Source organism: Malus sylvestris, chromosome 17, assembly GCF_916048215.2.
Source record: "Malus sylvestris chromosome 17, drMalSylv7.2, whole genome shotgun sequence".
Taxonomy (NCBI): Eukaryota; Viridiplantae; Streptophyta; class Magnoliopsida; order Rosales; family Rosaceae; genus Malus; species Malus sylvestris.
Genome location: NC_062276.1, coordinates 13459647 through 13528979, shown reverse-complemented (window position 1 = coordinate 13528979; position 69333 = coordinate 13459647). Strand labels below are relative to the sequence as shown.

Here is a 69333-nt window from a genome sequence, read left to right as displayed (position 1 = left end):
AAATTCAAAGCCTAGCGCGGTAGATTCTAATGGTGGTGGGAAGAACAATGACAATGAGAGTGGTGCTAAGAAGGTTGCAATGGTGCAGAAGCTTAATGGTCAGGTACAATTTGCGTGCAAACTGCAACCGTTTTTAAGGATAACTGTTTTTCTCAAATGTAACAAAGTTCTAGTGTAGGAAACACATTTCTGTTGAATGTTTAGACCAGTTATGTAGTATGATCATTTTTAGTAATGTTACAGGAATGCTCAATAGCTCCTCCCCACAATCGACCTGGTGCGCTTGCATTAAAGGCAGAGGTAGATGCATCTAACACCAAGAAGACTGCTGTGCCTTCAAGAAGCACTTCTGCAAAACGCACTTCAAGCAAACAGGAAACCATGAACTCTAACTGCTTGTCAAACCGAAAAGATAAAAGTAATTCAGCAGAGTCAGTTTTGTGGCCTTCTCTTCCTGCTAATTTTATGAAGCTCGGAAAGGTAACCAAGGCAACAATGACGTATTCATTGAATTTCATTGATGTGAGCTAGTCAACAATATATCGAATCCATTGAAGTTGCAATTTGACACTTACTTCGTATGTTTTGTTAAAATTTTACAAGGGAATGCTTAGAAGGAGAAATCTAGCTTCTTTGGTTGCAGCAGAAGCTCAGAAAGAAGCATCTACAGCAGCATCTCTTGTCAAATGCCTTAGGTAGACTATAATCTTACATGTGTGAATCACCTTAAAAATTGTCTCACAGTGAAATCTTTGTGTTTTTTTTTTTCAAGTATGTTCTCCGATCTATGCTCATCTGCCTCCCCGGACAATCCCCACATCTCACTCAACAAATTTTTCATACTCCACCAGCTCATTGACCAACCGAATATTGCAGCTCCGTTAAAGGATGGTTTAATTCCTTTAACTACAAAGCAGTTACCTCCAGATGTCGAAAGGTTGAGCAAAACGACGGGCCTAATTCATGGTAAAGGTACATTGAAGTCTTCGAAAGTCCCCGCTGAGTTAAGTGGAGCAGAGAAACTAGAGTGGGCGAAAGGAGATAGTGCGAAGGAGAGAGCAGAACTCAGAGAAGCTCTCGTAAATGAAATAAGATCTTGGTTCTTGAATTTCTTGGAGGAAGCATTGGATTCTGGCTTTCGTCTGAAAACCCAAGAAAAGAAAGGTAAGGACAGTGGTGGGCGGCGCAATGAGCCAGAGAATCAAATCGCTGCGACGCTATCACAGCTTAAGAAAGCAAATGAGTGGTTGGATAAACTGAAAAAGAGTCTGAGCTCAGAGAACAATATACCGGTTGAGACTGTTGACAGGTTGAAACAGAAAGTGTATATTTGTTTACTTGCTCATGTTGAATCTGCTGCTACAGCTCTAGAAAACAGATCCGATCGCAACTCATTCAGCGAAATATACGAATAAATTATTACATATGAGATGGTTTTTGTGCCAAACAAGGCGATTTGAGCCAGGCATTGTTACTGAACTTGTGGGTGATGAAATAATTTATGGATGCTACGTATGTATAAATTTAAATTAATACCAATAAATGATGATATTTGGTACATAACCTTTGAAGAAATGCATAGGAGTTAAAGAAAAAAAGAGTCAAGGATGTGTGGCACTTACAATCGGGGATGTTAAGGACGTTGCAGCATTGCAGAACTAGAATCTGTTCGATAACAAACACTCGATACAATCATCGGTGAAATGAGTTAAAACGTGAGCTCCGAAAAAACAGACCTATTTCATTGCAGCCAACCTTGTGCCTGAAAGGGAGAGAGTCCAAGCTGGAGAGGTAGAGCACATGCAAAATTCTCAGACAATGCTGATATATCTGGCATGTGCCCTGCTTCTCCAGCATGGCTCATTCTCCCTATATCCACCCTTAACTTCCGGCCGAACGATCACAAACGTCCGTCTGAGCACCTCCCTACAGAATTTGTTTTAGGGTTTATTAATAAATATCTAATAAGAAGCGTGGAAATAATGGGTGATTAAAAAGGATTTTATATCCAGAAAAACGTACCTGTATGGATATACCTAATGCTGCTCAAAGCTGATGAGCTTACAATGGATCCCACCTACTAGGTTGACAAGCACTTTTGGTGGTGGTAGGGTTGTTGTTTGCTCTTCTGCTTCTGCTTATAAAATAAGCATTTTTTTTTATTGTTCTTGAAGTGAAGCAAGAGGAATGTTGAACCAAACAAAACTTTGCTCGAGCAACCGTTGAAGTTTGGCTGCCAAAAGAGAAAATAGGGTTGCATTTTAGTGCAGAAAAAAGAGTTGACCTTATGAGTTTTACTTTAAGAGTGGTTTAAAAACCAATTAGAACTACTCTCCAACCAACAAGTTACAATATATGTATGGATGTTTCTGTTGGCACCCTTTTTTATTCATTTGACCCAATTTCTTAATAAGTTTCGGTTAAACATTTTCGACCAAAGATCGGTTGAACATTTTCCAACAATACTGATACTATCCCTAACTTGGTAATTACCAAGTGCACAATTCGTCAGGTTTACCACCTGCACACTCCGTTAGGTGTGAGGTTTTATCACATAAGGTCTCAATGTTAGTTGAACTGAGGTTATGATATTTAAACTATTATTTCTCTTTTTGTATAGCCAATGTGGGATTCAACACGCCCCCTCACATGGAACCCAATTAGTGGGTCACATGTCGAAGGTCCACACATCGGCAACCACGTGGAGTCAAGGGGACTCATCCTACACGTGGGGCTAAGGGACCCACTATCATCACGCAGGGCCAAGGGGACACATAGGGACGGCAATTCTAACCGTTAAACCTGATAACCGTGGATAACCGCCCTAATGAAACAGATTTGGGTATGGAAGTTTGGGTATATTCTGGATATGGAGAAAAATCGTTTATATTATTCGGTTATGATTTTGGATATGGTTATAGAGGTCCCCAAACTGTATCCATAACCGAATCCGACCCAATTAGTAAATAATATAATTTATATATGTATATATAATATATATATATATATATTTATGTATATATGTATATATGTATATATGTATATATGTATATATGTATTTGTATATCCATTATTTACCGAACCATTACCTTGAGAATATAAAAATTGCATTTTGTAGGAAAGTAAAGTTTTGAATCAAAATCAATGCGAACTCAATGATGCTTATGAAAGATATCAAAGACAAGCTAACATCATCAGTGTTTTAATTTTTATACTCAACAAGTTCATTCATTGGATCATTTTATAAATCAAATGTTTAATGACGAAATTAATATCTACTAACTTATAATGTCTCAACTAAACGAATATATTTTTTATATTGACGAAGATGGATATACTCATTAACCGATGAGAAATCTGTTACCCAGTGGGTATGGTTATGGATAATACTCGATAGTTAATTTGCGGTTATGGATATGGTTAATTTTCGTGGTTATGGGGATGGATATAGCATTTCCGTCCACAAACCGAACCATTGTCATCCCTAGGGACACACCCATCACGTACGCTCCCTGGCTCGGATACCATGTAGAATTATTAGAGAGACGGGCCGAATGGTCCACTAATAAGCCAAATATTACTTGTACGGCTATAAAATAGTTTGTTACAGTTGTAACAAACTATCTGTGTTAGTTAAGAACTTGATTGTAATTAGCTAAGTTAGCTAAGGGTGGAAAGGTCATCAGATTTGTATCTGTATATATACTAACATGTACACTAAAATTATTTCTTAAAATGATATCAAGATATTTTCTTACATTTGTGTTTTCTTACAAGCTAAGTTTTCTATATGATATCACTCACCAACCGCCCCATGGCTCGTTGACATCTCGATCCTCTTTCTACTTCGTTGTTCATCAAATTCTTGCTGGAATTCATCTTTGAATTCATATTTTCTCATTGATTGTAAGTATTTCTTCACTCTGATTACTCAATTTCATGGAATCTCAGTCAGATTCATCTCCTTCTCTCCCAAATTCTTTTGCTTCAAACCCTAACTCAATGAACTCAATGAACAATTATTTCTTTCTTACAATTCAGAATATTGGAAGCATGGTTCCGATCAAGCTGAAAAGATCTAATTACCTTCTATGACGAGCATTGTTCGCTCCAATCTTTAGGCACTACAAACTCATCGGAATTATTGACAGATCTGAGCCATGTCTGCAACCTTTGCTTCCTGATTGTTCTCTTAATCCGAGTTTAAATTGTGGTATGAGAATGATCAAAACCTCTTGATCTAGTTAAATCCAACACTTTCTGAAGAAATTATTCCCTTTACGGTTGGGGTTTCGTCGTCTCGCGAACTGTGACTCAAGCTAGAACAACATTTTAGAGGAGTCTCTGATGCACATATTCATCAGCTTTGTGCTCACCTTCAATCTCTTTAGAAATGATCTCTCTCAATTTCTAACTATCTGCATCAAATCAAAGAGATTTCTTATTCTTTGACTGCATCTGGAGCTTCTGTGTCCGATCGTGACCTAATTGCAGCAACGCTTCATGGATTGCCTAAGGAATTTGAGTCATTCATTGATTTGATCAATCTTTGTCTCTCATCTATGACTTTAGATGAACTTCATGGCCTTCGCATCACCAAAGAACTTTCAATGGCTCGTTGTCAAAAGACAATTTCATCAACTGTCATTGAACCTTTTCAAGCCTTCAATGTTCAATCTTAGCTACCTTTGCTTCCTTCCCCACATCCATCTCAGGCCTATGCAGCTCAAAATCAGCCACTGCAACAATCTTTTCGCTACAACTCTAATCGTGGGCGTGGTAACAATCGATTTGCCAACAATCATGGCAATCGTGGCAATCGGAATTTTAATGGCAATAATCGAGGCAACCAATACAACTCTGGTTTCAACAAATCTAATTCTCAGGGCTTTCGTTCTCAAGGCTCATCTGGCTCTTGAATTACTTGTCAAATATGTGGCTCTACTAGTTATGAAGCCATTGACTGTTATGATCGCATGAATCCTAACATCTTTGGCAGAGTTCCACTAACCAAACTTGCTGCTATGTACACTCGAAGCCACCTCCCTCATGGATTCTTGACTCTAGAGCAACATCGCATATCACTAGTGATATTTCTCATATATCCTTTCCTACTTCATACACTGGTTAAGATAAAGTCTACAATGGCGATGGTAAAGGTTTGTCAATTCATCACACTAGTTCTTCTTCCTTAAACACTGATTCTTCTTCATTAAAGTTGAATAATGTTTCACATGTTCCTTAAATGAAACACAATTTATTATTTGCCTATCAATTCCTCAAGGACGATTACTGTTCATTAACTTTAACTTCCAATGGATCATGTGTATAAAAGATCATTCTACAGGGAAGATGCTTTTGTATGGCCCAGTTAGAGATGGCTTCTAAAAATCCAAGGTATTTCTGGTACTTAAAGTCCTCCTCAGATGCTCAATCATGCTCTTGTTAGTATAACAGCTCTTGTCAAAGTATGGCATAGTTAGTTGCGACATCCTTCATCTTCTATTTTTCATAGACTTATATCTAGTAATAAACTTGCATTACTAGGCAAGCATTCGATTGACTTCTTTTGCTCAGACTGTGTTATTGCCAAGAATCACAAGTTGCCATTTTCTGTTTCTAGCTCTTCTTCGACTAGTAGTTTGAGTCTGTTATATTGTGATGTATGGGGCCTAGCTCCAATTGTTTCTATGTTTGGTTACACATACTATTTGATAATTGTGGATGATTTTAGTAAGTACACTTGGTTCTTTCCTCTAAAAGTCAAATATGATGTGTACTCTACATTTGTTGTATTCATAACCCATGTAGAAACTTATATTTGAAATAAAATAAAATGTTTGAGATCCGACTTAAGGGGTGAATTTACAAGTACTTTGTTTACTTTCTTTCTTAAGTCAAATGGCATCTCTCATCAACTTAGTTGCCCACATACCCCTGAGCAAAATGGTTGTCCTGAGAGAAAGCACGGACATTTGGTTAAAACTACAAGAACTTTATTGGTTTCTTCTCATGTTCCACATGTATACGGGGTTGAAGCATTCTCTACTACCACTTATCTCATCAACAGACTAGCTATTTCTGGATTGACTACTTCTCTATGAGAACTTCTCTTCAAAACCTTTCCAGATATTCAAAGCTCAAGACTTTTGGTTGTTGCTGTTTTCCATGTTTGAAACTATATGTTTCATCCAGGCTAGATGGTAAAAGTAAATGTTGTGTTTTCTTGGGATACATTCTACAACACAAAGGATATCGATGCCTTGATCCTGTCACTCATAGAGTTTATATTCCAAGACATGTGAAGTTTGATGAGTTTACTTATCTGTTTCATACTTCTATAGCTCCAATAGAAGCAGCCTCTTCATTCAATCCTTACAATGCAACTTCCTCTTATATGCATTCTCTGTGACATCTCCAAGAATGTCAACTACAAGACTGTCACATTTTTCATCAACCATAGTACCATCTTCAATGCAATCTCAAGAGCACTCTCCAGTGCAATCTCAAGTGCAATGCCAAATGCAATCTGCAGTGTAATCTCAAGTACATTCTCCAGTACTATCTCAAGTGCAATCTTCAGTGCCATCTCAACTGCCAATCACAGATCCCATTTCAGTTACCAATACTCATTATATGGTTACAAGGTCCAAGGCAGGTACTTTCAAGCCTAAAGCTTATTTTGCAACAAAGCATCCATTACCTGATTCTATTGATTATGTTCCTACTACTTATTTACAAGCTGCAAAATATGAACATTAGAGATTAGTTATGCAAGAGGAGTTCAATGCACTTCAACTTACAGGCACTTGGTCTTTGGTACCATGTTCTTCCTCTCAAAATGTGGTTAAGTGTAAATGGGTCTTTCGAATCAAAAGAAAGCATGATGGCACAATGGATAAATATAAAGCTTGTTTAGTAGCTAAGGGGTTTCACCAACAAAAAGGTATTGATTATCAAGAGACTTTCAGCCCGTTGCAAAGCCAATCACAATTTGAATTCTATTATCCTTAGCTGTTCAATTTAATTGGTTTCTCAATCAATTAGATGTTAGTAATGTTTTTCTTCGGAGACTTAAAGGAAGATGTCTTTATGCACCAGCCTTTTGGCTTTGTTGAAACCTTACCCAATCATGTCTGCAAGTTGAGAAAGTCATTGTATGGCTTAAAACAAGCCCAAAGGGCTTGGTTTGACAAATTGTTTCAAGCCTTGCATAGTTTTGGATTTCAACAGTCAACTTCATATGCTTTTTTTTTTGTTTTAAAACCACAAGTTCTTGTAATAGTATTGGTCTATGAGGATGATATTCTAGTCACAGGACCATATACAAATCTCTGTCAAAAATTCATCACTCAACTCAGTCAAGTGTTTCCAGTTAAGGATTTGGGTGCACTTCACTACTTTTTGGGTTTAGAAGTTCAAAGATCTTCTACTGGCCTCTTCTTACATCAAAACAAGTACTTACTCGATCTTCTTGGCAAAACAAACATAGAATGTGCTAAACCTTGCTCTACTCCTCTTGGTACCACTAAGCTTGATCACAATGGTCATTTTCTTTCTAAACCTACTTAATATCAATCAATTGTTAAGGGTCTTCAGTATCTTACTTGGACAATACCTAATCTCTCTTTTGCTGTCATCCAAGTGTGCTAATTCATGCATTCTCCAAGAGAACAACATATGCAAGCAGCAAAGAGAATTCTCAGATTTCTTAAAGGGACTCTTACTCATGGTTTATGGTTTAAAAAGGGATCCTTACATCTTTCTGCATACTCAGATGTAGATTGGGCAAACAACATATTTGATAGGCGATCCACCAATGGCTATTGTGTTTTTCTGGGTCCAAATCGCATTAGTTGGAATGCCAAAAAGCAATCCATTGTTGCTCAATCATCCACAAAAGTTGAGTATAGATCTTTGGCTCACACAGCTGTTAAAATCATATGGATCTGCAAAGTATTTTGTGATACTGGTTTTCCCTTATCTCAGGTCCCAACTCTATCATGTGATAACATCTCGGCAACTTCACATGCTTCCAACCCTGTTTTTCATGCCAGGACCAAGCATGTTGAGATTGATTACCAACACATCTGGGAACTTGTCCTAGTTAATCTTGTCAAAGTTGTCTTTGACTGCAGTCAAGATCAAGTAGCTAACATTTATACAAAATTCATCTCTAAACATAGATTTAGTTTTCTTCAGTCCAAGGTTCCTCTTGGCACATTTCATGCATCCAAGCTCAGCTTGAAGGGGTGTAATAACCCAAATATTACTTGTACTTCTATAAAATAGTTTGTTACAGTTGTAACAAACTATATTTGTTAGTTAGGGAATTGATTGTAATGAACTAAGTTAGCTAAGGGTAGAAATGTCATCAGATTTGTATCTGTATATGTACCAACATGTACACTGAAATTATTCATTAAAATGAAATTGAGATATTTTCTTACATTTTTCTTTTCTTACAAGCTAAGTTTTCTATACCCACTTCTAACAACACTGATATTATCCTCAACTCGGTAATTACTACCTGCACAATCCGTTATGTGTGGGGTTTTATCACAAAAACCCTCAGTGTTAGTTAGAGTGGAGCTAGAATATTTAAACTATTATTTCTCTTTTTGTATAGCCAATGTGGAACTCAACATAAGGTTTACTTATTTTAAGATTCACAAAATAATACAGGAAAGTTTGCTTTAGTCTTCTGAACGATCCAAAAATGACTAATTGGAGAATAGTTGCATTTGGGTTATAGATGATTTGAAAGATAAGATGGTGCAGCTACAACAGATGAATGTCATGCAGTTCAGTGCATAAAACAAAGTGTGAAGACCACTGTTTTTATCGCACACATAAAAGTGGCGATTGTTCATCCAAAATGGTTAATGGATAGTTCGATGGATGGCGATCACATATGTAATGCTTAACAAAGTTTTATGAAAGTTCACAAGACATATGTTTGGGGTCATCCATGGAACTAAGCCTTAAGCATTGCTAGCTTTAGAGGCTTTCCTAATAAGGGAATGAGACTCGTTGATTGCACTTTCGACCAATTGAAAGAATTTAACAGGAATCTTTGGCGGTTTAGCACCATCAACAAGTCGATAATCTCCATATTAACTCATCTCAAGGTCCCCATTCTTACCAAGGCACATCATCTCCAAATTCAGCTTTGCTTCATTGTGGTAACCAGGTTGGTAGAAACCTCTAGGACCCAAACCCAAGTCTCGGCATAGCTTGACTATATTGATCTAGAAAAAATAAAAAACTGAAAATCTCATAATTAATCAACTTACTCTACGATTTCATATACCATTCACATATTTCAGATAGGTAAAATATGAAGATAGCAATAGTTTTGTTGTATTGGTAATCCACATGGAAAAGAAAGCTCCTCCTAAAGCTTCATTGCTTCAATAATGAAAGCTCAAGGTCAACAAAACTATCACAGAAAATGATTTTAAAACGAAAATTAATCACAGAATCTAGTTATTAAAGAACATAAAGAAGTACCTAGTCACTGAGGGAAAGGAAATTTTTAACCGGAACCATTCCAGCCTGCAATACATTTCCACTTTTCTGTTCCATGGAGCACTTCATTTCATCTTTCATTTCTCTATTTTGTGTTAGCAGAGGAGCCTTTAGAGTAACAAAAGCCCTTTCTTTAGTAGGGCATAAATCAAAAGTTGAGTGTTCAGAAAGCTAAAGCTTTACCTTCCCATCATTGGTTGCATTTATAGGACAGTTAGTAGGGAAAGGCACACGGTGTGCCTCAAACTTGTAGGACAGAGTCACACTCTCTCCTATCATCTCACTCGGGGTTATTCTATCTGCATTATCTCTACCCCCATATGCAAATTCCCAGAATGACTCCAGATTACAAACTGAAGGAGAATGTCTACCGTAGCTTGAATCTGAGGCAACTAAGCACTTTGAATCTTTTGAGTTAACACCCCTGGACTTAACTGACCTACGTCCCCTTTCTTCAAACTCTGAGCATAAAGACGCGTATCTTTTCTTCCAAACGAATGCCATTCCTGCCAATGTATAGAACTGGTGTCTGGCTTATGCTCAGAATGATATCATAAGGTACTTGGTGGCACTTGATGGGAACTTTCCATTTCACTGTTGGACCAAAACTCATCGTTTCCAGAAGAGTCACTAGAAAATTTTCCACGAGTTCCACCTCTAGCCTGCTGTTTGCATGATCAGCATGTACAAAAATCAGTCAATCAACTCAAATCCACTGATCATGGGTTTGTCAATCACTTTTTCAGGCATGCTACAAGAAGATCAAACGCCATTCTAAAAGAGACAACTAAACAAATGAAATGTCACCAAATGAACAAAGGAATGGAGGTGAAGTTAAGGCATCCAAACTACAAACCCAGCCTTGGATTAATAATCGTTTTCCATCTCAACCTTGAATTCGTAGACCTTTGTGCTTTACAAAATCAAAATACAAACCAATTATGATTTGTTTAAGCACCTATGTTGCTCAAGTATCCACTTTTAAATCATTGACTATCAGAACCACCTAAGACCTCTCACTCACAAAGTGAAGAGGAATGTCACTAGACCGAAGTACTAAGTGACGGCAAGAAGATTACAGTTAAATTTGGAAGAAATGAACGGGGTGTAGTAAATTTAGATTTAGAGGATTTTAATAAATAAAAAAACATTTAGTGACAAATTTCAATGGATTTTCATAGATTCTGTAGGGAAAAAACTTGGAAATATTAAGATGTTTATAGGATGGAAGAGGATGGTTTGGTATTTATAGAATTTTTTTTATTTATAATTTTTAAATTTTTTTGTCTACTTGAATTATAAGGGCCGTTGGATTATATTTTTTTGGCAATCCAAAAGCTCAGATTGTGCCACGTGGGCATAACTGATAGATTCACTTTTTTCGAATTTTTCTTTTTGAATTTGTAACCTAAATATGTCGGCTAATTTGGACCATTGGATGATATAGCCTTTACAAATCTAACAGCCCATATCACGCCATGTGTCCAAGCAGTTGAGTTTAAATTTAAAATTTTTTACTGTTGAAATCCAATGGTTCAAATTTTGTTCCGTTAGAATCCAATGGTCTACGCTACCCCATTATGAATGCACTTGGAAATGCAGCCTTCACCCTGCTTTTTTGTCCACCCACACATTTCTCAGCTGCGAGTGTAGTCCCTACACCTAACGCAAAAAAATATATAGCGTGGCTGACTCCATGTTGATGTTAGATACAAATCAAGGAAGAGGTTGGGCTAGAATCGCCTGATGGACCTGTTGTGTGGGCTTGGGCCCACTCAGTTGCCTGACTTTGGGTCACGGGCTAAAGCCATTTTCCCTTATTTTGGGCATTTTTTGTGCAGGTAATGCTGTTCACACACCAATTTTTTTCTCACATACCCTTGTTAATTTTTTTGGTATTTCTTCAATTCATTCAATCCGAGTGCCAAAAATTAAGAATGCGTGTGAAAAGTAAAAATAAGTAAGTGGGAGACACCACCCTTTTTGCCCGTTTGCCCGTTTGCCCGTTTGCCCGTTTGGCCGACTGCAGTAAGATGTTGTACCTTTGAAATTTCGGGCTTTGGCTTGGCTCTTTCAAGGTATAACCCCATAGCACGCAGAGAGAGAGGGATCGTAGATTAAACTCGAAAATCAACCCTCATTTACTCCGTTTGGTCCCCGAAACTCCCCTTCCACATCTTCTCTCAATTCTTCTCGCTCAGATTGCACCATCGTCCTCACCGTTCCTCAGATCAATGCTATAAACGGGTATTTGCTCTGTATTTTCCAAATTCTCTATCAAGTTTCTTTTTTCTTTGTTTTCAATTTCTCAGATTTATCGTAAATTTTTGGATTTCAGCATTTTCTTTTATGATCTTGTAGAAAATTGTGTAAAATTTGTAGTTTAGGGATGTTTTGGGGCAAATGGGTTTAGATGGTTGAAGGGTTTGGGTTTGATCTTTGATGCCTTGTGATCGATCAGCTGGAATTACAGAATTGGGTAGCCCGTGGATCATTTTTGTTAGCTAAAAGCACAATTAATTATAAAACAAAACTTGGCTCTCTTTTAAGGTTTAATTTTGTTAGATATTGAACATGGGATTTGGGTTTTAACTGTATTGGCATAGAACCCAATTTCTAAGTCTTCATGTTTAACCTTATCAGAAAATCGGGTGGACTAGTTATTTAACGGTGTAGATCTTTTCGTAGGAAGATAATGCATATCGTATAAGGCTGTCTGGCAATGTGAGTATATTATTGCTGTATTTCTTGGTAGTTTTTGGATTTTTCAAGTTATTCTGGATCTGGGATTTGATGATTTTGACATGGGGCAGTTTTCGCATTGCTGGGAAGTTGTGAAGTGAAGATGGTGAAGCTGACAATGATTGCTCGTGTTACTGATGGTCTTCCACTAGCAGAGGGACTGGATGATGGCCGTGATGTAAAAGACTCGGAATTCTACAAACAACAAGTCAAGGCTTTATTCAAGAACTTGTCAAGAGGCCAAAATGAGCCTTCAAGGATGTCAGTTGAAACTGGTCCTTTTGTTTTCCAGTATCCTTGTCACTTTTGTCTTTATGATTTATGGTGTTTATAAACTGTGTGCGGTTTGTTGCACATCTGTTGACTTAATCTAATATTGGCAGATAATATGTTAGTTTCACTTAACTGCTGTTGTCATTAAATTTAAGTTGCTCATTCAGTAATTGTCTTATCAATGAATTAAACTGAATGCTATGTATTCATTGTTCTTGTTAGAGGACGAACATACAGCTGTTACTGCCTTGACCCTTATTCTTAGCTATATCATCGAAGGACGTGTGTGTTACTTAACAATGTGCGACCGTGCCTATCCAAAGAAACTTGCCTTCCAATACCTTGAAGATCTCAAGAATGAATTTGAGCGTGTTAACGGGACCCAAATTGAAACTGCTGCAAGGCCTTATGCATTCATTAAATTTGGTAGGTCTATTGCCAGAAATTGTTGTCCCTCATATGTTAAGTAGAATTTTGTACTTATTGTCTACATTTTGGTTCTTCTTTAGCTGTGTTTGATTTCCTTCCACTTTTTGTGTTTAAAAGATACATTCATACAGAAAACAAAGAAATTGTACCAGGACACTCGCACTCAGAGGAATATTGCAAAGTTGAATGATGAGCTCTATGAAGTCCACCAAATAATGACTCGCAATGTTCAGGAAGTGCTTGGTGTTGGTGAAAAGTTGGACCGTAAGTCTCTTTTTGCTTCTAGATGGAAGGGGTGTCCTTTTTTTTTTTCTTTTTTCTTTTTTTTTGTGTGTGTGTGTGTGTGTGTGTGTGTGGATGGGTGATAATTTTCCTCCCGAATTTCATTTTACAGAGGTTAGTCAAATGTCCAGCCGTTTAACATCAGAATCTCGTGTGTATGCTGATAAAGCGAGAGATTTGAATCGACAGGTTAGTCTTATCTGACTAGCTGTGATGGGCAATAGTCTAAACTAATACTAGGTGGACTTCCCAAACATTACATATCATATGATTTCCCTGCACACCCTGTCCTTGATACTTGTTTGAATAATGTAGCGTCTAATCATTTCCATTATCATTCCCTTGGATGGGACATCTTCTGTATGTCTCAAATTCAATAAAGTTGTAGTGTCTTGTGTTGGGTATGAATGCAGCTGTGGTGGCGGCATTTACATGACACCTTTCTTTTGTTTACTTGAATGCTCGTTCAAAAGCTGTTATTTATTCAAGCTGCTGGGCTTGTAAAATTCAGTTAGCTGTTGCTGATGGTGCTGTATGCTGGTGCTATTACTAAGCCCTAATAATTGGGGTTTTTTGTTTTCTTTGTACGAAATAGGTCTGAATAGCCACATTTGTTTGAATTAGGAATAATACAATTATGTTGCCTTCTCCAATCTGCCATGAGTTCTCTTGATTGAAGCTGTTTTTGTCAAAGAATTAGATCATATGTGAACTTTTAGGACTTGTTTGATATCCTATTTGAAATTTTTTTATCATTTCTCAAAACATTTCTTAAGAACTTTTCTTGAAAGCAATTTTTTTTAGGACTCAAACTTATTTGGTATGCGATTTAAAAATGTTAAATCTTACAACTTAAACTGGACAAAGAGATCCCAAAAGAGAGGGTGAAGGGAGAAAGAGGAGAGAGAAGAAAAGAAAGTAAGACATGATTGGAGAAAAGAGAAAGAAGAGAGAGGATCAGAGGAGATAGAGACTGGACAAAGAGATCCCAAAAGAGAGGGTGAAGGGAGAAAGAGGAGAGAGAAGAAAAGAAAGTAAGACATGATTGGAGAAAAGAGAAAGAAGAGAGAGGATCAGAGGAGATAGAGAGGAAGAGGAGTGAGAGAAAGAACCGAGAGAATGAAGAGAGTGGATTGGAGGAGAGACGAAAAAGGTAAAAAAAGAAGATAAAAAAAGGGGAGATGGAAAGAAGAAAAGAGAGATAGATTTGGAGTGAGAGGGGAGGAGGGAGAGAAAAGAAATAAGTGCGTTTAAGTTTAAAAACTTTAAAAACTCACTTTCTGTTTTTTTAGAGAATAGACTGTATTTTTTAGTTAATCTTGAGTTTAGTTTTTGAAAATAGGCCCACCAAACAAGTTTTTAAGGCCTAAAACTTGAAAATTGTTTTTGAGTTTAAAAAGTTGGATTCAAGTAGAGTACCAAACAGGCCTTTATTTTCTCGAGTAGTATGTAGCTGAAACTTACTACTTTATCATTTCACTTCTTAAATGTAGGCTCTGATCCGAAAGTATGCACCTATTGCCATTGTGCTTGGAGTGGTTTTCCTCCTTTTCTGGGTCAAAACAAAGCTCTGGTGATCAAACTGCCTCATCTATGTTCTGAATTTGTGACGATTTTGACGGGCTTCTGTTTGTTGCGGTGGACTGCTTCCATTCCATTCCAGACTTGGGAACTTCAGATTGGCTGCCTTATCCTCATGAAAGATTTAAATGATGTTTTGGGGTTACTTTTGTTGGTCACGCGGAGTTTGATTGGGAAAATTAATTCTGTAAGAACCTCTGCTTATGGGGACATATCCACCCTTATGAAAGAGACCCCTCAAAAGAACAAATTGAGTCGTGGGATCTTATCAGTCGTCATACTACTAAGTAAAAGGAATAGATTTTGTCAAGTTCACTTACTGACTAACATTATTTGTGGCGTTTTAAGAGAAGGGTCCGTCAGTTCCTATCGACAGGAGCGCATTTGTTCGGTGTATTCTGTCAATCGGTCTTACTGTTTATGATTCTTGCACTACAAGATCTACGAGATCAATGCATTCCGTTGTGTAATAGCGATTTTAGTTGCCACTTTTCACTGGTCAGCCATGGGTAAATGAGCTTGCACAAAACTGGTAAGTGCTTTGGTGACGACTCGAATCGTGTCGAACCATAAATTGCTACAAACCAATCAAACTTGATGCAGAAAACCAATTTGTAAGACCAAATCAGCTCAGACGGCTCTATTGCTCCACGAAGGGGTGGGGTGTTGTAGCTCGGTTAAAAGCATTCACCCGTGCACACAATGCCTTGAGTATAATTTCTCGCTCCTCCAGTATCACTTGAATTAACAAAGAAAAGTAAGAAAACCTCGTTCACAATCAACAAACTTTTACTAAAAGTAAATAAATTACAAGGATTTTATTTTTAATAAAAATGGTATAACAGTCGGAAACACACATCTACCTTCACATTAGTGGATTTTGGCCAATATCTTGTAAAATTATATGGGATGATGGATTTTTTGACTAAATGAGATAGAGATACAACTTTCATGTCCAGCTTCTCCTTGTTTGGTCCAACAAACACATTCATGTATTGCTCATCATATTCAGTATATGCATATATCAGAAAAAGAAAATGCATTGAAAATATTCAATGAAAACGTAAAATTTGCTTGTAAACGACTAGAGATGCATACCACACTTTCGTTTGGATTTTCGAGATTGATGTTCGGATGGATACATCCCGTCTGCATAGCCTACATTCACCTCTCCCAGACCCTGCGTAAAGCGGGAGCCTTGTGCACTGGGTACGACCTTTTTAATCTCCTCTTTAAATCTTTTTTGCAAGCCAAAAAAAACAAGTTGTACTTTTTTTTTGTATTCATCAATTGTCGTCCATGATAATTGAACTCGTGACCTTGTCCAACAAAGTGGAGACTCACTAAATTAAAACTTGATTGTTCCAACAGCCTCCACAGCACCTGAGGCTCCCAAAAGGTGATCAATCATGGATTTTGTGGAGTTCACTCTAAGCTGCAATAATCAGATCATAGTTTTTCAGCATAGAGTCATCTCATAATTTAAGTGACTGGGAAGACGTTTTTGTTTACCTCCGGATTCTTCCCAAGACAGCGGATTAGAGTGCAATATTCTTTCAGATCACCCGTCGGTGTTGATGTAGCATATGCGTTTATGTAGTTTACATCTTCTCTGCTGACACCAGACTGAGCCAAGAGCAACTACTGTCCCTGATTTTTTATACATAAAGCGAAGGTTGATGAGCACACCATCAAGACATTTTCGACAACATATCAATACAATACGGATGCACGTCCTTTCTCACCTCCTGCACGGATAAACTCTGGTGGTTGAAATATATGCTATCAGGATGAACCGCAGTCATGTGATATGCATAACCAGTGAAGCTTCCACCTAGAAATTCCATGTAGATTCCATCCACCATAAAGCATCATGTCCTGAAAATTTTAACAGGTTTTGATGAGAGCATTTGGCTAATTGACCCAAAGTGAAAATTATGTCTTATCTGATTAAGAGTTGGTGAAAACTTACGGTTTCACCTCGCGAAATATGATATGCAGCATTCAGTCTACAAACGTTACTTGTGGCACTATCGCATTATCACAACCACCGGGGCAAAAGCAGATGTGCCAACATTATGCTCAGGGTCGATGTTACTATGGAGACAAATGCAAGTTTTCTCATGAAATGAAAGTGAGGGAAGAGAAGTGGCTCAGTAGCAAAGGAATTTTGGGTTATCATGGAGACAGCGGCAAATTTTCCAATAAAACGAGAGAAAATTACAGGGGAACAGGTGGCCTCGCGCAAAGGCGGTTCTGGATAAACGTAGTGATTGAATGAACATGAGAAATCTAGCTCAACTAGTACAATTTTGTTGAAATTATTTTGTTTCTCTATGACTGGTGATCAACGTTTTTGACGAAAGCTCAGTAGTTTCCGAGATACGTGGTTCCCCATGTTTTTTATCTGCACTTGAAGCAGCTCTTTTACTTGTTATACTAACCGTGAAGTCTCCCGTTGAAGCTTTTAGTTGTGCACCATAAGCATCAAAATATCCCAAGTGATTCTACTGCCTACTGCAACAACTCAAAGTCTGCTTGCTGGAGCTGCTGCACCTAATAACAACTCAAACCTCTCTATTGCTCAAGTCCATTAACGGTCTGTCGAGTAGGAATCACTTCTGCTCGTAAGCGTTTTTGCTGCAGGTAATTTTGCTACGAGTACAAAAATTTTGTGCAAAAGATTTTTTTTTTTTTTCTTCTATTAAACATTGTAACTCCGCCGTGTAAGTTTATCTTACATTGCCGGTCCCAAGCCCGGATAAAGGAGGAGGGGGAGGGCGTCAGGTAGTCGACAGCCGGCACTCCATGATCACGTCGAATCCTTATGAATATGAATCCAGAACGAAATCGCGCTAAAGTTAGGGCGTCACCCGTAAGTGGCGCGCTGTGTGGCCTGAGCACAGTGATAAGTGAGCAAGGGTCGCTGTATCTCCATCGGCACCCGGATACAGTGTTAAATGAGCAAGGGGGCTATAGAAACTTCTTTTCGAACGACTCCACTCAAAGTTGTTTGGGAGCATATGCTCCTATCAACTTTACACGGGACACACAAAAGAAGTACTTTGATCCTATTAGACGGGGAAGAGTGAAGAAGCTAGGACAGAAGGGTAGAGTTCAAGAGAGCAAAATGCGTTTAGGAACGTGGAATATAGGAACCTTGACGGGAAAATCTATGGAAGTAGTAGAAGTTATGGTGAGGAGAAGGATAAATATTATGTGCCTACAAGAAACTAAGTGGGTTGGTCGTAAGGCAAAGGATCTAGAAAACTCAGGGTTTAAACTATGGTATTCGGGCACAAATAGAACGAGAAACGGTGTTGGCATCATCGTGGACAAGACCTTGACACAAGATGTTGTAGATGTCAAGAGGGTAGGAGACAGAATCATGGCAATCAAGATTGTAATAGGACAAGAACTTATCAATGTGATTAGTGCGTACGCACCTCAAGTAGGGTTGGATACGAGTTCGAATGAGAAATTTTGGGAAGACCTTGGAGACTTGGTGCAAGGAATTGCTCAGACGGAGAAGTTATTTATAGGAGGAGATTTAAATGGACACGTGGGCAGGGAGACAGGCAACTATGGAGGTTTTCATGGTGGCCATGGTTTTGGGGAGAGAAACGAGGATGGGGAAGCTATCTTGGATTTTGCAATGACATATGATCTCTTCTTAGCCAACACCTTCTTTAAGAAGAGAGAAGAACATGTGATCACCTACAAGAGTGGGTCGTCAAAAACACAAATAGATTTTCTTCTAATGAGGAAAGAGGATCGTATAACTTGTAAGGATTGCAAAGTTATACCAGGAGAGAGCGTGACTAATCAACATCGCTTGTTGGTGATGGATGTACATATCAAAAGAGTGAGAAAAAAGAACAAGACTTGGAAGTGCCCAAGGACTAGATGGTGGAATCTAAAAGAAGAAAAACAAGTCATTTTCAAAGAGAAAGTAATCACCCAGTGTGTGTGGGATAGAGAGGGGGAAGCTAACTAAATGTGGGATTCCATGGCTAGTTGTATCCGAAAAGTAGCAAAAGAGGTATTAGGAGAGTCCAAGGGCTTTGCCCCACACCAAAAGGAATCTTGGTGGTGGAATGAGGAGGTACAAGCAAAGGTGAAGGCTAAGAAGGAATGTTGTAAAGCCTTATACAAGGATAGGACCGATGAAAATGGTGAAAGGTATAGAAAGGCGAAGCAAGAGGCGAAGAAAGCTGTGAGAGAAGCTAAGTTAGCGGCTTATGACGATATGTATAAGCGACTAGATACCAAAGAAGGAGAGTTGGATATCTATAAACTAGCTAGAGTAAGGGAAAAGAAGACAAAGGACCTAAACCAAGTGAGGTGCATCAAGGATGAAGATGGAAAGGTTATTGCTACAGAGAACGCGGTTAAAGACAGATGGAAAGGTTATTTTCATAATCTTTTCAATGAAGGACATGAAAGGAGTGCTTCTTTAGGGGAGTTGAGTAACTCAGAAGAGTGTAGAAACTACTCTTTTTATCGTAGAATCCGGAAGGAAGAAGTGGGTGTAGCTTTGAAGAAGATGAAGCTTAGAAAAGCAATAGGCCCAGACGATATACCAATCGAAGTGTGGAAAGTTTTGGGAGAGACAGGTATAACATGGCTCACTGACCTTTTCAATAGGATTTTGAAAACGAAGAAGATGCCGAATGAGTGGCGAATGAGCACTTTGGTGCCTATCTACAAGAATAAGGGCGATGTACAAAATTGCATGAACTATAGGGGAATTAAGCTAATGAGTCATACAATGAAGCTCTGGGAGAGAGTCATTGAGCATAGATTGAGGCAAGAGACACGAGTTTCGGACAACCAATTCGGGTTCATGCCAGGGCGCTCAACCATGGAGGCAATCTATCTCTTACGAAGATTGATGGAAAGATATAGAGATGGGAAAAAGGATTTACACATGGTCTTTATAGATTTGGAAAAAGCGTATGATAGGGTCCCAAGAGACATTCTTTGGAGGATTTTAGAGAAGAAAGGAGTACGAGTAGCATATATCCAAGCTATACAGGATATGTATGAAGGAGCAAAGACTGCCGTAAGAACTCATGAAGGACAAACCGAAAGCTTTCCCATAACTGTAGGATTACATCAAGGCTCATCCTTAAGTCCTTACCTTTTTGCGTTGGTAATGGATGAGTTAACAGGACATATTCAAGGTGATATTCCTTGGTGTATGCTTTTCGCAGACGATATAGTGTTGATAGATGAAACTCAGGAAGGGGTAAATGCAAAGCTTAACCTTTGGAGAGAAGTGTTGGAATCTAAAGGTCTTCGCCTAAGCCGATCAAAGACAGAATATATGGAGTGCAAGTTCAGTGCAAATGGAGGCCAAAACGAGTTAGGGGTGAGGATCGGAGATCAAGAAATACCAAAGAGCGACCGTTTTCGTTACCTAGGATCTATCTTGCAAAAGAACGGAGAATTAGATGGAGATCTCAACCATAGAATACAAGCTGGATGGATGAAGTGGAAGAGTGCATCTGGCGTGTTGTGTGACCGCCGTATGCCACTGAAGCTCAAGGGAAAATTTTATAGGACGGCAATAAGGCCGGCGATGCTGTATGGCACAGAATGTTGGGCGGTGAAGCATCAACACGTACACAAAATGGGTGTAGCGGAGATGAGGATGCTTCGTTGGATGTGTGGGCACACGAGAAAGGATAAGATTAGGAATGAGGATATCCGGGGTAAAGTAGGAGTAGCCGAAATTGAAGGAAAGATGAGAGAAAATCGGTTACGGTGGTTTGGACATGTGCAAAGAAGGCCTACTGACGCTCCGATTAGAAGATGCGACTATGGGACAGAGGTTCAGGGCCGAAGGGGCAGAGGAAGACCTAGGAAAACTTTGGAAGAGACCCTAAGAAAAGACTTAGAGTACTTGGATCTAACGGAGGACATGACACAGGACAGAACACAATGGCGTTCTAAGATTCATATAGCCGATCCCACTCAGTGACTTGGATTTTCCAAGTCTCCAACCGAGAAGTTTTCCTCACTCGAGAAATTAAGGGAACACTACCTCAACCTATATGCTCCACTCACAAAGCTTCAACATACAAGCTTCAACAAAAGAAAATTCAAAGAACTTAGCGAAGAAGGCTTTGGTGTATTTAACACAATACGTTGAAATGAAGGAAAGCTTATTTATTGATATTCCCGATAAGTTACAAATATGTACATATACTTGAGTCAAAATAAACAAACAAGAGGGAGCCTTCACAAAGGTTGCTTAGGAGAAGTCTCAGCAGTCGGTAGAGCCCCAGAAAGAGAAGGCATCGGAGGGGGATCATTCGGAGCCTCAGTACTGGACAAAACCCTAGAAGGAGGAGGCATCAGAGATTGATCATTTGGAGCCTCATTACGCGGTACAGCCCCAAAAGGCGAAGGCAATAAATGCCTTTGGAACAAACCCACAAATCTCTGATGATCAAGTAAAACCTGACCATCAGATTCCTTCATCTGGTCAAGCTTCCTCTTCATGTTTGTAGCATAGTCATGCGCGAGCCGGTGCAACTGTTTATTCTCATGCTTGAGCCCTCTAATCTCCTGTTTGAGACTCATCACTTCAGCCGCCAATGATTCAACTTGGCGGGTTCGAGCAAATAGGCGTTGGGCCATATTAGACACAGAACCTGCACATTGAACACTGAGAGCCAGAGAATCCTTAACAGACAACTCATCAGACCGTTTGGAAAGTAGTCTGTTATCTTTGGGAGTGAGAAGGTTCCTGGCCACTACCGCAGCGGTCATATCATTCTTCATCACGGAATCCCCAACGGTAAGAGGACCAGTAGGGGAGACGAAGGATGGGCGCCATATGTTGTCTGGAGAAGGCGGGGCTGCCTCTTCAACAAGGTTCAAGTCAAAACGACGGTCGGAGGGGCCAGACATTTTCAAAGGTGTTGAAGAGAGAAGAGGTCGGAAAAATCAAGATCTTAGAAGTGCAAGAATGGAGCTTCTACTGGTGGATATTCAAGTGTGCTTTGGAACTTAATGTCAGCCCCTATAAAAATCTGCACTCGACGAAGCTTCAGAAATCGAAGAGGCGCCTGCTCAGAAATCGAAGAGGCGTTTGCTTTCTCAAAAGCTGGGCTGCTCAGAGACCACGAGGGTCGATCTCAGAAATCGAAGAGGTGTTTGCTTTCTCAAAAGCTGGGATGCTCAAAGACCACAAAGGCCGATCTCAGAAATCGAAGAGGCTTGCTTTCTCAAAAGCTGGGCTGCTCAGAGACCACGAGGGCCGATTTCAGAAATCGAAGAGGCACCTACTTTTCCAGCCTTGTCAGCACCTGTCACACGCACACTCAGCTTTGCGGAAATTATGGGCATTCTGTTGAAGATTTCTGGCGAAGTAGAAAGCACATGAATCGTACTGTTCAATCACCCACTTCCCACACGCAACAGTAGCTCATGGGTACCACAGATAACTTTGCCAAAGTTCTCTGACAAAGTTGAGACACGTGAAGCTTGCAGCTCCCACTACATCGCTCTGACCAAGAAGGGTAAAAGAATTGCAAAGAAACAACACTAACAAAGTTTAGACACATAAATTTTGAAGGTCTAGCTACCATATTATTACCCACAAGGGTAAAGGAACAGTACCACTGCTGGATAATTGGAAAGTCCCGGTGTGTCAACCTCTGTGCTTCGTGGCAAGGTAGACTAGCAAACATGCCCAACCTTTACTCACATTCGAGAAAACACTCCTAACAAGATTGCTTGCTCCAAAATCGAAGAGGCACCGCCCTCCGAATCTCGAGAGCCAGACTCCCAATATGATTACTTTCTCAAAAATCGAAGAGAGGGTAAAGGAACAGTACCACTGCTGGATAATTGGAAAGTCCCTGTGTGTCAACCTTTGTGCTTCGTGGCAAGGTAGACTAGCAAACATGCCCAACCTTTACTCACATTCGAGAAAACACTCCCAACAAGATTGCTTGCTCCAAAATCGATGAGGCACCGCCCTCCGAATCTCGAGAGCCAGACTCCCAACATGATTACTTTCTCAAAATCGAAGAGAGGGTAAAGGAACAGTACCACTGCTGGATAATTGGAAAGTCCCTGTGTGTCAACCTCTGTGCTTCGTGGCAAGGTAGACTAGCAAACATGCCCAACCTTTACTCACATTCGAGAAAACACTCCCAACAAGATTGCTTGCTCCAAAATCGAAGAGGCACGGCCCTCCGAATCTCGAGAGCCAGACTCCCAACATGATTACTTTCTCAAAAATTGAAGAGACACCACTCTCCGAATCTCGAGAGCCAGACCCCCAGCAGGATTGCTTTCTCAAAAATCGAAGAGGCATCGTTCTCCGAATCTCGAGAGCCAGACCCCCGACAGGTCTGTAATCTTCACACGCAACATCAGCTTTCCAGATACCACAAACCACTTTTTCAAAGTGCTCTGACAGAGTTAAAACATGTGAAGCTGGCAGCTCCCACTACCGTGCTATAACCAAGCAGGGTAAAGGAATAGCATTATTACTTGATGTTAGGAAGACTCATATATATGTCGACTTCCATCCCTAACGGACAGGCAGACCTGCAAAAATGCTCAACCCTTTCTCTTATCTGAGAGGGCACTCCCAACAAAGCCTTTCGAAATATTCAGCTTTCTTTCCCCCCGATAATACCTCTGTAAACAAGCTATAGTAGAGCAAGAATATCTCATATCATCAGGGTTAAAAGCAAGAGTATCCCATATCATGCTTTTTCCCTGTCTTTTCCTTTGGCCTTGTTCTTACCTGCAAGACAATGAGAAAGAGAGCAATCAGTCAGCACTTGGAATCAAGCTTCCAGCCAGGAACTGACTGCCTGGAACCCCTTACCTGATTACTTACCTGGCATTGCTCTCGAGTACTCATCTTCAACATCTTATGCTTCCAGGGAAGATACCGCATCTGCCTGAGGAACAGATAGGGCAAGTGACAAGGATACAAGGAAGCATGTGGAGACAAGCGTAACAGCACACGTGCCGATACATCCACTACTCTATCAAAAGCAAAAGTATCCCATATCAGCAGGGTCGAACGTACTCTAGATTTGATGGACTTGTTTTGACCCTCAAATTCTTCAGTCGGCCTTATACTCTGGAGGAAACCAGAAAACCCTCCAGCCCAGTTCAAGAATAAGCCTGTGGAAAGTTACTTCTTCAAAAGCAAAAGTATCCCATATCATCTCTCCTCATTTTTCTTCTCTTTATCCTTCATGCTGCCTGCAAGATAGGGAGAATGTGAACAATCAGCCGGAGCTCTGATTGCTTACCTTGTCTGTCACCTCTTTCAGCAGATCCCCCAGCTCGGCGACTTGGGGGACTCCTACTACATGGTTTGTATCTCGCTTGACCAAGCATGAAACTACAAGTAAGCTTCAAGTGAAATTGATACATTACCTTGTGCATCTCCACCAGTTACAGATACCACCCCTGGATGGAGGAAGAGTACTTCCAGAGAAGATGCCACATCTACCTATGAGACAGATAAGGCAAGTCAAGACGATACCACACTCCGGTACTTAGAAGTTTCGTGGCTACGAGATCATTCTCCCACAATATTTCCTAATGTCATTTGTACTAAATCATTCACTTGTACTCACTCAAGGAGAGCTTGAACCTATGTACTTGTGTAAACCCTTCACAATTAATGAGAACTCCTCTATTCCGTGGACGTAGCCAATCTGGGTGAACCACGTACATCTTGTGTTTGCTTTCCTATCTCTATCCATTTATATACTTATCCACACTAATGACCGGAGCAATCTAGCGAAGATCACAAAAAGTGACCGTTTTCGCTACCTAGGATCTATCTTGCAAGAGAACGGAGAATTAGATGGAGATCTCAACCATAGAATACAAGCTGGATGGATGAAGTGTAAGAGTGCATCCGGCGTGTTGTGTGACCGTCGTAGGCCACTGAAGCTCAAGGAAAATTTTATAGGACGGCAATAAGGCCAGCGATGTTGTATGGCACAGAATGTTGGGCGGTGAAGCATCAACGTACACAAAATGGGTGTAGCGGAGATGAGGATGCTTCGTGGGATGTATGGGCACACGAGAAAGGATAAGATTGGGAATTAGGATATCCGAGGTAAAGTAGGAGTAGACAAAATTGAAGGAAATATGAGAGAAAATCGGTTCCGGTGGTTTGGACATGTGCAAAGAAGGTCTACTGACGCTCCGGTTCGAAAATGTGACTACGGGACAGAGGTTCGGGGCCGAAGGAGTAGAGGAAGACCTAGGAAAACTTTGGAAGAGACTCTAAGAAAAGACTTGAGTACTTGGATCTAACGGAGGACATGACACAAATGAGCGCAATGGCGTTCTAGGATTCATATAGCCGACCCCACTTAGTGGGAAAAGGCTTTGTTGTTGTTGTTCTTCTATTAAACATTGTCGTAAGCGCTTTTAATTATTATAATAAAAATAAAAATAAATAAAAACCTAAGTACTGCCAAAGCTCCAAGCCAAATTTCTGGGCCCCACATATATCATGAGTAATAATATTCCCAGAAACGGACAAAAACATCAAATAAAAATATAGATCAATTTTTCACTCAGTCCCAAGCGCAGAACTACTCAATCGAGCACGATTCTCCATTTCTCTCATCCAAAATTCAACAAAGAACTTGGTCAGCGACAAATTAGGGTTTTGCAAGTTTCAACTCACAGGTAAGTCTGTAGCTCTTTTGTTTTTTGTTTTTTTTTTTAGTGGACGGATCATCATGCTTTCTTTTTCTAATGGATTTGAAGCAACTCCCTTAATTGTTTTAGTGCTACTTGTGAAATTTCATGTTGTTCTGCAAATATTTTTCAAATTTCAGGCAGGAAAATATAAAATTCATGAGTTTATGAATTTGAGATTGTATTGCCATCATATTCATATGTTTCATCAAACTTTGAGATTCCAAGTGATTATACAGTATCATCTAGGATAGATTGCCAGTGATTATACGGTCTGATCTAGGATAGATTGCTCGAAAACTCGAAAGCTAGGAGTGGTTAATGTTTATGTTTTCAGGATAAATGGCATCCGAACCCGTCAATGTGAATGAGTACCAAGAATTGGCTAGGCAAGCCCTTCCGAAAATGTACTATGATTACTACACTGGGGGAGCTGAGGACCAGCACACACTAAAAGAGAACGTTGAAGCATTTCGCAGAATCACGTAAATGTTTAATTCTACTGCTGAATGCTCCAACATATGGTGTAATTACATGAGTGAGTCCTGTGTCTTTGTTCCAGGTTGCGGCCTAGAATTCTTGTCGATGTTAGCAGAGTAGATATGTCAACCACCGTATTGGGTTACAAAATCTCAGCACCTATAATGCTTGCTCCTACTGCCATGCATCAATTGGCCCACCCCGAAGGTCTAAAATCTGAATAGTCTTCCAAGATTTCTCCGCTGAGATTGGTTTAAGTCTATAAGACGCTAATTTTTACCTGCTCTTTATATTCAATGTAGGAGAGGTTGCAACTGCTAGAGCAGCAGCTGCGTGTAACACCATAATGGTATCCGTATAAGTTATGACATGCATTGCAACTGCTAAAGCAGCATGCGTTGTTTGGTATTTGAGTTGTGGTATTTTTCTTTGTAGATTTTGTCCTACATGTCCACCTGCACTGTGGAGGAGGTTGCTTCGAGCTGCAATGCTGTTCGGTTCTTTCAAATATATGTATTTACCCTCTCTTGAGTTCATTTTAATTTTCCAAGTCAATTTTTTCTTGACAGCAATATTCCCTCTTACTTCCAGTTTTCAACTCTTGTCCTGCCTAAGAGGGCTCAACCTATCAAATGTACCCTTGTTCGAACAGGTTTACAAAAGACGAGATATCTCAGCTCAGATGGTTCGCAGAGCTGAAAAAAATGGATACAAGGCTATTGTCCTAACCGCTGATACTCCCAGACTTGGTCGAAGAGAGGCAGACATAAAGAATAAGTTAATCTCATCCCCTATTTTTCTGTGGTTGTTTCTCCATGTTTTGCAATTTGTTCTTTGAAGTATAATAGGAAAGAAACTCTTCTGTGTAACATCATGTCGAATGTTGTTTTGTTAACTGTATAGTACTCCTCTTGATTGAAGCATGACTGTGATAACTGCCACAGAATGGTAGCGCCTCAGTTGAGGAATTTCGAAGGCCTTATATCAACTGAAGTAGACAGTGTGAGTGGAATAGTTTATTTCTGAAAACTTTAGTCCAAATGTGCAATGTTTGTCAGCTGTATAATCCAAGTGAAAGGTTCGTTTTATCCATACACATGACACTTTCTCTGCAGGATGAAGGGTCAAACTTGGAAGCTTATGCTAAAGGGACCTTTGATGCTTCTCTGTGCTGGGAGGTGTAACTCAGTAGACTCGTCTGATTGCGTTTTCATATGCTTGTAGACAATCTGTTAGAGATCTTTTTATTTCCCAGCGTGCTAGGTGGTTTCTTAATTCTTGAATGCTTAGTTATCGCATTGATCGTGTGTGCAGGACATAGGGTGGCTGAAATCTATTACAAACTTGCCAATTCTAATCAAGGGGGTTCTCACTCATGAAGATGGTAACATATCAACTGATAAAGGCTTCATATCTTGAGATCTTCTAATCTTACTATGTGTAAATATTATACTCATAAACGGAAATCAATTTGGCAACAGGTCTAGAAAATGCTAACTTCTCCAGGAATTTAAAGCAAAATTCTTGAACATTTAGTAAAATCTGCAGCAAAATTCTCAAGTTCTGTGTTACAGCCAAGTCATAATATTCAGCGTTGAGATACATTGGACTGTCTGATTCTGAATGGTGGTTGTTTTACATTTCAGCAAGAAAGGCTATGGAGGTAGGTGTTGCTGGGATTGTTGTCTCCAACCATGGAGCGCGTCAACTCGATTATACTCCTGCCACTATTTCTGTCCTGGAAGAGGTGCTACTCTCTCTCACTTCATCACTTTTACTGGTGTAACTTGTGAGACACAAAAACGGCATAACATTTATATCCACAATGTATTCAGGTGGTTCATGCTGTTGGAGGAAAAATTCCTGTTCTTTTTGATGGAGGAATACGGCGAGGAACAGATGTGTTCAAGGCGCTGGCCCTCGGTGCACAAGCTGTCCTTGTAAGAATCATATCCACAACACTGCATATTTGAACCCCTAAACTACTTGTACTATTTGTGTGGCCTTTCTTATTGATACAATGTTGCTGCAGGTTGGAAGGCCCGTTGTCTATGGCCTAGCAGCAAACGGAAAACAGGGAGTTAAGAGGGTGATCGAAATGTTGAAGGATGAGTTTGAGCTCACAATGGCCCTTTCTGGCTGTCCTCGTATTAGGGATATTACCAGGAGCCATGTCAGAACAGAAAGTGATAAACTCCATTCGATGCTCTAATTTATTTAAGTGATGTGATTTCGCACATCTCTTTCTCCCCGCAACACTCTCTGTATTTTCCGGTCTCTGGATTGAATAAATTAGAGGAGAACCACGGACATAAACAAACAGAGGTGCGCAAAAGGAGAAGGAATCATTTTTCTATTGTAAAAACATCAATTAAGATAATATTCTGCAGAGACGTGGATGGAACTGTAGATTCTAAAACTAGCTGTTGTAATCCAACTTTTTTAAAGACGAGACTCGTAGCTTCTACTCGATTTTCTTCAGCTTTGGTCTCATTTGTTTATGTGATTGATTGCTTTAGGGTAGTAGAATCATCATTTCAGCTTAGTCTTTTGGTTTCTGGTCTCATATTGGTTAATCGCTTCGATTTTAGATTTCAAGTCTCATATCGTGGGCAACCAAAGCTCTAAGGAGCACTATATGCCTAAATAATCAATCATGTCAATAAATGAGATCAATCTAATTAGAAGAAAAATTGAATATAATCGGGGTAAATTTTTTTCAATTTAAGCCATGATGTCATGCATAATAGAGCATTTTGGTCAATTTTCTATCTAAGTTGATTTCACCATTCATTGCATCTCAACAGTCATTATCTTTGGATGTAGCCAAAAAATAAAAAATAAAAAAAGACAATCTACCTTACATAATGGCATGATATCATTTCACATACAAACGCCATAATCCAAATTGTTTATTCTTCTATAGATGATCTTTAGAGTGATAAAGAAAGTCATTAATTCCGAATATAATGTTTATACAGTACGATGATGTTAAGCGTCATATAAAGAGGAATGACTCTTTACACGAGAAATTTTATCCTTAAAATATCAAGAGGGGCCCAATTGATATAATTTTTCTAGTGTTTAAGACGGCTAGATTGCTCGAAACCCGAAAGCTGGTTTCTTTCGTCTTGAATGCCTAGTTATTGCAGTGATTGATCGAGTATGCAGGACACAGGATGGCTGAAATCTGTCACAAACATGCCAATCCTAATCAAGGGGGTTCTTACTCGTGAAGTGGTAAGATCAACTGACTCTTTAAGTCGACGTGCGTCCAGATTAGCCCTTCTGATCAATGTCTGTCGTTTTACCATATTTCAGCAAGAACGGCCGTGGAAGTAGGAGTTGCTGGGGTGGTTGTCTCGAACCATGGAGGCCGCCAACTCGATAACACTCCTTCCAATATTTCTGTCCTGGAAGAGGTGCAATCTGTCTGCTGCTACTTCATCATTTCTTTTTATCCTGTGACGAATTCAATTGGAAAGTTGTATGATAAAGTGTTCAGGTGGTTCGTGCTGTTGTAGGAAAAGTTCCTCTTCTTTTCGATGGAGGAGTACACCGAGGGACAGACGTTCAAGGAGTTAGCTCTCGGTGCACAAGCTGTTCTTGTAAGAATCATATCCACCACCACTTTAACTCTTAAAACTTGGTCTATTTTGGTTGTGCCTGGACTTGTTCTCAATGTCGGTGCAGGTTGGAAGGCCGAGTGAGGCGGCGGGTGATCGAAATGCTGAAGGATGAGTTTGAGCTGATATTGGCCCTTTCTGGCTGTCTAGTGTCAAGGATATTACCAGGAGCCATGTGAGAACACAAGAGTGAACATAAACTCCACTCCATGCTTCAGTTATCTAACTTTTGGGGCAAAATGCAAATTTTAAACTAGCCATTGTAATTCAAGTTGTTTTCTCACGAGAAGGGTGATTCGAACTTGGTGCAAGAAATTGAAATGATTTTTTGCACAGGTGATCTTTGATGATAATAAAAATTTTGAGTGGTTAAGATTATGATGTCTGTACAATAAAAATACGTTAATGTTAAGTGGAAGAAGTAGTAGGTTCTCTCATGGAAAGGACACAAGTATACGCACACGACCTGCCTTCTCCATTGGATATTGAAATAAACAAGGAAATAATTTGGCCACAAAAAAAAAAAAAAAAAAATAATAATTGAAAATACTTTCACAATCAATCTTCACTTATAAACATTAACCATTCCCCAAGAATTTACACTAGGATGGATCTCATTTCTCAGCCCCTTCTAGCATAAATCATTACACTCCAGTAGATATATATATATATATATATATATATATATATATATATATATATATATATATTCACCTTTTTACCCTGGAAAAAAGGGTGATATCATGTACTAAGTCTAAGCTAATACTTCTTCTGCCAAAATTTATGTAAATGTTACTGTGTTAAAATGACTAATAATTCTACATGTCAGACTTAACTGTGGGATTTGAGGGGGAGGCTGAACTATTTCCTCCCCAGAACACCCCCAAAGATCTGATAGTTTTGCTACGGGTTACCCACGGAGTTACTCTTATTCATACCTTGAAGGTCCATAGGAGAATTTGCCATACTACCAACTGAGCCGTGCGTTTGAGAGCTTAGCTGTGGGCTCGCGGGACAAGCCTCTGGATTACCAGCACTCATGGTATGCATTGCCCCTGAGCTCAGCTGTGGACTCATTGGAGTTCTTTGGCTCATTTGCTGTGGGCTAGCCTCCTGCTGCTGCTGCTGCTGCTGGCTTTGGTGGGTCAGTTGTGAAATTCCCGAGGGAGAGCCCACCTGCTGTGGCGGAACAACAGCCTGTAGTGGTGAAGTCGTTTCTTGCTGCTGCTGTTGCAATTGCTGCTGTTGCAATTGCTGCTGCTGCAATTGCTGTTGCTGTAACTGCTGCTGCATTTGTTGTTGCTGAAATTGTTGCTGCTGCTGCGGGTTCATGTACATATTTGTCCCTGCCATCCCCGCCGTCAGCTTTGGTGGACCCATAGGCCCCATTCCTGGCCTGTGTTGCATTGCACTCATATTGCCTCGATTCAGAGTCTGACCCAACATTGCGAAACCAGCAGATCCAGGATGCATCTGTCTGCCTCCCGGCAGCCCAACTGTGCCCGACTGAGGACTGCCTGACATGCCCCCTCGGTTCGGTTGCATCCTCAATTTTGATGCCATGAGAGCTTGTGTTAATCTTCCAGTTTGAAATTGCTGGGTTAAATTGCTAATATTTGAACCCTGGGTTAAATTCATTGGATTCTGACCCACATTGCCCATTCCGGAAATGGGCGTCATGGGCGCAGATCCCATTCCCCTTGCAGCTCCCATGCCCACCGTGTTTCCAACACCAGAAAGTCCAACCATGTTATTGCCTAAGCTTCCCATAGCTGTTCCAAGTCCCATCATCATTTTTCTCTGCATCTGCGGACTCTGTTGCTGTTGTTGCTGTAATAGGTGATATTGCAGGGTGGTAAGCTTATTATTCGCCATGGGTAACTGCATGTTGGAATTCTTCCCAAACTGTGAAAGCGAATTTGCTGCCAGCATCATTGATCTCTGGAGCTGGGGATTCTGTTGTTGAATCAAAGAGTGTTGGCTTTGCTGCTGCTGCTGTGGAGGTGGTGGTTGGTGTTGCTGTTGCTGCTGTAGTTGTTGGTGCTGCTGGTGTTGTTGCTGCTGCTGCTGGAATGATGGTTGTGACTCGATCTGTTGTTGGCGTTGAGGCATCGAATTCACTGTCATGAGCCCTTGAGACATCTGTAAGGCCTGAGGGTTTCCAGGGGGCAGCATCCTTGTGCTTGGTAGAAGATTCTGGGATGAAGTTAAGGATGAATTATTGCCACTAATTGACTTTGCAACCTCATTGGACGGCTGGCCTGAAACTGACTCTGCATATTGTTGCATCTCAGTTGCGGAGTTGCTACGGGGGAGCCCAGAAGCATTTGGTTGAATGCTTGGGGCAATAGTCATGCGGGTTGGCTTTGGTTGGATGTGATTCTCTGAATCATAACCATCCTTTACCATCTGAAAAAGAATATAACATAAATCACAAACGAAGTGTGTAATTTAAACTCTTAGTTAACTTCAAGAACATTTAAAACATACCAGTGAACAGAACTGTGCTGCAAGCAAATCCGCTGTGTGCTGTTGTAGAATAAGTATAGATATAAACGTCAGTACAACAGAAAACACAATGAATGATATACAGTGAAGGTTATCCCGACTTAGATCCAGTCAAGCTCTTTTACAGAAACAAAGTTACGATTGACTCTTCTAAAAATTGTGTAATACGTTACGATCAACCATATGATAACAAATTATTGTGAATGCCACCAAGCTCCATAAAGCAGAATATTTTAGGACAAATATCATACAAACATTGTGCAACCAATGGCAGAATATGGAGAATATACATGCAGGAAAATTCCACGAGCCAACAGCATGATTTGAAGGGGCAAAAGGAAGTCTGGAACAGGGATGTGAAAATGATAACAAATAAAGAGCAAAAATGCTAAAAATATCAAACCACAAAAGACAAGTATTTCTGTAAATTTATATTTTGAGAAAATAAATCTTCAGTAAGATGGGATGACAAAATAATTTGTTGATAGCCTCAACTAATTCTGGTAATGCTGTGTTCAAACAATCACCTCAGACAGCAAAGTGTAGCTTGTAGAATAACACTTACAGTATTGGGCAATGTAGGAAGATGTTCCTCGGCAGACAGAAAATCACCATCATCTACTTCGCCGTAGTACATTGCTACAGTACCATCATTTGGTCTCTCTGACATGATCAACCTAGTTCGCTGCTTGGGAAGATAAACAACATTTCCTGCAGAGTCAAAAGTAGATTTTTGAATCATAAGCAAGACAGAAATTCTACTAGATATATAAGTTTGTAACCAAACTGAAACATCTGGCCCAGATTTGAATAAATATATTAAAACAAAAGGCATAACTGATTGATAGGATATACTGCACCTTGAACAATATGCTCTTCCTTCACAAAATTCAAAATTCTAATTTTGCAGATATTCATGCTTCCACCAACAAGTGACTTCGACAAAGGTCTCTCACATGAATCATCTTTGAAATCCTCATTATTGGAACCATTTGACAGGCAGGCTCGCAGATGTTGATCTGGGAATGCATTTGGCTTCTTGACGGGGTGGTCATCAACCTTATTCTTTCTTTTGTTGAGATGATACCTAAAACAACACCCAGTTGAAAATAATTAAACTGTTATTGCTATATAATTAACTAGCCGTCTTTCACCACCAAAGAAGATAAGATCTAAGAAATTTGTCTGGAATTTTTGCAAGTTAGAAAAACTATGTGAAGGGAAAGTAAACAAAAACTGGGAGAGAAAATCATGTAGCCAGACTTTAGAATCTACCATTATCTCCTTGAGTCGAAACTATTTCCTGATAAATGCTTACACAATTAAGGAACACACACATTTAAAAAATTTCAACTTTCTATCCGCCTGTAGGTCAGGGAGAGGGAAAATAAAGTGCCGGTGATATAGTGCAAATAAATCACATAAATTCAAAACTAGTACCATTATTAACATATAATCAAAAGGTAAAAAGTTGGGTTATACCTCATGGTCACCGCTTCAATTTTTGAGAATTTTTCAAGCATGGTTTGATCAGCGGAAGATGGAGTTCCAACAGAAGGACTGCCTGCATTTAGTGGAACACTTATATTACTAACACTGGCAGGAGATCCAACACCAGTCATTGCTGAGGTCTTAGGGAGCGAATTTGTTTTCCGTTTAGCAGCAGCTTGAGACTGGTGTTGCCGTTGCATAGACTCATTAGCACTGGAAGTCAAACATGAGGCTGCAATAGTAGGAACTGAGGTCATTAATGCCTTCTCTTTCTGTGATGCCCCTACAGCAGAAGTTACTGCAGCTGCTCCAAAGTGGGGTCCTACGGAACCAGTAGAAAACTCCCCCGACTTTGATGATAATGGGGATTGAACCAAAGCCCCAGAAGAAAACCGAGGACTTTGAGATGATTTTCTTTTTGGGAATTGGTCATCCTTTCTTGCATCTTTCTCCATATTCTGACCAAGATTACTCCAGGATGGCTGAGAAAAATTAGATCTCATGAATGCATGCTGTGGTAATCTTTGGTGAAGCCTCGATGGATCGAGATGGCTTGTGTCTCCTTCCATGATCTGCATATCGTTCTTAATCCCACCGAGCTCTGACCCATCTATCTTACCTGTCTCCAACGGCTCTTCCTTGGCACCAAATCTCATGTTTGGCTGTCCTACAGCAAATGGCATTGTCCCAGGGTCCTGACTCATTGCCCCGTCAAACATCTGCTGGGAAAACTTCTGAATGCCTGTATTTGAAAACTGAATTCCTTTAGCCATTGCTTGCTGCTGCAAATAGTTATTCTTCCAGTTCATATCTGATCCATGGAAGCTATCCATATGTGGCCCTATTTGCTGATGTTGCATTCCATCGTGGCCAACTGGTGTGGGCCTTTGTCTCTTATTAAAACTAGATAAGGGTGACATTTGTCCATCCGGATGCTCTCTCTTTCCATGAAGAGGGACATTACCGTTCACATTGTCAGTATACGAGATCATCATGTCTTGCCCAACTGGGGAAGGTGATGCATTGACAACACTTCCTGATCCAGGGTCCTGCACACTTCTTGGGGTTCCAACACCCATTTGATACCTCAATTGGTTGGGTACTAAATGTGGTGCTGGAACAGAAGCATCAGTCATAAAACTCTTGGATCTTAGGGCCAACAAGTTATTTGTACTCATATTTTGAACGGTCAAATTTTCATGGGCATGCTGTGGCATCATATTGCCTGGAAGGGTTCCAGAATCTCCCAACCTACAGTTAGAGCTTTCTGGAACTCCATCAATGTAAACTTTCTTCCCATGTGTCTTGCTATTAGATGTGACAGTAACTTCTGGCATCTCTCTCAACCTCTTTCTCCGGATTCCAGTCAATGCCAAATCGAGCTGCAAACACAAAATTTTGATATGATTAAAATGCATCAGTTCATCCAGGTGAAGTACATCAAACAAACCTAAAACGTAATTACCTTTGTGGGAACTGGATTCTTACAGAGCCTGTCCAACTTGGGAGTTGGATCTAAATAAAGTTGTGGCTGCAAAGCTTTCAATATTCGGGACTCCATTTCCTGCAATTTGAAGTGAATATTGACATCACAACTTGAACATATAACAGAAAACTATTTGGAAAGAATGGGAGACATCAATTTACTAACCATCAGGTCACCATAAGCCCAAGAATTATCTGAGATCAGTGGGATATCCTTCACTACATTTTCCAATGACATTTTAAGGCATACTTTATTTACAATAACGGATCCATGGGTAGGGGTACTACCGGGCCCTTGTTCAAAAGCACATTTGCGATAATCACGAATCTGCAAGAAATCGCATGTACCAATTTTAAAACACGGAGTATAACCAAATAATGTAAAATTTGTAACTGTTGTCGTATTCACATTTCGAAATACTTTTTCATTGGAATATTTGACTGTACTATCTTAACAAACAAGATAACTCACCTCACACACAAGTGTTCCATCGACATACTTGCAAGGTATATCATCTAGAATATCTCCAGGCAACCGGCCAGATTCAATTGCCTTTAAATATGTTTGCAAATAAAAAAGGAACAAAATCTTAGCATAAAAAAAGCTGCAGAGCAAGAAATCCCAGATATTAATTTTGATGCAGATGACAAGGTGTTGTAGGTGACATGAAGTGTCTTCTAAACTATTTAAATCAACAAAATGATGAAGCGCCTTTTGAAAAATAACCATGATTTCTCCTTTTTCCTTTTTGATTTTACACACTCATTGCATGTAATGCATGCTCGTCAATGGGTCAAGTCCATTATTATAAGTCAGTTTTCTGGAGTTAACTGAATCAGCAAAAACTTTATATTGAAATTTTAAATGGAAGAGTTTTATGCCATACTATATTGCATGCAACCATTGATCTTCCAAACAAAAATTGCAACATTCTAACCATAACTGGAGACTCGAAAGAAATAAGGGGGGAAATTCAAATGACTAGACATTTACCGAAAAAAGAGTTTCTGACGTCCTATCATATGGGTGTAACAACTTTGGAACATCTTGATGTGTAGCTTGATGCACAGTGTCATTCTGAAAATTTATAAATACAGAAGACCTTAAGAATAAGAAACAAGATTTAAAAGAGCCATGTTTCCTTCTCATCCAAAATTATATTTCTCTTCAACAAACCTCTGATGGTTTTGCAAAAGAATATCCATCTGGGAAGAGATTCAAAATGAAGGAAACTTCGTTTTCTGTCATAACAAAGGGAAGAAAAATCAAGATAAAACTAAGGGTAATCCCCAACCCCCTAAAAAATTGTGACAAACCTGCAGATACAAGAAGCCCTTCAGAAGACATTGATGGACCAGAAACCCCGGCCCCACTCTCACCCTGTACATACCATAAGTGAATCCAATTAGTCCAAAAAACAAAAATAGACCGCAAACAGTACATCAAACCCTCTACTCATTCTCCTTATCCAGGGGTTCTCAATCAAACTACAATTAAAGCCTTCCGCTTACATATTCCATTTCAGAATAAGTAAAAAATAATGCTCAATTCTGTTTCAGTTGGAAGAAACAGGAAAATAATAAAGATTCTGTTCTGTATCTTCTTTCCTGCACCTTTTAAGTCCGTTCAAGAGCAGCAAAAGAACAGTTCCATAACCCTTGGGGAATTAAAAATTAACGGATACGGATTTAGCTTCAAAATTGAGAAATCATAATATGACCCAAATATTCAATTCGAGGAGCTGCATCAGAAACTTCTAATTTCAACAATTACTTAAAAGTACCCATTTTGAAAACAAAGTGCTGGATCTAAACATTTTAATTTCAACATCCATTTTCCACCCAAATATTATTAACATTCAGCAGAATTGACCCAAATATTCAAATTCAGGCTCAGTAAAAAGCCTGGACACACTTTCTGAGCAAAACCCAAATGCCGAAAGATCGAAAATAGCTGCAAACCTTTATATCAATTATTTCCTTGTATATTTTAAGCAACCAAAAACAGCCCAAGCAATCACACAAGTTAACCCTCCGCTTAATTATAATAATTAATTCACTTCAATTATCAGTCTTCAAACTTAATTTGCTTACTATCAGAGATTCAATTACTTTTTCTCACATTGCCACTCATTTTCCCACATTTTCTCAGCAACCAAACAGCGAGAAATTCACCAATCTCAAAACTTTACCTCGAGCATTCTGGGGACAGCTCGGGAGCTGCTGTCATTGGTAGTCTCGGACACGTCATCGCCGCCAACGTCGGCCTCGCACTGCAGAGGCGGCTTCGGACGGAACCTAGTACCGGTCTTGGAAACCTTAAACGAAACACCCATGACTGGGTCGGGAATCTATAGCCTTGAATTTCTCAGAATTTCAACCCGGGGGTCGTTATTGGGATGCAGGAGAGCTCGGATCATGGGAAATTAATTGGAGAACGATAAATTTTACAAACAAAAAAATTGGGCAGAGGAACAAAAACCCTAATTGAAATCTGTGCGTCTGTAATTTAGTTAGTGTTGAATTTGACAGAAAATAGGGCAGAGGAAGAGAGACAGGAGGGGAGTTGTGGAAGTCGTTGTACAAAGTTAGTGTTTTTACTGCTGTTATTGTTGTCTGATTTGATTTTTATTAGGATTTGGGAGGAAGATGAAAAACCTCTCATTGGCTGCGCTGCCAAGCCAAAGTGCCGGTAAGGTTTTGGTCTGGTATTGCTGTGTTTTGAAAAAAAAAAAAAAAAACTGTTTTTATTGTGTTGTGAGAGTAAGTAATTGTGAAATAAAAATAGTCTTATTATGAGAAATTATCCCATCGTCATTTTTTCACTCTTCTTAAAAAATTTAAAACTAATCATACTTCTTAATAAAAAAAAACAAAAAATAAAATAAAATTATTCACACACAAAGAGTGCGTGCTCATCGGCTAGTCTCTATAAATACAAGACACTAAGCAACGTAGAAAGCCCATTCAATTCAACAAACAACTCAAACGCTTTATGTGAAAACCCTCGTTCTACATGAAACCCTTCTTACACTACTAAGACAAACACTAACTATCCTAACCCTGAACACCATTACTTTTGCTTGTTTGGTTACCTATCTAAGACTTGGCGGGCGAAGAGTTACTCATTCTTTTGCCTAAAGAGGTCATCTCATTAACTTCTCGGTGAAGCGACGTGTTCGACATAGTGAAAGTCAAGTCAGTTATTGAACTTCACGATGATCTAGTAAACTTGTTTTCAAGTTCTAAAACCCAAGGTCGAGTTGTATTCCTTTCTCGGGTGTAATCCTCCAGATGCATAAATCAGCAGCTCATTGGGCCAGGGCCGGTCCTGAGAATTTAGGGGCCCTAGGCGAGGCTTCGAAGTGAGGCCCTAAAATTCTTTGATCTCCGGTTCTTTGTATATTGATTTGTATAAAAAAGAATTCGCTAAATATATAAAAGGTTCTATTTTCACATCAAATATTATTAAAAATTAATATCAAAAGAAAATAAATATACAAACATTATTTAAACATTACACGATTCACATTTTTAGATACAAATGTACTAATGTTTGTAGTCAAGAGAAGAACAATAAAACTTGATGATTAATAGAGTAAATAACAATAAAACTTGATTGAGGAGTATAATTAATTCAACGCCAATTGTTTCTCTTGTGTTTTTTTTCTTCTAAAATCAACATTACACTAACGAATTGAATATTAAAATAATTCATTGAATAAAAAGTTATTGAAAAGAAAAATATAAAATTCAAAGTTTTGATTACCTTAAAGTTCAATCTTTAAGACCATACGATAGTTGGTTTAAACATTCGATAGAAATGGAGAGAATGGGAAGTTGGTTTAGACATTCAATATAAATAGAGAGAATGAGAAGTTGAAAGAAAAATGATTGCAAAGAGACTTGAGTTTTATAACTTTATATGCATTTGGACAGATGGATTGACAGTAAATTTGAAAAACAAGAAAAATCTAGTGACTGAAAGGCAGCTTCGTATTTCGAACTCAACACCCTAAAGAAAAATGAAGCCAACATTTTCCACTGCACTAACAAATGAATTATGATGTTTTTTTTTTACTTTTTTGTATTTATATGTTAATTATAGAATATAAATTTTTTTAGGGCTCTTCCGAAGTGGAGGTTCTAGGCAGGCGACTACATGGACTACCCTCAGGGCCGGCCTGCGCTAAGGGATAAATCAACAGCTCATTTGTCACCACCACCATACTTTTTCCACATTCACAAAAATGATGTAGTACCAGTTTGGTATAGTTGAAATTAAAAAAAAAAAAACAACTATGAAAAATGGTTGGGGTGTAAAATGTGTTTTTTAAATGTAAAAATAAATGCTTCTTTCCAAAGTTCCAACCAAAATAAGCAGAAAAATGGAAGCAGGATTTGCTGCTTCTCAAAACTTTTTGTTTCTTTTCAAAGTAGGCAGATGAATAGTAGAGTTTAATGAAACTTTCTTAAACCCAATTATACCCTCTACGTTTCTCCTTCTCGTTTCCCTCATCGTATCAGATCTTTGACTCCGATTGTTTGAGAGCACAAGGTCCCTCAGCGAGTCGAGTCCGGCTTCGACGAGGAATTCAAGGCCGCCGACGATTCTGTTATTGGGGAGGATGATCTTTTGGAGATTTCGGCTTTACGGGAACTGTTCCAGGGACGAAATGCTTGCGATCCAGAGGTACTAAAGGTTTTGGAACTTCACCGGAAGCCTCGATGGTGTTGGCGACAGGGGTGAGAATCTGCTTTAAGTACGTTGAGTCCGATATAGGTGACCTTTAGGTTGCCGTCGTTCTTCGGCTTTAGATCCCGGTAGTAGATGCCACAACTGTGGTAAGGGCTGGGTTGGAATTTTAGGGTTGCCAGTGGTGCACAAGAATCGGGAGATGTAGAAGAATCAGAAGATAAATGAGGGAGATGGAAGATAAAACTATAAATTAAAGATAAAACGAGGGAGATGGAAGCTAAAATTATAAATAAATAAAATAAAATAAAGATAAATGATGAAGATTGAAGATTGAAGATTGAAGATGAAATTATAAATTAAAAAAATTGAAAAAATTATTATATCACATTTAACATTATACATTTTTAGTCATTTAACATAATCATAAGAGTTTTACATAAAAGTTTACCGAACATTTGAACATTGTTTTTTTTTTGTTGTCAAAAGTACTTTTATTGTAAATTTTTTTTTTTTACAATAAAAATTTATCAAACAATGAAACTGCTTTATTTTACAATTGATTATTTTTAGGGCATAAAACAGTTTTTTTTTTAAAGTACAACAATATCAAACTAGTCCGTAGTTAGCTCATAATTACTCGGTCTGCATGCCGCTTAGACATTGTATTTTTAGGATCAACATAAACTTTAGAGAATGCCAAACATTTAAACAAAATATAAGAGTTTCTTCAATATTGGATTAAGATTTCAAATCTCTCTTATTTTTTCAATATTTATGAAAACATCGACCATATTGAAGAAACTTGGAACATTGGTGCGAAGTGGTGGTAGTACTGTCTATTTTGTGTTTAATTTGTTTGCATTTTGGATTAAGCAAAACACTGCCGTTATAGTAACCTTTTTATCTCATACCAATTGATAACTCCTTAACCTTGAGTCTTTTTTCCTTAACCAAAAAAATATTTATTTAGTAAAAATAGTTTCTACTTTATTATTATTTTAACGCAGTTATCACTTTTTTCCTACAGTATTTTTTTTCTTTTACGCACCACTAATTACTTTTATCTTCGAATACCCATTTAATTTTTTCAATTCAATGTCGAAATCAAGAGGTTTTAGTCGTATTGTTGTTGAAGGTGACTCGAAGCTGGTGATTGAGTCTATTCGTGGCTCTTATAAGTTATAACCCCTAGAGGCTAAAGTCCATTCTGGATGATGTTCATTGGCTTGATGGGTATTTTGAAAACATCTGTTGGAGACAAGCTGTCTGGCGAATGCTGTAACTAGTGCTAGGCTTTTCATGTTTGCGATAGAACTTTGCCTTTGGCCGCTCGTTAGGCTTTTCTCTTTGATTGTACTCAAACGGGTTGTCCTATGGATTTTTCTCTTTAATGAATTTCTTTTCTATCAAAAATAAAATAAAATAAAATGCCTGTGAAAATCATTTATCGAAAAACTAAGAACAGTAGCAATAATAATATGTTTAGAAAAAATAAAATATGAAAAACAACCATCTTTCTCGACAAAAATAAATTAATAAAACATCGATATTCCTTAATCATTCAACCACCTACCAAGACAAGTCTTACAAAAACCTATACAAACAAGAAAATCTTGATATGAGTTTCAGCGGGGTAAACGCATTCAAAAAAACATTGCGGACGGCACCGCTGTCGTTGGATAGCGATTCGGAATACCTCCGACCGTAAAACTACGAAGCATACCATTTTACAACCCTATCAGCCTTGCAGTAAGCACCAAGAGACCTTTTCTTGACCAACAAGTCAAGAAGAAAGCTCCTCTTCAAGCTCCATTTGGCTTATGGAGTATTCCCTCTCAAACAACAAAAATTCCTGCAGATGACACAGCAGTTCAGTAAGTCGGGTCATGTTAATCAACGGATGCAAAAACGAGAAAGTATAAGAGGGAGCTCCACAGCAGTTTCCCAAGTGAAGGCAATGGTACGGGGAAGGCAATGGCTCTCGGTTGAAATCTTGATGGCAAGGGTTTTAATTTACACTACAAAAGTGACCCTAAAAGGAGGAATAGCCATTTTCATCTGATTGTCAAAAGGTGGGAGACTGCTCGTAGATAAAGGGTCAATATGCTCAAAGCCTCGAGTTATAAACTTTCTACCCGCCAGTGGTGAATAAATGAGAAGTATCTATTAGCTTACTTGCAATTGTTGGTGACTAAACAAATGAAGGACCCCAGCTTCAGAGCTAGCAACTAATTCGATCAACTGATCATGGCTTTCAGGTGGAACACCCAACTCTATAAGCGAAAGAGAGACCTGCATATTGTGACATACATTATACCATTAAAAGGTGTGCACAGTTCTTGTTACTCTGTAATCATTCATTGATAAATTTCTAGTAGAAGGCTACTTGGGAAGAAGGTTACCTGCATGCATCGAAGAATGACTTCTGGAATACAGCACCTACGACAAAGGCCCCGCACAATGTACGTTGCTGGGCTCTCTAGGGAACCTTCTTTGCTCGAATACCAAGCATCTAATCGGGAAATCTCAATGGTAACTCCAGCTTGAAAACGAAGCAACTCACCTGCAACGAAAATTAATCAGCTTAATCGCCTTGTCTCCTACTATTTCTTTCATTCAGCATACAAAGAGTACAGTTCATTCAATTTTGATTCTATAGCAGCGCGACCACACTTTGATCAATTTCTGAAGATTATGGTAGGTTGAACATAGAGAGCTGCCGAACAATCCATTTATTAACCTTTGCTTTTTCTAGAAATTCCAATATAAAATTCATCTCACATCAAGCAAAGCCGAAAAGCCCGAGCCCTAAAAATTTACTTGAAGATCAAAGAAAACCAGAGAGGGCATCGAGCAAAGCACAATAGAACTGCAGTATCAATAATATTACTTACCTTTGAAGCCAGCAGCCATAACAGTACCAAGAAGACCCCCATCAGTGTGTTCCTGTGGCCCAAGACCATCACCTGCCACTGCCAAGCAGCGAAGCACAACCTCTACACAGTAATTGTCCTTTGAGGGTACGGTGACATTTATCTGTGGAGGAACAAAAAGATTCCTGTTAGTGAGCAGAAGAAAAGTGAAGAAAGAAACAGAAAGGTTAATGCATAAAAGATTAGGTAGGTAAAGGGACAATATTCTGGACAGTGTCAGCCTCTTATTGTTCTCACCAATGAGAACCCACACCAAGAGAAACTTAGATGTAAGTTTGGAGAATCTATCAATACACATTTATTTTATCCTTTCTTCCTATCAGCTTCCACAAACAAACATACCATTAGTTGCCTATGCAACACATCTTCCTCGCTCACTGAAGAGTACAGAGCACTCATCAATGTAGTGCACACGGTTGCATCTGGAGGCAGACATTCACCAGATGGCAAGCAAAGCATTGCGGTGGCGTGCAATTCAAGAAATATAGGTTCCACAGATTCGTACAAATGATCTTGAGCTGAAGCTAAACAAGGATTTTCAGTTCCTACAATACAAGGACAACTTATTTATATGTCAAGCAACTAAAATTAAATCTGAAAAAAGTGAAAATTAGATAGAAAAAAAAGGGACACATAATGGATCTAAACCCATTGTCCTCGGGAATATCTTTGTTGTTTAAACAAATACAAGCCAAACAAAGATATCTTTCTAAGCTTGTTTTCACATTTAATAAGAGAAATAATCAGCTTACTCAGTAACAATGACAGAGATGAATTCAGAGTCTCATTGGCTGCTGAAACGGTCCTTTGTTTTTCCTCCATTGAGAGTTCAAGAGGAGAAACCTCTGCATTCTCTAATTCAATTTTGAGCCAGTTGCGATATTTTGCATCACAAGAATAATACTCACTCTGTTCAAAATAAATAACAAATTATTATAGACATATATAAATGATATAAAATTTCACAAGGATTTGATAACATACTAAATTACTAGTAAGTTGACAAGGTTAGAGAGAGATAAATAAAGCGAGGAGGGGGGACATAAAAACAAAGCATACCCAATCGTGGAACTCTTTGAGATTCTGAGACACGTTGTAAGTCTCCAAGGTATCAGAAGATTCTGAAAGTTGTTTTAAAGGTTCAGCAAGGAAACTAAGTAATGTGTGAGCACCAATGGGCATTGCAGGAACTCTCCACATTGAAACCAGGGCAAACTCCCGGAACAATATGTTGCTAAAGGGAGAAAATAAGAGGTTAAAATAGACAAATTGAAGGACCGAAACAAAATAGAGCAGGCAAGGAAGATGCAATGAGAATGCATCAACAACAAATATCACCTAAAGAATCTCATGGAGCTAGTACAACAATTAGAGGTTGTAGTTCTCACCAAGACGAGAACTACAACCTTAAGATATAAATTACCTTTTTTTCTCTAACAAGAAAGCATACATCATCTTAACACATCACAAAAAGAAAAGAACTAACTTTCATGCTGTTTAATCATTTTTGTTTGATTTCCGAATTATATACTGACCAGAAACCAGCTTGATGTTCCAGAAACCTAGACGGAGCTATACAACATGGTACAACCATTACCTGTGTATCAAAGCTCGTAGAAGAAGTTTTGTACTGACATCCTCAACATTGGTAACTGTTGAGGGGGGTGTAAAGCATAGCCACTGGACAACCATAGCTTTCGGAAGGCTCTGCAGCCGGTGCTGCTCTGCAACATCTGATAACTTATCATACTTGCCAACTTTCATTTCCCGAGATCTTGACAGAACCCTGTTTAAACAGCTTGTTAGAAGTAGAATAACATATAGAACAATCAAATTGCTTTCTTCCTATCCCAAAAGTAAAGTAGGATAAAAAAACAAGAAATACCTCTCAACAATTTCTTCAAAACTTCCTTTTGAGTTGTCCACGGGAGAAAATTGTAAATACCCCATAGCAGAAAGGAAGATCTTATATTTGACATGCACACTGTTTAGAGACAACATATAAATATAAATAATACATACGGGGTAATAAATAAATCTGCATGTCTCCCCCATCTCCATCCAAGAAAAAAAAATTATACGACCTGCATAGAATACCCTGCAATTTTTTGATATCCTGCTATCATAAATTACGATACATTTTCAAATTTGAATACCCTACATATATTTTGTTAAAAACAGTAACAGGAGAACATTGTACAGAAACATTAACCTGCTGTTTAGCCTCAGTTCCATCATGTGCACAAAGAGGTCAATGCAACGGTGGCGTGCAAGTTGAGAAGCATATATACCCACCAACTCCTCGTGTTGCTTGGAAAACAGAAACATGGCATACCTAGAATTAGATTCACCAACCATTAATGAACAATAAACCAATTAGCCGCATCCACCCAAATACCTACACACACGTAATCCTCTTATAATAGAATAGAAATCTCCGTGACACAAAATTCAAGCCGTCTCCAAAGACATGAGAAACACCCCTTATCCACACTGAGCTCATTCAAGGGGTCCAACTTTGTCTCATATTGTTACCCCAAGTTCTCTTTTTTGTTATTCAACAATAGTTCGTACCGTATCACATAACATTTGCACTAGACATGATATGAAGCTACTCACATGTGTACAATGAGATCACCAACATTCATAATCTTCTCTCTCAAAGTATCCTTATTTTCATCATCAAGTAAATATCTAAGCACAAGCACTAGATGAGCACCAAATCGAATCATCTGAGGATCTCCATGGGGCCTAATAAAGAAAAAAACGACATCCATTAGTCATTAAACCAATCCTAAAACATTAGACAACTACCTAATTTGTTTGTTTCAGCGGAACATGGAAGACTGCAATAAATTTGTTTACAAAAAATATCGAAACTGATTTTACAAAAATATCTTGAAACCGAGGTATTCATGTACGAAAGTAATCACCAAACAAAGTAACATGGAGAATCATTACATAGTGATCATCCATTCAAGAACTTGCATATTGCATTGAACTGCTACATTTTTCAGCCATCCCAATCACTGAGACTTTCCAGGGGGCAGAACATAAACTGTACACTGGTTTGTATGAGTTTGGTATTTGGTCACACAAAATTATCAAATGCTGAAAGGCCCAGGAACAAAGAATTCATTGGTCCCTATGAAACATAGTCATCTCTAACACATGAGGTCAGAGAACTGAGGTGCATGCAACTCCAACATTACCTGAAGCAACTCTGATCATCTTCTGAAGGGGCTATCCATGACCATATAAGGTCCAGCAATTGTGAGATATCTCCTAGCATTAGTTTCATCTGTCAAACAATTTGTTGTTATAAGTACAGAAGGAAAACAAGAAAAGAAATGAAAAGCAGGCCCCCAAGTATGGTATACAAGGAGTGAGGACTTATATATAGAGAGATTATATTCACACACCCCAAATTACTTCCCCCACACCCTTTTAATTTTTTAATATTTTTCTATCAAGTGCTAGTGGTGTGTAGAATATCAAAAAAATATAAAACAAATAAAAGGGTGTGGTGGAAGTAATGTGGGGTGTGTGAATATTATCTCTCTATATATAAAAGGAATAGTACACACATACTTATAGAAAAGTGATAAATAGACAGTAGGTGCATATATAAATATACAATTCATACACCTTGCAATTCTTTTGTCAAGAAAAAGAAACACGCACATGATTCAAGCAAAAACATTTACACAATCTCATAGAAATTTGTTTTGGAAGAAATCAAATTTCTTTGAGCAAAGGTTTTCCACCCAAAGAATTTTTTTCAAAACAACTCTTCATAAAATTCTCTGATGTTTTAGAAAAAAAAAATTATGAATATCTTATTATATTTTGTCAAGGGTTCAACCTAACACAAGTGTTTGAGAGATACATTTTGATCAAGGCTTTAACCTAGCACAAGTGTTTGAGAAACACTTTTCTATAACATTTATTTTACTGTGTGTTTGTCTGTTTGGTTGATATTAGGGGGATTCTTTCTTTTTTTTTTGTTAATAAAAATTATAAAATACATTTCTAACAAAAAGGAAATGTGTGTGTCCTAAAGAAATTTCCACAGGAGAAGAAATTCTCATTGAATCAAACAATAGAAAATAATTTCCAATCCATGAAGCTAAACGGTGGAACTATTTTCCATAGAAACAAACAGAGAATCAACTAATTGTTTTTGAAGATACCTCAATTTGACGTTGCTGCTCCTTGCATCCTCGAGTAACACTTTCATGAACTAATTCCCTAATTCAAACAAAAAGAAATTTTCATCTCAAAGAAACTACTCTTTCATTAACATTAAGCAATACTGCAGAAAATGACAGCTCAAAATCAGAATGAAAAATGCATATGCATTGTGTATATACCCTGATTGAAGTTTCTGGAGTAGATCTGAAAGTTGTCGTGGTTGTTGGTTCAAAACTTGGAGCGGCCAAATTCCTGGTCCATTTGAAGGCTGAACAGCTCCGTCAATATGTCCAGGACTTCCATCAATTGCATCTCCAATGCTTTTAAATTGATCCATTCTTCCTGGTTCCAAATGAGCCAATTCCAAATCCACCTGAACATGTAACCATGATTTTGCCATAGCCCAGCATGCTGACTGCAAATATTTTGGTTAGATTTAAGAAATATGAAAAACTAATGGTGTTGTTATAAGGGAATGGAAAAAAAATATAATGCTATCAAGAATCTCCAAGTACAACAATCCAACACGTGTAAACTAGTTTTAGAGTGCAGCAAGAATAGCAACATTCGCACTATGCAAAGTGGCACTTTAATTTTTTGATAGAAGTTACCTAACAATTAAAAAAATCACAAAATATGAATCATTAAACAGTAGATGTAATTAAAAAAGATTTTGAGGATTCTTATAATTTTGGGGGCAAGGGAACAAATACCTCCCAGTCGGTGCAGATTGGAAGCATGCGCCTTAAATTACTACATTGTGCTGCATACACTGCTGCTTCATATTTCCCAGCATCTTGCTCAGCTATTTTCTTCAAAATAAATAGAAAGGAAATTTAGCATGTTAAAATACTTCAGGGGGGAAGAAAGGAATAAAAAGCAACAGATAATTCTATAACATTAGGAACAATGAGAAAACCAAGGAGCAAAACAGAAAATATTTATATAATTAAGTATTAACAATGTATGAAATCCATACAAAAGGACAGAATTTTATGTTCCTAAATCCTTTCAACCCTACCTCCGATGCACAATATGATGCCCATTTCCACAGATGCCATTGGTGGCCAATGCCACTTTCTAACTCAATGGCTTGCAAAGTTCTCTTCTTTCCATTTTTCACCACAGCTTCAACTGACGGAAACTCATCAATTCCTCCAAATATGCACAAAGTTGCAGCTCTCCATGGCTACCGAAATGTTAGCAGGTGTCAAGAGAGCAACAAACATAAAATAAAGTATTATCTCATATTTTTCACAACTTCACTAACCTGTCCCGCAGACCGGCAAAGGTGACATGCCTCTTCCCGTCTTCCAGCTCTTAAAAGAGTCCAGACATCTTCCAACAGAGATTCATCTTGTTTCTGCAGGCGTATAATAGTTAAATTTTATCTGATAGAAACATACATGCAGGATAAAATAGAAGTTACATATGGCAGATATTCTGAACCTACGAAAATTAAAAGAAATTAAAATGCCTCAAACCCCAATAGGTAACATACTTCAACAACAACAACAACAACAACAACAAAGCCTTTTCCCACTAAGTGGGGTCGGCTATATGAATCCTAGAACGCCATTGCGCTCGGTTTTGTGTCATGTCCTCCGTTAGATCCAAGTACTCTAAGTCTTTTCTTAGAGTCTCTTCCAAAGTTTTCCTAGGTCTTCCTCTACCCCTTCGGCCCTGAACCTCTGTCCCGTAGTCACATCTTCGAACCGGAGCGTCAGTCGGCCTTCTTTGCACATGTCCAAATCACCGGAGCCGATTTTCTCTCATCTTTCCTACAATTTCGGCTACTCCTACTTTACCTCGGATATCCTCATTCCCAATCTTATCCTTTCTCGTGTGCCCACACATCCCACGAAGCATCCTCATCTCCGCTACACCCATTTTGTGTACGTGTTGATGCTTCACCGCCCAACATTCTGTGCCATACAACATCGCTGGCCTTATTGCTGTCCTATAAAATTTTCCCTTGAGCTTCAGTGGCTTACGACGGTCACACAACACGCCGGATGCATTCTTACACTTCATCCATCCAGCTCGTATTCTATGGTTGAGATCTCCATCTAATTCTCCGTTCTCTTGCAAGATAGATCCTAGGTAGCGAAAACGGTCGCTTTTTGTGATCTTCGCTAGATTGCTCCGGTCATTAGTGTGGATAAGTATATAAATGGATAGAGATAGGAAAGCAAACACAAGATGTACGTGGTTCACCCAGATTGGCTACGTCCACGGAATAGAAGAGTTCTCATTAATTGTGAAGGGTTTACACAAGTACATAGGTTCAAGCTCTCCTTTAGTGAGTACAAGTGAATGATTTAGTACAAATGACATTAGGAAATATTGTGGGAGAATGATCTCGTAATCACGAAACTTCTAAGTATCGGAGTGTGGTGTCGTCTTGACTTGCCTTATCTGTCTCATAGGTAGATGTGGCATCTTCTCTGGAAGTACTCTTCCTCCATCCAGGGGTGGTATCTTTAACTGGTGGAGAAGCACAAGGTAATGTATCAATTTCACTTGAAGCTTACTTGTAGTTTCAGGCTTGGTCAAGCGCGATACAAACCATGTAGTAGGAGTCCCCCAAGTCGCCGAGCTAGGGGGTCTGCTGAAAGAGGTGACAGACAAGGTAAGCAATCAGAGCTCCGACTGATTGTTCACCTTCTCCCCATCTTGCAGCAGCATGAAGGATAAAGAGAAGAAAAATGAGAAGAGATGATATGAGATACTTTTGCTTTTGAAGAAGTAACTTTCCACAGGCTTATTCTTGAACTGAGCTGGAGGGTTTTCTGGTTTCCTCCAGAGTATAAGGCCGACTGAAGAATTTGAGGGTCAAAACAAGTCCATCAAATCTAGAGTACGTTCCACCCTGCTGATATGGGATACTTTTGCTTTTGACAGAGTAATGGATGTATCGGCACGTGTGCTGTTACGCTTGTCTCCACATGCTTCCTTGTATCCTTCGCACTTGCCCTATCTGTTCCTCAAGCAGATGCGGAATCTTTCCTGGAAACATAAGATGTTGAAGATGAGTACTCGAGAGCAATGCCAGGTAAGTAATCAGGTAAGGGGTTCCAGGCAGTCAGTTCCTGGCTGGAAGCTTGATTCCAAGTGCTGACTGATTGCTCTCTTTCTCCTTGTCTTGCAGGTAAAAACAAGGCCAAAGGAAAAGACAGGGAAAAAGCATGATATGGGATACTCTTGCTTTTAACCCTGATGATATGAGATATTCTTGCTCTAGTATAGCTTGTTTGCAGAGGTATTATCGGGGGGAAAGAAAGCTGAATATTTCGAAAGGCTTCGTTGGGAGTGCCCTCTCAGATATGATGAAGGGTTGAGCATTTTTGCAGGTCTGCCTGTCCGTTGGGGATGGAGGTCGACATATATAGGAGTCTCCCTAACAACAAGTAGTAATGCTATTCCTTTACCCTGCTTGGTCATAGCACGGTAGTGGGAGCTGCCAGTTTCACATGTTTTAACTCTGTCAGAGCACTTTGAAAAAGTGGTCTGTGGTATCTGGCTCTCGAGATTCGGAGAACGATGCCTCTTCGATTTTTGAGAAAGCAATCATGTTGGGGGTCTGACTCTCGAGATTCGGAGAGCAGTGTCTCTTCGATTTTTGAGGAAGTAATCATGTTGGGAGTCTGTCTCTCGAGATTCGAAGGGCGGTGCCTCTTCGATTTTGGAGCAAGCAATCTTGTTGGGAGTGTTGTCTCGAATGTGAGTAAAGGTTGGGCATGTTTGCTAGTCTACCTTGCCACGAAGCACAAAGGTTGACACACAGGGACTTTCCAATTATCCAGCAATGGTACTGTTCCTTTACCCTCTCTTCGATTTTGAGAAAGTAGTCATGTTGGGAGTCTGGCTCTCGAGATTCGGAGGACGGTGCCTCTTCGATTTTGGAGCAAGCAATCTTGTTGGGAGTGTTTTCTCGAATGTGAGTAAAGGTTGGGCATGTTTGCTAGTCTACCTTGCCACGAAGCACAGAGGTTGACACACAGGGACTTTCCAATTATCCAGCAGTGGTACTGTTCCTTTACCCTTGTGGGTAATAATATGGTAGCTAGACCTTCAAAATTTATGTGTCTAAACTTTGTTAGTGCTGTTTCTTTGCTATTCTTTTACCTTTCTTGGTCAGAGCGATGTAGTGGGAGCTGCAAGCTTCACGTGCTCAACTTTGGCAAAGTTATATGTGGTACCCATGAGCTATTGTTGCGTGTGGGAAGTGGGTGATTGAACAGTAAGATTCATGTGCTTTCTACTTCACCAGAAGTCTTCGACAGAATGCCCATAATTTCTGCAAAGCTGAGTGTGCGTGTGACAGGTGCTGACAAGGCTAGAAAAGTAGGTGCCTCTTCGATTTCTGAGATTGGCCCTCGTGGTCTCTGAGCAGCCCAGCTTTTGAGAAAGCGAGCGCCTCTTCGATTGATTCGGAGAACGATGCCTCATCGATTTTTGAGAAAGCAATCATGCTGGGGGTCTGGCTCTCGAAGATTCGGGGAGCAGTGTCTCTTCGATTTTTGAGAAAGTAATCATGTTGGGAGTCTGGCTCTCGAGATTCGGAGGGCGGTGCCTCTTCGATTTTGGAGCAAGCAATCTTGTTGGGAGTGTTTTCTCGAATGTGAGTAAAGGTTGGGCATGTTTGCTAGTCTACCTTGCCACGAAGCTTCTCTTCGATTTTTAAGAAAGTAGTCATGTTGGGAGTCTGGCTCTCGAGATTCGGAGGACGGTGCCTCTTCGATTTTGGAGCAAGCAATCTTATTGGGAGTGTTTTCTCGAATGTGAGTAAAGGTTGGGCATGTTTGCTAGTCTACCTTGCCACGAAGCACAGAGGTTGACACACAGGGACTTTCCAATTATCCAGCAGTGGTACTGTTCCTTTACCCTTGTGGGTAATAATATGGTAGCTAGACCTTCAAAATTTATGGGTTTAAACTTTGTTAGTGCTGTTTATTTGCTATTCTTTTACCCTTCTTGGTCAGAGCGATGTAGTGGGAGCTGCAAGCTTCACGTGCTCAACTTTGGCAGAGAACTTTGGCAAAGTTTTCTGTGGTACCCATGAGCTATTGTTGCGTGTGGCAAGTGGGTGATTGAACAGTAAGATTCATGTGTTTTCTACTTCCCCAGAAGTCTTCGATAGAATGCCCATAATTTCCGCAAAGCTAAGTGTGCGTGTGACAGGTGCTGACAAGGCTGGAAAAGTAGGTGCCTCTTCGATTTCTGAGATCGGCCCTCGTGGTCTCTGGGGAGCCCAGCTTTTGAGAAAGCGAGCGCCTCTTCGATTTCTGAGATCGGCCTTTGTGGTCTTTGAGCAGCCCAACTTTTGAGAAAGCAAACGCCTCTTCGATTTCTGAGATCAACCCTCGTGATCTCTAAGCAGCCCAGCTTTTGAGAAAGCAAACGCCTCTTCGATTTCTGAGCAGGCGCCTCTTCGATTTCTGAAGCTCCGTCGAGTGCAGATTTTTATAGGGGCTGGCATTAAGTTCCAAAGCACACTTGAATCTCCACCAGTAGAAGCTTCATTCTTGCACTTCTAAGATCTTGATTTGTCCGACCTCTTCTCTCTTCAACACCTTTGAAAATGTCTGGCCCCTCCGACCGTCGTTTTGACTTGAACCTTGTTGAAGAGGCAGCCCCGCCTTCTCCAGACAACATATGGCGCCCATCCTTCGTCTCCCCTACTGGTCCTCTTACCGTTGGGGATTCCGTGATGAAGAATGATATGACCGCTGCGGTGGTGGCCAGGAACCTTCTCACTCCCAAAGATAACAGACTACTTTCCAAACGGTCTGATGAGTTAGCTGTTAAGGATTCGTTGGCTCTCAGTGTTCAGTGTGCAGGTTCTGTGTCTAATATGGCCCAACGCCTATTTGCTCGAACCCGCCAAGTTGAATCATTGGCGGCTGAAGTGATGAGTCTCAAACAGGAGATTAGAGGGCTCAAGCATGAGAATAAACAGTTGCACCGGCTCGCACATGACTATGCTACAAACATGAAGAGGAAGCTTGACCAGATGAAGGAAACTGATGGTCAGGTTTTACTTGATCATCAGAGATTTGTGGGTTTGTTCCAAAGGCATTTATTGCCTTCGTCTTCTGGGCTGTACCGCGTAATGAAGCTCCAAATGATCAACCTCTGATGCCTCCTCCTTCTAGGGTTCTGTCCAGTACTGAGGCTCCAAATGATCCCCCTCCGGTGCCTTCTCTTTCTGGGGCTCTACCGACTGCTGAGACTTCTCCTAAGCAACCTTTGTGAAGGCTCCCTCTTGTGTGTTTATTTTGACTCATGTATATGTACATATTTGTAGCTTATCGGGGATATCAATAAATAAGCTTTCCTTCATTTCAACGTATTGTGTTAAATACACCAAAGCCTTATTCACTAAGTTCTTTGAATTTTCTTTTGTTGAAGCTTGTATGTTGAAGCTTTCTGAGTGGAGCATGTAGGTTGGGGTAGTGTTCCTTTAATTTTCCGAGTGAGGAAAACTTCTCGGTTGGAGACTTGGAAAATCCAAGTCACTGGGTGGGATCGGCTATATGAATCTTAGAACGCCATTGTGCTCGATCCTGTGTCATGTCCTTCGTTAGATCCAAGTACTCTAAGTCTTTTCTTAGAGTCTCTTCCAAAGTTTTCCTAGGTCTTCCTCTACCCCTTCGGCCCTGAACCTCTGTCCCATAGTCGCATCTTCTAATCGGAGCGTCAGTAGGCCTTCTTTGCACATGTCCAAACCACCGTAACCGATTTTCTCTCATCTTTCCTTCAATTTCGGCTACTCCTACTTTACCCCGGATATCCTCATTCCTAATCTTATCCTTTCTCGTGTGCCCACACATCCAACGAAGCATCCTCATCTCCGCTACACCCATTTTGTGTACGTGCTGATGTTTCACCGCCCAACATTCTGTGCCATACAGCATCGCCGGCCTTATTGCCGTCCTATAAAATTTTCCCTTGAGCTTCAGTGGCATACGGCGGTCACATAACACGCCGGATGCACTCTTCCACTTCATCCATCCAGCTTGTATTCTATGGTTGAGATCTCCATCTAATTCTCCGTTCTTTTGCAAGATAGATCCTAGGTAACGAAAACGGTCGCTCTTTGGTATTTCTTGATCTCCGATCCTCACCCCTAACTCGTTTTGGCCTCCATTTGCACTGAACTTGCACTCCATATATTCTGTCTTTGATCGGCTTAGGCGAAGACCTTTAGATTCCAACACTTCTCTCCAAAGGTTAAGCTTTGCATTTACCCCTTCCTGAGTTTCATCTATCAACACTATATCGTCTGCGAAAAGCATACACCAAGGAATATCATCTTGAATATGTCCTGTTAACTCATCCATTACCAACGCAAAAAGGTAAGGACTTAAGGATGAGCCTTGATGTAATCCTACAGTTATGGGAAAGCTTTCGGTTTGTCCTTCATGAGTTCTTACGGCAGTCTTTGCTCCTTCATACATATCCTTTATAGCTTGGATATATGCTACTCGTACTCCTTTCTTCTCTAAAATCCTCCAAAGAATGTCTCTTGGGACCCTATCATACGCTTTTTCCAAATCTATAAAGACCATGTGTAAATCCTTTTTCCCATCTCTATATCTTTCCATCAATCTTCGTAAGAGATAGATTGCCTCCATGGTTGAGCGCCCTGGCATGAACCCGAATTGGTTGTCCGAAACCCGTGTCTCTTGCCTCAATCTATGCTCAATGACTCTCTCCCAGAGCTTCATTGTATGACTCATTAGCTTAATACCCCTATAGTTCATGCAATTTTGTACGTCGCCCTTATTCTTGTAGATAGGCACCAAAGTGCTCGTTCGCCACTCATTTGGCATCTTCTTCGTTTTCAAAATCCTATTGAAAAGGTCAGTGAGCCATGTTATACCTGTCTCTCCCAAAAGTTTCCACACTTCGATTGGTATATCGTCTGGGCCTATTGCTTTTTTATGCTTCATCTTCTTCAAAGCTACAACCACTTCTTCCTTCCGGATTCGACGATAAAAAGAGTAGTTTCTACACTCTTCTGAGTTACTCAACTCCCCTAAAGAAGCACTCATTTCATGTCCTTCATTGAAAAGATTATGAAAATAACCTCTCCATCTGTCTTTAACCGCGTTCTCTGTAGCAAGAACCTTTCCATCCTCATCCTTGATGCACCTCACTTGGTTTAGGTCCCTTGTCTTCTTTTCCCTTGCTCTAGATAGTTTATAGATATCCAACTCTCCTTCTTTGGTATCTAGTCGTTTATACATATCGTCGTAAGCCGCTAACTTAGCTTCTCTGACAGCTTTCTTCGCCTCTTGCTTCGCTTTTCTATACCTTTCACCATTTTCATCGGTCCTCTCCTTGTATAAGGCTTTACAACATTCCTTCTTAGCCTTCACCTTTGTTTGTACCTCCTCATTCCACCACCAAGATTCCTTTTGGTGTGGGGCAAAGCCCTTGGACTCTCCTAATACCTCTTTTGCTACTTTTCGGATACAACTAGCCATGGAATCCCACATTTGGCTAGCTTCCCCCTCTCTATCCCACACACATTGGGTGATTACCTTCTCTTTGAAAATGGCTTGTTTTTCTTCTTTTAGATTCCACCATCTAGTCCTTGGGCACTTCCAAGTCTTGTTCTTTTGTCTTACTCTTTTGATATGTACATCCATCACCAACAAGTGATGTTGATTAGCCACGCTCTCTCCTGGTATAACTTTGCAATCCTTACAAGTTATACGATCCCCTTTCCTCATTAGAAGAAAATCTATTTGTGTTTTTGACGACCCACTCTTGTAGGTGATCACATGTTCTTCTCTCTTCTTAAAGAAGGTGTTGGCTAAGAAGAGATCATATGCCATTGCAAAATCCAAGATAGCTTCCCCATCCTCGTTCCTCTCCCCAAAACCATGGCCACCATGAAAACCTCCATAGTTGCCTGTCTCCCTGCCCACGTGTCCATTTAAATCTCCTCCTATAAATAACTTCTCCGTCTGAGCAATTCCTTGCACCAAGTCTCCAAGATCTTCCCAAAATTTCTCCTTCGAACTCGTATCCAACCCTACTTGAGGTGCGTACGCACTAATCACATTGATAAGTTCTTGTCCTATTACAATCTTGATTGCCATGATTCTATCTCCTACCCTCTTGACATCTACAACATCTTGTACCAAGGTCTTGTCCACGATGATGCCAACACCGTTTCTCGTTCTATTTGTGCCCGAATACCAAAGTTTAAACCCTGAGTTTTCTAGATCCTTTGCCTTACTACCAACCCACTTAGTTTCTTGTAGGCACATAATATTTATCTTTCTCCTCACCATAACTTCCACTACTTCCATAGATTTTCCCGTTAAGGTTCCTATATTCCACGTTCCTAAACGCATTTAATAGGTAACATACTTCGACATTAAAAAAATTACAAGTTGATAACTTAAGTTAAAAGTAGATTTATGCATCCCTAGCCAAAAAGAAGGGGTGAGGGGTTGGAGCTTCTGACTTAACAAAACCTGGCCCCTCCAAAACACATACAATGTAGAGCTTAAACACTACATTGTAAAGAACAACTCGTGTTGTCATGCAGCACAAACACACACATACTATATCAATTACAACTCCACAGGATTTAAAGTACTTTCAATAATTTTAAAGCAATTTCCAGACAATATACAAAGAAGGTTCATAATGTTATAAAGACTATCATCTTTCCACACAACAGCTTATATCTTGATATTCTTTGTTCTTCTTAGAAGAAAATACATAATGCCAGTAACTTTTTACTTACAACTTGATATATATTCCATTACGTACTATAGTGTCTTCCTAAAAGGCTGGACCAAACGTAAGCTTTGGGCCAAAATATCATGACAGTGAAGTCCACTAAGGGCATTAATCCACTAGTAACTTAAGGAGAGCAAGGCACGCGGGGCAGTCATAGAAAAATTCCTCTAGACAACCTAGTTAATTTGAAATTCAATTTTATAACAGATAATTAATTTGAAATGTGTAAATTTTATATGCAAATAAAAGAGCATGGACACCTGAAGCACGACGATGGCACTTCAAAATCTAAGAAAACTTAAATTTGTAAGAGAACAAAAAATACTTTGTCATCAGGTAGAAGTTGAGCATGTTCACGTGTTGGAGCATCAAAATCCAGGTGATGAACGGTATTTGTACTGGAGGCTCCTTTCTTAAGATAGCATTGAGTATGATACCAAATTCCAGAGCTTGGGAGACAGGCGCCAACATGAGACCCCCGCACCTGCAAGTATTAAATTTTCCAACTTCAAAATTTCCTGGTACACAAAAGTCTACAATAAGCAGTGAAAGCTCAGTGTCTTTACTGAGTAAAGAGGCCAATACATGCCATGGTGTGATACTACAACTAAAAGATTGCATAACAACAGATTGGTATATATTAACCAGAGAATAATGATTTTGCACAATTAAAGATGTCCTGGGGAAAACTATAGCAGTAAGTGGTAACCTTTCTTTCCAAGTCAAGTGCTTTGGAGGCTAAGCCTTCTAGCCATTGAACAATGCGTAGACATAATTGTGCTGTATGGTCCTCTACGACAAATTGGCAAGCCTCCAAATGTGATGTTGAGGGCAACTGCCATGAGTCAATATATTTAAATGAGTTTTTTTTTTTTTTTTTGGTTTTTTGGCTAACCTCCCTGTACTTCTTAATATATTAAATTTCTACTACAAATCAATTCACATGTTTTTCCAATCAAACAACTAATGACAAGGAAAATGCATTACCAAGATGAACTCTTTAGGGATCTCTTCAGTCCCTGCAAGAAGAAGAATAACTGTCACACTAAACTTAGAGCTAATAAGTGTAAGACTAGCAACCAAAAGAAAATATTATTAACCTAAAGGGAACAAAAGACATTAATTTTTTTCTTCCACCAACCACAAAATAGACACAACTCAGGGTATATAGCTGAATAAACCTATAAAATACACATTAATTTACTCAGTTTTCACTACAAACAGTTTATTCCTAGAAAATGCTAATCTTTTAAAATAGATTAGCATTGGAACAAGCAAAGATCAAATAATTTTTTTTGTTGGATTGCCTGCAATTTCAGATTATTAGAACAAATGTAACATAAAGAATGGTAAGTTGGTACAGAAAGAAGTTTTATCTTTAACGCAGATGACTTTTCACATTTACAGAACTGTGTTGATATTTCCATTCATACGCTGAATCCATACAACATAAAAAACAACATGATTGGAAAGGGCAGACCAGGGCTGGGTTAGGCTTGGCATGGGCCTATGGCCCAAGATTTTGAAATTTAAAAACTTTGTGCTAGCAAGCTCACCCATCTTGGCAAAAACTTGCCAACCCACGCCAACAGCTCCGTAGACAGAAGTCAGTCAGAAACTCACATATTCTAGATGAAATGTATATATCAGTCTGTTCCCATGAAATTTTTGGATTCCACGCACATTTATTTATCAAAGTTAAATGGATTACCACATCCATATTGCCCAATTACACCACGTGCATTTGTGTGAAGTGTAAACATGCATCTGTACATGTGTGAAGGAAATCAGTTATAGCATAAGGTTAGAGATAGATTTCCTTTCCCATAAAGGTACCACAAAAGGGACCAAGAAGCAGCCTCATCAAGCAGGAGTTGAGCCTTCTGCCTCATCAACTTGTCCTCTACAACACGATGCCTTATGTTGGAACCATACCTGTAGAAGAACCCAATAAGCATTTGTGTGTATAGCAATACTACCAGCTTCTATACCAGTTTAAAAAGTACTTTCAATACCAGAACATACCTAATCGACTCTGAAACATTTCGGCAGGATTCTTCAAATCTTAGTATCAGGTCAGGAAAAGGCATCAACCCTGCAAGCCACCAAAAAGATAAGCAGGTTAGTCAATTAGAAGCGACATCAAACTGCTCATCAGGAAAGGTTGATATAATTTATAAAACTGAGAAGAAGCTTGATACCAGAAGCACTCTCAAAAGGAAATGTTGAAAATGGATATAAATATAACTAACAGAAATCTAAATTTTGAGACTATATTAAAAGGTATGTCTAGCTCAAGCACCTTGAAGAGCAGAATCAAGTAGAGATGCAAAAAGGCTAAAGGTTGGATCTCCATCATCAGCCAGTGAATGCTCCTCATTCTTGAAAAGTTTGATTGAATGGTGGACTGACCCAGCACCATCATCCATATCTGTGCCATCAATGGGCGACCTCCTTCTTAAGAAAGAAGTTCTTTCCAAGTGATCAGCATCAATGCTTTCAACTTCTTGTTTAATATTTTCGAGAAGAAGTGCAGCATTGGTCGGGCTATGTAAATTCTGCCCGTCGTATAGTAGCCTAGATTCACTGTATTTAGAAGCTGAATTCTCTTGGTGGGGCGACATGCTTGAAGTCAAGTGCCTTTTCCTGGCATTACATTAAACCAATAAGTAAAAACCACAAAATGCATACCAATGACACTTCTAAAAACACCCAGAAAGGTTCACTTCAAACATACGAAAAGTAAAACCAATCGGAACAATACACGGAAATTCAAGGCTCTCTAAGAGGACTATTTTTATCATAGATGAGAAGTGGCATTACATGTTGCAAAATTTGAAAATTAATTCTAAGCCTTCACACTCTGACATCAAAACCCTAATCCTTGAACCGATATTTACCAATCAAAAGTAGCTTAATTTCCATTAAAAAACACAATAGGACTACAAATTCGATTTTTGTAATCAAGCTTCATCCCAGAAAACCCCAAATAAACCAATAAAAAAAAACAAAAAAAAACAGTAATTTCAGATAAACTGAGAAATTTAGATCCGAACCCGTATCGACGAAACTTCTCTCTGATTGTGAGGTCCTCGGGGTCGAAGAAGCTTGGAGAAGCGTCCATTTCTACGTCCATCAGCACCAAAACCACGTCGCCTTCAAAACTCTAGGGTTTGCAGTGGCTTCTGGTTGACTGGCGCTTAAACCATAGAGGCTCTCAGAGCGCGGGAATCAGAAGGAGGGTGAGGGTTTAAAACCCTTCGTCTGCTTCAGAGAGAGAGAGAGTGAGACATGGAAGGAAGACTGAAGTCGAAGGGCGAACAACGCCGTTTGAGCATCGCATAAGACGGCATGTCGTTTGGGCTTAATGGTGTAGCGGCTGAGCTGTATGAAAACGTACGGTGAAAATTAGTAAAAGTATTACAAACCATCTATTTGTTATCATTGATTGATTAAGAAAGATGATTTTTAATTGATTTTTTTTAAATAATAGAAGTTTATAATACGAATGGTTCTGATCATAGCACAAAGTTTTATGAATTGATCGCAAAACAATTTTTGTAATGCACTCTCTTGATAATTGGAATCGAATGACCAACACAAACTCGCGAGTAATAATCAAAATGAGTCGCTACTTTTTTTTTTCTCTCCCTCTTTGATAATGAAATAAGGAAAAACTAATGAGTAAATTGTAGCAATGGTCTCTCAACTTTAATAAAATTGAAGCAATGGTCCCTCAACTAAAAATTCATTATCATTGGTCCCTCAACTTATCAAAATGTGTAGATATAGTCCTTTTCATCAATTTCGTCAAAATTTTATCAAAATAAGTTATGTTGGAATAACCATTTATATAATTAAGTTCCCTCAACTCATCAAAGTGTGTAATTATAGTCATTTTCTTCAACCACGTCAAAAAATTTGTCAAAACGAGTTATGTTGGAATAACCATTGCTACAACTAGGTTAAAGTTAAGGGACCATTTCTCCAGTTGAAATAAAGTTGAGGGATCAATGGTAATGGATATTTAGTTGAGGGATCATAGCTGCACGTTTTGATGAGTTGAGGGACCAATGGTAATGGATTTTTAGTTGAGAGATCATTGCTCCAATTGAGTTAAAGTTGAGGGACCATAACTACAATTTACTCAAAACTAATTGCGTGCTACACAATTTTTATCATTAATTTTGTTTTGTGTTGTAGGGGCATTAGAGGAAATTAGAGAAGATTTAAATAGCTAGTAAGGTTAAGTAATCCCAATAACACAAAAATGTTTGTAATACAAGGAGTTAGATTGATGACACCACATTTTTAACGCTATCTTGAGCAGTTTTATTAAAAACATATTGAACGGTGAGTTGGCCACATCGATTTTGTTGTTTTTCTCGTTTGGCAGTTGAGTCAAATATTTTAGGACCCGTTTGATATCCATCTAGATTCCTAGTTTTTAGACTCAAAAACGAAAAACAAAAAACGTAATCCGTGTTTGGTAAGGCTGTTTTCAAAAAGCTTTACTAAAAAAATACCTATGATTCCAATCTAAACCCACTACTTTGGGATCGGCCTCCAAAGACTTGGCCCAAACAAGGGCGCCGCTAGTCGTCAACTCGTTCATCTTCTGATATGGAAGCAATTGGACAAGCTATTCTCCGACGACTACGTCGGCTCGATGCTCCGACCATCACCGACAAGCATATTCAAATTTCCACTCGAATATATCCTATTCAAATAATTGTCACAAGTTGAAACCAATGGAATCGACCCAAACATTGTATATAAATAAGCACAATCTACTTCCGAAAATATCCTCGCCTTGATTGTGTATTTTTAGTGTTGTCCCGTATTGATAAACGATTGTAAATCTGGGTCGTCCATTTCTTTGGGGCGTGTGCTCTCTTCTCTCCCTGCTAAAGGTCGTTGTTTCTCTCTCACTCAATATCACGATTCAGAAGCCCATACTCCGCCAATGAACCCATAAACCCCCAAAACACCACCTTTCTCATCCTTTCGACCTCACAAACTCAAGTGTAAGATCAATCCGACTCCCATGACAAACTCAAGCGCAAGATCAATCTGACTCCCATGTCAAGATTCATATTTTTAGTGTTCTCCTCTTTTTCTCTGTTCTGTTGATTTAATTTGGGTTTAAATTGTTGAACTTCGGTTAAATTGGAATGTGGGTTTAATTGGGTTTCGTTTTGTTTGTTGATTTGATTTTGGTAGAATGCCATGTACATTTTCAGGCCTTTACGGCCACCTTGGGTCTAACAAAGGTAATAATCTTATTCTTCATTCCACAAGCTTCATTTTGAATGCCTAGAGAATTTTGAAATTGAAAACATGATGGGGTTTTGGTTTTAGTTTGAAATAGTATTTGGCTGCAGTGAAAAATCTAGTTTTGGGTGAAATGAAGATAAAATGTTTTGTTCTTGACAAAGATTGAGCTTTATTACCAAATGGGCTTACTTTAGGTAGCATTTGGTACGCAGACGGGACGGGACGGGACGGGACGGGATGGGACGGGACGGAACGGAACGGGACAGAACATATGTTCTATGTTATGTTTGGTACGCGCGGGACGAAACATGACAGTTGTTCCGTCCTACGTTTGGTAGCGCATGGACGGAATGGAACCAAAAGATTAAAATGACTAAAATACCCAAAACCCTTCTTACACACAGAACATCGCCACTGTTGCTTCTTCTTCTTTATCTTCCACTCTCTTCTCTCACCCTCCAAACCCAACACTCATCGCCACCCCTTCTCTTCTCTCACCCACCACAACCCGCCATCTCCACCATCACCGCACCTGGTAAGCGAGTTCTCCCGCATCCTCAGTGACCACAGGAACCCTCACCACGACTTGGAGCTCTTCCTCAACGCTCTGTCTACCCAAATCTCCACATACTTGGGTTGAGCAAGTTCTGAAACGCTGCAAAAATCTCGGGCTTTCTGCACACAGGTTCATTCTTTGGGCTAAAACAATTCTGGGTTTTCGACATAGTGCTGAAAGCTATCACATTTTCTGCACACAGGTTCATTTTAATTGACATTTTAGGAAGTAGCAAGCAATATGTTGTGTTGTGGGATTTCCTCATAGAAGTGAGAAAGGCCAAGTGTTGTGATATTGGCCTGGAAATTTTCTTGCTTATTTTTCAGGTTTATAGTATAGCTAATTTGCCTCGCAACGCCATTCGAGCTTTAAATCGAATGGTTGAGTTTGGAATTAAGCCCAGTGTTCATGATCTTGATCAGCTTATTTACACATTATGTAAAAGAAAGCATGTCAAGTATGCCCATGAATTTTTTGATAAAGTTAAGAATGGGTTTCAGTTGAATGCTAAAACTTATAGTATTTTTTTATGAGAGGTTGGGGGGACGTTGGTGATTTGAATGAAGCACGTAAGCTGTTTGATGAAATGACTGAACGAGGATGTTTGGTTGATGTGCCTGCGTATGATAGTTATTTGGAGGCTCTGTGTAAAGGTGGGAAAGTTGACGAGGCATATAAGATATTTCGGGAGATAGGGTTGAATGGAGTTGAACCGGATGCTTGTACCTATTCGATTTTCATTCGTACTTATTGTGAGGTGGATGATATTCATTTAGTTTTTAGGGTGCTTGATAGGATGAGGAGATATAATATTTTGCCAAATGTGTATACTTACAATTGTGTTATTAAGAAATTGTGTAAGAACGAAAAGGTGGAAGAGGCTTACCAACTTTTGGATGAAATGATTGAGAGGGGTGTTATACCGGATATGTGGAGTTACAATGCAATCCAGGCTTATCATTGTGATCACTGCGAGGTTAATGGGTCTCTCAGGCTGTCATCTAGAATGGAAAAAGACAACTGCATGCCCGATCGACACACTTACAATATGGTGCTTAAGTTGCTAATCAGGATAGGAAGATTTAATAGGGCAACTGAAGTTTGGGATAGTATGGGGAAGAGAGGATTTTATCCTTCTGTTTCAACATACTCTATCATGATTCATGGCTTATGCAAGAAGAAACGTAAACTAGAGGAGGCTTGTAAATACTTTATGATCGATGAAGGTAAACTAGAGGAGGCTTGTAAATACTTTCTCAGTTTGTTTATTAATATAGGTATCTTTCTCTTGCATGTCTATTTGTATATGCATGCTCAATGAAACTTTTGTTACTTGGTATGTAAACTATTGTTACTGTTATGCTTTGGTGGTCAGTCTTACAACCTGCTGGCAGTTACGAATCTTCCATGATATTTTGCTACAGCTCCATCTAAATTTTCAGCACAAACCCATCAAATTTTATTATGCAAATTGCAAAACCCACAACCTAAATCAGTTTTTAGTCCCTAATTTTGGTCCTTTCAATTGTGGGTTGTTGTTCTGGAAGTTCAGGTTCTACAAACATTAGAATTGGCCTTGTTTCGAAGGACACCCTTCTAAATTTTCCCCATTGCATTGCGTGGCAAACCACACAAGAGCACATGAGAAATGTTGAAAAATATATAAGTTTAATGATCATGCATATCGTAAATGTTTTAGAGTTTTAACATTCAGAACTTAAACAAAGAAAATGAAATATGCAGAACTTAAACATGAAATATCCGAAATCAAACATTCGTCCCAACTTAAAAAACAAATAATGTCTTGCTAAAGCAATAATGAAAACACTAGAAGTTGATAAAGTTCATCATACTAAAACCACAAATACTAAAACCCCAAATGCTCAAAGGCTCTCCATAAACACTTTAATGAAATCTGGCTTCTGTGAGTCATCCAAGGTAGTCTAAATACCCATCAGATCGGTATCTTTCACTAACTTCATTGAAATTCTTAGCACCTGATCGTAAGGGAGGCCCATGACTTGAAGCTCGGAAGGTAGTCTAGCTTTCGCTTCTCTGAAAGTAAAACTTTCACCTAATTTCTTCATTTCGGTAACAGCTTTATTCCAACCTTCATTGATAACAGATACAATATTTGCATCACCATCATTCATACTCCTCTTCCTCTTCCTAACAGGTTGAGATGCACTAGATGTAGCAACAGAAGGAGATGGGGTAGGTGAATGCGGAGGCATTTCGGAAGTCTCACAATCCTCACTTTCCAAACACATATTTTCAATTGCATCTGCTGCTGATTCAGCCATACTACTCGTGGCTCGGTCTCTCCCAAACACCGTACATAACTGTGGATACAACGGGAATGGCTTATTTGGTTTGCAAGATGCATTGAGATGTTTCTACAATAAGAACCCAAAGAAATCAAGGTTAAGACTTTCAAAGCAACTAATTGATAAAGAATAAGAAAAAAAATTTACCTTCACCCAATCTTGTAGTATTTCGTCACTATCCACAACCAAGGTCTTAAATGCCGATAATATCGGCGATATTTCGCCGATATTATCGGTTTTTCACGTTACCGATATTTTAATGGTTATCCAATTGGTTTTCGTCAAAATATCGCGATATTATCGATAATATCGCGATATTATCAATATTATCGATAATATCGCTCTCTCTCTCCGTTGTTGGAACGGCAACCGAGCTCCGTCGTCGCAGCTGCCAAGATATGCGCCTCTCTCTGCCAAGATCTGCGCCTCTCACAGGTGGTGATGGTGCTCGCCGGAGTGTGCGCCACTGTGGTGGAGGTCACGGTGGGGTGGGTGTAGTGTGTCTCCCCTCTGCTCGCTCGCTCCCTGTCTATTCTTTCTGCGGTGGTGAACGAAGGACTTCTGCTACTGTGCAGTGCAGCAAATTGAACTAATTTGAGCTTCACACTAACACGGAGAGAGAGATCCGAGACTTACCTAACCGGAAAATCAAAGAAGACTCGCTGAAGAGTTTATGGGCTCCGCCATTCTCGCAGAGGCAGGAGAGAGAAGATTGATGATGTGTGATGATGGTGGTATCCTCGAGCTGCTCGAGTCGAGCAGATGGTGTTGATGCATGTGTGTGTGTGGTCACGGCAAGAGAGGGAGAGAGGCAAGAGGGTTTCGAGAGAGAGACAGTGCAAATAAGAGAGAGAGAGTCGAAGTGAGTAAGAGAAGGAAATAGGGTCTCGGGGTAAGGGAGAGAGAGAGAGAGAGAAACGTGAGGAGTGCTGGGGGCTGCCACGTGGCAGCCTAAGAGGGTTCCAAAATCCAGATATAGAGTTCAGATTTAATTAGGATAAATGACTAATTTGATAGTTCCAAATACACTCACAATGTTTGTCAGCTCATTATATAATCAACTTAAATCAGTTAAATCCATCATGCAATGCATTTCCTTCCAATTTTTTGTGATAAACTAATAGATAATTGACTAAATAAACATCCTGCAAAGTTTCAATAAAAATTTCCAAGTTTTTCTTACAATTTCCGTGGTTTTTATTCAATTTTTATCGATATCGATAATATTCCGATATTTCCATTGATATTTCCGTGTTTTTGGACTACCGATATTTCTGATATCATCGATATTTTATACTTTGTCCACAACAACACTTTTTTTTCATCATCCCAACCAAATCCAGATGTATTCATCATGTCATATGCAGATGAATACTTTTCTTTCAGACGCTTCAATTTGTTTTGTATATGCTTCGGCTCTATATTAATGCCAGGAATTTGTTCCCTCATCTTGGAGGCAACCATTACAAAAGTACTAACCTTAAAACTGCCGGTCTCACACCTAACACCATCAGCAACCACCTCCTCGAGGATGGTAAATAGTACATCCTCCTCATAATCAATCCAATTATGTGAGGTGGCCATATAATCTATCAAAGAAGCCATATATTACATAAGTAACACAAATAAACATAGATATAATGAATAGAAAACCACATTCCTGTGTTGTTTCCATTGAAATCTTTAAATTAGAAACACAATCAAATGACAATGACTAAATTTATATTAGTTGTACTAATCAATTACCAAATCAAAATTATTTATTAGCTATACAAATTGAAAGCCACCAAATTAACGAATGGGGTTTTGCAGAAAAGCTTCTAGCTTTCTCAAATTTCCCTAAAATTGCATAGATCTGTGTCGCTAAACTTGAATTTTTATTGATAAATCTAACTTATGGAGACGAATTGTGAAATACTAGAAGTGCAAAGTTTTGAAGACACAAAACTGAAAACCAATTTCATAGAAAACATATATAAATTAGGGTTTGCCCAAAGCTTAGGTTTATCAACCTCAGAGGTTTTAGCACTAGGTTTGCAGGACTGAGTACAACTACGTGGAAGAAAACAACAATACCCTGAGGAATGCAGGAAGCCATAAATAAACAAATAAATATATCAAAGAAGCCATAACATTTAGTAACACAAATAAACATATCAAAGAAGCCATAACATCCAGATAACTCCCAATTACCACATTACAATAACAAGCATCCCAATAGTCTTGATGTTACGAATTTTCAAGCCAATTACAACAACTACATTGAGTCCACATCTCAATAAAAGACAATTACAACAACTACCATGTCAACCAATTTTCAAGCTCTCATTCCTTTCCACTCATCATATATTTCTCTTGCAAGATCATCCCTCCATTGAGTCCATATCTGGCTTGACTCAATGGTTTCAATGTAGGCTAATACTTCTGGTAAATCTTCCCCTATAGGTAATTCATCAAATGCAAGTCTTGCATTTTCCTCAGGATCAACCGCCATATACATTCTGATAAAATTATGAAGTAAACTACATGCGGTGATCATTCGTCCCTGAATCTTGATTGGATAGTGGGAATGACTTCGTAAGATAACCCAACTTCGTTTGAGGAGGCCAAAACATCTCTCAATGACATTCCTAGCGCGTGAGTGTTTCATATTAAAATATTCTTCATGATTCCTAGGTGCACGTGAATTGTCTTCCCACTCTTGCAAATGGTATCTAGTGTGTCTATACGGTGCCAGAAAACCCTCACCATTCGTATATCCGGAATCAACCAAATAATATGTAACTATATTAGTTGATAATAAATTTTAGTTGTTGGCCAACAAAGGTAAGGAAAAATAGTAGGTGCTTGTCTATCTTACTAGTTGGGACCTTGAGGCCATTAGCTCTAGTAATAGCGTCACCAAGAACTCTCGAATCAGTAGCTGATCCCTCCCAACCAGATAACACATATATGAATTTGAGGTCGTTATGCATACGCCTAACACATTAGTTGCTATATGACCCTTCCTTGTTCTATATCTTGGTCTATCGACGTCAGGCACAGTGACCCCTATGCAGGTTCCATCTAGTGCTCCTAAGCAACCCTAGACAAAAGAAAAACTTATATTAATTAGCAACTACAAATAATTATGTTATTAATGATTTTACTATGATAATTACCTTAAAGCATTTCCATCTCGATTCCGTGCAATCATCTGGGATAGGGGTTGGTTTTGCAAACAACACATCTTGCAAACTGAGCAACGCACGCAATACTCTGCGGACATACCGGCTAATAGTTTCACCAGACCTAATGAATCTAACTTGCATTGACCTATTTTTATTGTGGTGGGCTAATATGTTAACAAAAGTAGCTACTTGCTCCTCTATTGTAACATGACCATCATCTACCAATCCACCACGAGTTTGTAGTAAATCACATAAAATTGCAAATGCATTCCTATTCATTCGCAACTCCCACAAACAGTTAGTATCACTCAATCACGTGATACGATTTATTTCCTCTCTCGTAACATGAAGTCTAACAAATGTCCTCTGCTCTAAACTAGCTGTTTCCCGTTGTCTCCTTTGTTGTTGTCTATACCTCAACTATTGTGTATTCATAGTAAAGACTTGTGATATTATAATCCAAACGTTCAAAAGAACAAAGAATTGAGTCTCATATTCATCCATACCTTCACATGCAAAAAAACAACACATGAATGAGTAGAGCATCAACATACGCTAAATTCATTTTAGATACTTGGACTTGGTAAAATTAAGCAAACACATACAAGAGCTTCATCACAAAAAAACCCTAGAAACCATCACAGAGCAAAGCACAACAGGTATATAAACTTGAAAGTGATTTTAAGAAAGAATCAATCATGTAGGCTAAATGTTAGTCTATATGATCATCATGAACTCACATGCTCAGTGAGAAATTTGACAACAATGTCCCACACTTTTTGCAAGGGTAATGGTCTACTCAACAACATATCAAATTTTCTCTAACTTCAATTTCTATTCACTTTTCCATCCATCTAAAGAATTATGAACAAATAAAACCGATAATAAAATTTTGATCAAAACAAGAAATGGGAACGCCATAGTAAGCTGTGTAAATCCAACCTACTATTTATCTATCTTCTATAGCAGACAGATTAGAATACATAAACCAGCAACTGTTAAAGGGGCAATTCATGGGTGTATATAACGAGGGAAACATAACTAGGGCAATTCATATATGTACGACCCTGCATGACCCCCTTAAACATGTATAGCATTCCAAACCCAAACTGTGCTGGTATCTATAACAAATAAAAAGTACCCATTTATGGAAAGGAAGAAAATAGAAGAGAGATGGAGTGAAACCTTGAGCAATTTGGGCACGCTGATTTTCTTTGGTTGACTTTTGATAAGCCTGTTATAGATAACAAACCATAAGTTTCTGAGAACAAATA

General features: G+C 39.2%; 5 protein-coding genes, 1 long non-coding RNA gene and 3 pseudogenes across 12 annotated transcripts in view; 5 read left to right on the top strand and 4 right to left on the bottom strand.

The window, feature by feature from the left end:
• LOC126610684 (uncharacterized) overlaps positions 1-1563 on the top strand; it is a 2418-nt gene extending 855 nt beyond the window's left edge. For all 3 annotated transcript variants that reach the window (XM_050278790.1, XM_050278789.1, XM_050278791.1), the window contains exons 2-5: positions 1-103; positions 244-480; positions 604-695; positions 773-1563. The exon at positions 1-103 is cut by the window's left edge. In XM_050278790.1, the coding sequence (XP_050134747.1) occupies positions 1-103; positions 244-480; positions 604-695; positions 773-1415 (1075 nt within the window). In that variant the 3' untranslated portion in view covers positions 1416-1563. The remainder of the gene's footprint in view (positions 104-243; positions 481-603; positions 696-772) is intronic.
• A 7319-nt stretch (positions 1564-8882) lies between these two features.
• On the bottom strand, positions 8883-10076 carry LOC126611815 (uncharacterized; annotated as a pseudogene).
• Positions 10077-11610: 1534 nt separating this feature from the next.
• Positions 11611-15153, top strand: LOC126610690 (25.3 kDa vesicle transport protein). 3 transcript variants are annotated; one of them, XM_050278801.1, is made up of 7 exons: positions 11611-11778; positions 12220-12255; positions 12345-12564; positions 12812-12972; positions 13093-13239; positions 13370-13446; positions 14751-15153. In XM_050278801.1, exons 3-7 carry the CDS (start codon positions 12377-12379, stop codon positions 14832-14834), a joined length of 657 nt encoding a protein of 218 aa, XP_050134758.1. In that variant the 5' UTR covers positions 11611-11778; positions 12220-12255; positions 12345-12376; the 3' UTR covers positions 14835-15153. The 3 variants fall into 3 exon arrangements, with proteins under 3 accessions (XP_050134758.1, XP_050134757.1, XP_050134755.1); XM_050278800.1 differs by having other exon boundaries at positions 12175-12255; XM_050278798.1 differs by lacking the exon at positions 12220-12255 and having other exon boundaries at positions 11612-11778.
• Positions 15154-25384: 10231 nt separating this feature from the next.
• On the top strand, positions 25385-28506 carry LOC126610686 (peroxisomal (S)-2-hydroxyacid oxidase GLO4-like). Of its 2 annotated transcripts, XM_050278793.1 has the most exons (12): positions 25385-25533; positions 25883-26030; positions 26108-26232; positions 26328-26374; positions 26461-26538; positions 26678-26802; positions 26970-27027; positions 27141-27203; positions 27340-27409; positions 27672-27772; positions 27861-27965; positions 28058-28506. In XM_050278793.1, the coding sequence occupies exons 2-12, from the start codon at positions 25888-25890 to the stop codon at positions 28235-28237; spliced, it is 1095 nt and encodes a 364-aa protein (XP_050134750.1). In that variant the 5' UTR covers positions 25385-25533; positions 25883-25887; the 3' UTR covers positions 28238-28506. The 2 variants fall into 2 exon arrangements, with proteins under 2 accessions (XP_050134750.1, XP_050134751.1); XM_050278794.1 differs by lacking the exon at positions 25883-26030 and having other exon boundaries at positions 25397-25533.
• A 641-nt stretch (positions 28507-29147) lies between these two features.
• LOC126610697 (uncharacterized) lies at positions 29148-30029 on the top strand. Its single transcript, XR_007618608.1, has 3 exons — positions 29148-29265; positions 29347-29633; positions 29719-30029. It is a non-coding gene; the product is annotated as an uncharacterized LOC126610697 (long non-coding RNA).
• Positions 30030-30198: 169 nt separating this feature from the next.
• On the bottom strand, positions 30199-37783 carry LOC126610680 (protein PHYTOCHROME-DEPENDENT LATE-FLOWERING-like). 2 transcript variants are annotated; one of them, XM_050278784.1, is made up of 12 exons: positions 37328-37783; positions 36453-36516; positions 36313-36377; positions 36130-36213; positions 35608-35688; positions 35302-35463; positions 35116-35214; positions 33642-35032; positions 33020-33246; positions 32725-32870; positions 32142-32180; positions 30199-32060 (listed from the first exon to the last, which is right to left on the bottom strand). In XM_050278784.1, exons 1-12 carry the CDS (start codon positions 37469-37471, stop codon positions 30555-30557), a joined length of 4008 nt encoding a protein of 1335 aa, XP_050134741.1. In that variant the 5' UTR covers positions 37472-37783; the 3' UTR covers positions 30199-30554. The 2 variants fall into 2 exon arrangements, with proteins under 2 accessions (XP_050134741.1, XP_050134742.1); XM_050278785.1 differs by lacking the exon at positions 36313-36377.
• Positions 37784-41348: 3565 nt separating this feature from the next.
• LOC126610681 (nuclear pore complex protein NUP107-like) lies at positions 41349-60050 on the bottom strand. The gene is made up of 24 exons (XM_050278786.1): positions 59786-60050; positions 59032-59375; positions 58755-58824; positions 58551-58664; positions 57717-57750; positions 57439-57564; positions 57055-57213; positions 48232-48324; positions 47983-48150; positions 47675-47773; positions 47141-47376; positions 46961-47018; positions 45980-46068; positions 45387-45518; positions 44980-45102; positions 44653-44751; positions 44365-44553; positions 43827-44001; positions 43520-43676; positions 43110-43312; positions 42729-42870; positions 42237-42397; positions 42010-42126; positions 41349-41686 (listed from the first exon to the last, which is right to left on the bottom strand). Exons 1-24 carry the CDS (start codon positions 59863-59865, stop codon positions 41618-41620), a joined length of 3237 nt encoding a protein of 1078 aa, XP_050134743.1. The 5' UTR covers positions 59866-60050; the 3' UTR covers positions 41349-41617.
• Positions 60051-62379: 2329 nt separating this feature from the next.
• LOC126610687 (pentatricopeptide repeat-containing protein At1g52640, mitochondrial-like) lies at positions 62380-63901 on the top strand (annotated as a pseudogene).
• A 604-nt stretch (positions 63902-64505) lies between these two features.
• On the bottom strand, positions 64506-68200 carry LOC126611814 (uncharacterized; annotated as a pseudogene).
• Between the last annotated feature and the right edge of the window lie 1133 nt (positions 68201-69333).

Excerpts from the sequence above, each read along its gene's own strand:
- LOC126610690 (XM_050278801.1), top strand. The coding sequence starts at position 12,377 with ATGGTGAAGCTGACAATGATTGCTCGTGTTACTGATGGTCTTCCACTA. Across the intron at positions 13,240-13,369 it reads TGTTGGTGAAAAGTTGGACC|AGGTTAGTCAAATGTCCAGC; the intron begins GTAAGTCTCTTT and ends TTCATTTTACAG. Across the intron at positions 13,447-14,750 it reads CGAGAGATTTGAATCGACAG|GCTCTGATCCGAAAGTATGC; the intron begins GTTAGTCTTATC and ends TCTTAAATGTAG.
- LOC126610686 (XM_050278793.1), top strand. The coding sequence starts at position 25,888 with ATGGCATCCGAACCCGTCAATGTGAATGAGTACCAAGAATTGGCTAGG. Across the intron at positions 26,031-26,107 it reads GAAGCATTTCGCAGAATCAC|GTTGCGGCCTAGAATTCTTG; the intron begins GTAAATGTTTAA and ends TCTTTGTTCCAG. Across the intron at positions 26,803-26,969 it reads GAGGCAGACATAAAGAATAA|AATGGTAGCGCCTCAGTTGA; the intron begins GTTAATCTCATC and ends TAACTGCCACAG.
- LOC126610681 (XM_050278786.1), bottom strand. The coding sequence starts at position 59,865 with ATGGACGTAGAAATGGACGCTTCTCCAAGCTTCTTCGACCCCGAGGAC. Across the intron at positions 58,825-59,031 it reads ACTTGATTCTGCTCTTCAAG|GGTTGATGCCTTTTCCTGAC; the intron begins GTGCTTGAGCTA and ends GGTGGCTTGCAG. Across the intron at positions 42,398-42,728 it reads TATGGCTGCTGGCTTCAAAG|GTGAGTTGCTTCGTTTTCAA; the intron begins GTAAGTAATATT and ends TTTTCGTTGCAG.
- LOC126610680 (XM_050278784.1), bottom strand. The coding sequence starts at position 37,471 with ATGGGTGTTTCGTTTAAGGTTTCCAAGACCGGTACTAGGTTCCGTCCG. Across the intron at positions 36,517-37,327 it reads CTGTCCCCAGAATGCTCGAG|GGTGAGAGTGGGGCCGGGGT; the intron begins GTAAAGTTTTGA and ends TGGTATGTACAG. Across the intron at positions 35,689-36,129 it reads CGTCAGAAACTCTTTTTTCG|GCAATTGAATCTGGCCGGTT; the intron begins GTAAATGTCTAG and ends ACATATTTAAAG.